This window comes from Arachis hypogaea, chromosome 7, assembly GCF_003086295.3.
Source record: "Arachis hypogaea cultivar Tifrunner chromosome 7, arahy.Tifrunner.gnm2.J5K5, whole genome shotgun sequence".
NCBI lineage: Eukaryota > Viridiplantae > Streptophyta > Magnoliopsida > Fabales > Fabaceae > Arachis > Arachis hypogaea.
The window spans coordinates 20,968,549-21,040,260 of NC_092042.1; the positions used below are offsets into that span (position 1 = coordinate 20,968,549).

Consider the following 71,712-nt stretch of genomic DNA (forward strand, 5'->3'; position numbering starts at 1 on the left):
ATCATCACCAAATATCACAAACATTTATGCATAATACAATGTTATACTCTACTCAATATTTTCATCAAGATTACCAAACATTAACATAATTTCACATTCCAACCTATCCTATGGTCCTCTAGCCTAAGTTTTCACATGACATTATATATTATCTACGAGAAACCAAAATCATACCTTGAATGATTTTTCCCTTAGCCAAAATCACCTCAATTTCCCCATTCCTCAAGTGTCCATATCCCCAAAGCCTTTCCAAATGGAATTCCAGCCTCCAAGGTTCAATCTCCAACTTTCAATATCGCCCATGGACCTCAATTCAACATAATTCAATCTATTTCCACAACATGTCACCACAATCAACATCAAAGCTTACTAATTCAATAATCCACAAGGAGTTTGAGGGTTTCAACCTTCCTCAAGCATTAACAGAACCGAACCCAATCATTTTTTCAATCTAATTCAAACCTACAACATCAAAATCACAAAATCTATCAAATTCAAAATCTCAAATTTTTGAATTTTAGGAGAGGAAGGCTGAGTGATAAATTGAGATTTTCTTATCAAATGGTTCGGTAGGTTTCGTAGAGCTCGACACAGTGGTCGCGTGGTCGTAAATGGTACGGCAATCAGAACTCTAGATTTGAGGTTATGGGAGATTGAGTGAGAGGTTAGGGTTTGAGATCTTGCTCCTTCCCTTTCATGGAGTTTCAACGAGTTTCCCTTTTGATATGGGGAAGAAGAGCTGAACTTCATGTTTATATATTAGGCCACAGGCCCAGTTTGGGTTCGGTTTAATCGGTTTGGCCCGTTGGTTTGGTTTGGGCCAAATTCTTTAAAATTAATGTTAAAATTTGTATTTTTAGTATTTTTACCTCTTTGGACTAATAAAATTTAATTTTTTAATTTTTTTAATAATTAAACTTGTTCTTGTATGGATACCTGGAGGGAGAGCTCAGTCTCTAGGAGTCAACACCGAGCTATTACCTTCGTGCCGACCTTTAAGCCTTGTGACAATTCGAGCTTTTACTCCAAGAGGGTGTCCAATCGCGTAAAGCTTTGAGCAAGAAACAGGGGGGTGTAGCTGCAAGGGCACTCCGAAGCTTAAGTTAGTATTGAGAATTCAATGTCCCTTTAGAATAGAAAATCATACCTTTTTATAGGTGATAATGTATAAATCTGTTATGTTCCTATTTTATTGTCTGTATTAAAGAGCAATAATGAGGATAAATGTCAGGTTGGATGTTTCATATTTGTGAAGCAATCCGTTGAACTGAATTGTAACGTCACTTTTCAATAAATGACATTGATTTCCGATTAGTAATTGTAATGCCGATTTAATGATTGTAATACCGAACTGTGACGTTGATTTTCTGAGTAATGATGTGAATAATGCCGAGTTATGAATGATAAAACTAATTTATAATATCGGATTTGTAATGGTCGGACCACAGCCCCCAAGCTTGGCTTGGAAAAATGTTTAATGAAGCAGGTTGAGCTTTTAATGATGTATGAATTGGTTGCTGAACAGTTCGGCGTGTGGTTTAACCTTGTAGCCCCTAGGTCAAGGTGCTTTATTGAACAATTACTGGGACTATAGGCATTCATGATTAGGATAGAGAAATAATTAAATGAAGGTATTAATGAGTTTGCGTGTTTCCAAGGTGGGTTTATTGGGTTTTGACGTGATTGATTTGATGGGAAGGGAAATTTTGGGTTAAAGTGGGTGAATTAAAGTTTTAGGAAATCTTAAGGGTTGCATGCTTGCTGTTTTGTTTTCCTCAAGTGTTATCAACCAAAACATGAGTAAAAGAGGTGAGTTTTTCTTGGTTATTTTTGGTTTTTCTACTTAACCGTTTTCTCTTCTTCTCTTTCTCTGCTTTTGATTTTTCAATGGGTTATGAGAAAGAAACGAAAGGGGAGGTTGATTGGTCTTATGACTGGGTGAATGATGATGTAAGAGATCGTGTCTCTCTATTTTTGGATGCTGGTGCTGTGAATGAGATAGATAAGTTAAAGGTTGTTAGGGTTAATTATGGGGTTCGATTGGAGTTGTTACCATGTACTGTTGATGGTAGGGTTTTTCATAGAGGGGAGGGTTTTGAGCATTTCTTTATGTATAGCTGTGTATTGGAGGAACTAAGGGTGAGAATCCCTTTCAGTGATTTTGAGTGTAAAGTTCTGAAGCAGTTAAACTGTGCGCCTTCGCAACTTCACCCCAATGGTTGGGCTTTCCTTCGGGCGTTTGAGATTCTTATGGAGTTTTTGGAAGAGAATCCATCAGTGGAGCTGTTCTTCTCATTGTTTCAGGCGAAGGGTGTTTGGAAGGGTGGTTGGGTAAATTTGAATAGCTATCCGGGGTTTGGTGTGTTCAAGCTATACAAATCATCTTTTAAGAACTTTAAGGAAATGTACCTTAAGGTAAGTAGCTGCGAGGATAACTTTCCGTTTTATGTGGATGAGCATTTGGGGGAAAGATTTCCTCTCTGATCTGGTGGTGTTCGGAGCTTCAGAACATTTTAGGTCCCTAATCTATAAGTCCAAAAGATGAGTGCATGATCGAGTTTTTGACCGAGGTTGTTGATCGGCATGAATTGATTTCTGTTTATGATCTGCTTCAATGGGAGGAAAATAAGGCTGGTGTTGTGGAATATTTGGGTAAGATTTTGAATTATGGATGTTGTATCATATCTGAGGTTTTTTGAACAGGTTTTGTTTTTCTGTTTTTCAGGTGGTAAGTACCCAGGTGTATCTGCAGTGAGTTTGAGGTCTCGGGTGAAGAGCAAAGGTTTGGATAAAGAGGTATCCTCGTCTAAGGTAGAGAAGGTCGGCGTTGGCGAGGTTGATCAGCCAAGGCAGGGGAGGAGGAAAGTTATTGCTAAGAAGAGAAAAGGTGATGTGGTGGATTTGTCCGACGTTTCTGATGATGAGAAGGATGATGTTCCCATGGAAGAGGTTTATAGGTTTTGTGATAACCAGAAAAATTTGCATGGTTTTGTTGAGCGGAGTGAGGGGTCGTCGCTCTGGGGGAAAGATCATCCTTTCATGATCACTGCGGATGAGGTATGCCAGACCCCTTCTGATGTTAGTTTGGCGGAAGAGGTGGGGGATGTGGTGATTGACCAATATATGTGGTGCACGAAATTGTGATCATCAATGGCGCCATCAACATGGTACGCACAATTGTAATCTCAACTCTTTATCACAACTTTGCACAACTAACCAGCAAGTGCACTGGGTCGTCCAAGTAATAAACCTTACGCGAGTAAGGGTCGATCCCACGGAGATTGTTGGTATGAAGCAAGCTATGGTCACCTTGTAAATCTTAGTCAGCCAGATTCAAATGGTTATGGATGATATATGAATAAAGCATAAAGATAGAGATACTTATGTAATTCATTGGTGAGAATTTCAGATAAGCGAATGGAGATGCTTTTTCCCTTCCGTCTCTCTGCTTTCCTATTGTCTTCATCCAATCCTTCTTACTCCTTTCCATGGCAAGCTGTATGTAGGGTTTCACCGTTGTCAGTGGCTACCTCCCATCCTCTCAGTGAAAATGTTCTACGCACCCTATCACGGCACGGCTAATCATATGTCGGTTCTCAATCAGGTTGGAATAGAATCCATTGATTCTTTTGCGTCTGTCACTAACGCCCAGCCTTCAGGAGTTTGAAGCTCGTCACAGTTATTCAATCATTGAATCCTACTCAGAATACCACAGACAAGGTTTAGAGCTTCCGGATTCTCTTGAATGCCGCCATCAATTCTAGCTTATACCACGAAAATTCCGATTAAGGGATCCAAGAGATAAACATTCAAGCCTTGTTTGCTTGTAGAACAGAAGTGGTTGTCAGGCACTCGTTCATAAGTGAGAATGATGATGAGTGTCACATAATCATCACATTCATCATGTTCTTGGGTGCAAATGAATATCTAAGAACAAGAATAAGCTGAATTGAATAGAAGAACAATAGTAATTGCATTAATACTCGAGGTACAGCAGAGCTCCACACCTTAATCTTTGGTGTGTAGAAACTCCACCGTTGAAAATACATAAGAACAAGGTCTAGGCATGGCCGAATGGCCAGCCTCCCATGATCTAAGAACTAGATATCCAAAGATGATCAAAAGATCTAAAGTGATCCAAAGATATAAGAATACAATAGTAAAATGTCCTATTTGTAGAGAACTACTAGCCTAGGGTTTACAAGGATGAGTAAATGACATAAAAATCCACTTCCGGGCCCACTTGGTGTGTGCTTGGGCTGAGCATTGAAGCATTTTCGTGTAGAGACTTCTCTTGGAGTTAAACGCCAGCTTTTGTGCCAGTTTGGGCGTTTAACTCCCATTCTTGTGCCAGTTCCGGCGTTTAACGCCGGGCAGTTTTGAGCTGATTTGGAACGCCGGTTTGGGCCATCAAATCTCGGAAAAGTATGGACTATTATATATTTCTGGAAAGTCCAGGATGTCTACTTTCCAACGCAGTAGAGAACGCGCCAATTGGGCTTCTGTAGCTCCAGAAAATTCACTTTGAGTGTAGGGAGGTCAGAATCCAACAGCATCTGCAGTCCTTTTCAGCCTCTGAATCAGATTTTTGCTCAGGTCCTCAATTTCAGCCAGAAAATACCTGAAATCATAGAAAAACACACAAACTCATAGTAAAGTCCAGAAAAGTGAATTTTAACTAAAAACTAATAAAAATATACTAAAAACTAACTAAAACATACTAAAAACAATGCCAAAAAGCGTATAAATTATCCGCTCATCACAACACCAAACTTAAATTGTTGCTTGTCCCCAAGCAACTGAAAATCAAATAAGATAAAAAGAAGAGAATATGCAATGAACTCCAAAAACATCTATGAAGATCAGTATTAATTAGATGAGCGGGGCTTTAGCTTTTTGCCTCTGAATAGTTTTGGCATCTCACTCTATCCTTTGAAATTCAGAATGATTGGCTTCTATAGGAACTCAGAATCCAGATAGTGTTATTGATTCTCCTAGTTAAGTATGATGATTCTTGAACACAGCTACTTTATGAGTCTTGTCCGTGGCCCAAAGCACTCTGTCTTCCAGTATTACCAGTATATCGCTTTCGGCTTCACGTTTTATCTTTTCGATGTCGAAACGTGAGTGATACGTCTTCGCGATTTTATTTCTACTCTTTTCAGGCTTCTCGATTAATACTCCTTTCGAAATTACCTATATTTATATATTAAAAATCCACCTGAGAGTCGTACCACCATAATATCATTGACTTATGACTCGAGCATAAGGATTTGAATATTAGGGTGTTACAGATTCATAGGACATTCATAACTTTAAGGCATAGACACTAAGACACTAATGATCATAAGACACAAACATGAATAGACATAAGCATGATTTTTCGAAAACAGAAAAATAAAGAACAAGGAGATTAAAAAACGGGTCCACCTTAGTGATGGCGGCTTGTTCTTCCTCTTGAAGATCTTATGGAGTGCTTGAGCTCCTCAATATCTCTTCCTTGCCTTTGTTGCTCCTCTCTCATGATTCTTTGATCTTCTCTAATTTCATGGAGGAGGATGGAATGTTCTTGGTGCTCCACCCTTAGTTGTCCCATGTTGGAACTCAATTCTCCTAGGGAGGTATTGATTTGCTCCCAATAGTTTTGTGGAGAAAAGTGCATCCCTTGAGGCATCTCAGGGATTTCATGATGAGAGGGGTCTCTTGTTTGCTCCATCCTTTTCTTAGTGATGGGCTTGTCCTCATCAATGAGGGTGTCTCCCTCTATGTCAACTCCAACTGAATAACAGAGGTGACAAATGAGATGAGGAAAGGCTAACCTTGCCAAGGTAGAGGACTTGTCCGCCACCTTATAAAGTTCTTGGGATATAACATCATGAACTTCTACTTCCTCTCTAATCATGATGCTATGAATCATGATAGCCCGATCTATAGTAACTTCGGACCGGTTGCTAGTCGGAATGATTGAGCGTTGGATAAACTCCAACCATCCTCTAGCCATGGGCTTGAGGTCATGCCTTCTCAGTTGAACCGGCTTTCCTCTTGAATCTCTCTTCCATTGAGCGCCCTCTTCACAGATGTCTATGAGGACTTGGTCCAACCTTTGATCAAAGTTGACCCTTCTAGTGTAAGGGTGTTCATCTCCTTGCATCATGGGCAAGTTGAATGCCAACCTTACATTTTCCGGACTAAAATCTAAGCATTTCCCCCTAACCATTGTGAGCCAATTCTTTGGGTTCGGGTTCACACTTTGATCATGGTTCTTGGTGATCCATGCATTGGCATAGAACTCTTGAACCATTAAGATTCTGACTTGTTGAATGGGGTTGGTAAGAACTTCCCAACCTCTTCTTCGGATCTCATGTCGGATCTCCGGATATTCACTCTTTTTTAGTTTGAAAGGGACCTCAAGGATCACCTTCTTCAAGGCCACAACTTCATAGAAGTGGTCTTGATGCACCCTTGAGATGAATCTCTCCATCTCCCATGACTCGGAGGTGGAAGCTTTTGCCTTTCCTTTCCTCTTTCTAGAGGTTTCTCCAGCCTTGGGTGCCATAAATGGTTATGGAAAAACAAAAAGCAATGCTTTTACCACACCAAACTTAAAAGGTTTTCTCGTCCTCGAGCAAAAGAAGAAAGAAGAAGAAATAGAGGAGATGGAGATGGCTTTGTGGTTCGGCCAAAGGGGGAGAAGTAGTGTTTAGGGTGTGTGAAAATGAAAGAGTGAAGATGGGTTTATATAGGGGTGGAGAGAGGGGTAGGGTTCGGCTATGTGAGGGTGGGTTTGGGAGGGAAAGTTTTTTGAATTTGAATGCTGAGGTAGGTGGGGTTTTATGAAGGATGGATGTGAGTGGTGAAGAGAATAGTGGGATTTGATAGGTGAGGGGTTTTTGGGGAAGAGGTATTGAGGTGATCGGTGAATGGGTGAAGAAGAGAGAGAGTGGTGGGGTAGGTGGGGATCCTGTGGGATCCACAGATCCTGAGGTGTCAAGGAAAATTCATCCCTGCACCAAGTGGCGAGCAAAAATGCTCTTTATGCCAATTCTGGCGTTAAACGCCGGGCTGGTGCCCATTTCTGGCATTTAACACCAACTTCTTGCCCTTTCCTGGCGTTTAACGCCAGTCTGGTGCCCCTTTCTGGCGTTAAACGCCCAGAATGGTGCCAGACTGGGCGTTAAACGCCCATTTGCTGCCCTTACTGACGTTTAAACGCCAGCAAGGTCTTCCTCTAGGGTGTGCTATTTTTCTTTCTATTTTTCATTCTGTTTTTACTTTTTTAATTGATTTTGTGACTTCCCATGATCATCAACCTACAGAAAACATAAAATAACAAAGGAAAAATAGATAAATATAACATTGGGTTGCCTCCCAACAAGCGCTTCTTTAATGTCAGTAGCTTGACAGTGGGCTCTCATGGAGCCTCACAGATACTCATAGCAATGTTGAAACCTCCCAACACCAAACTTAGAGTTTGAATGTGGGGGTTCAACACCAAACTTAGAATTTGGTTGTGGCCTCCCAACACCAAACTTAGAGTTTGACTGTGGGGGCTCTGTTTGACTCTGTTTTGAGAGAAGCTCTTCATGCTTCCTCTCCATGGTTACAGAGGGATATCCTTGAGCCTTAAACACAAGGGATTCTTCATTCACTTGAATGACCAATTCTCCTCTGTCAACATCAATCACAGCCTTTGATGTGGCTAGGAAGGGTCTGCCAAGGATGATGGATTCATCCATGCACTTCCCAGTCTCTAGGACTATGAAATCAGTAGGGATGTAATGGTCTTCAACTTTTACCAGAACATCCTCTACAAGTCCATAAGCTTGTTTTCTTGAATTGTCTGCCATCTCTAGTGAGATTTTTGCAGCTTGCACCCCAAAGATCCCTAGCTTCTCCATTACAGAGAGAGGCATGAGGTTTATGTTTGACCCTAGGTCACACAGAGCCTTCTTGAAGGTCATGGTGCCTACTGTACAAGGTATTGAGAACTTCCCAGGGTCCTGTCTCTTTTGAGGTAATCTCTGCCTAGTCAAGTTATCCAGTTCTTTGGTAAGAAAAGGGGTTTCATCCTCCCAAGTCTCATTACCAAATAACTTGTCATTTAGCTTCATGATTGCTCCAAGGTACTTGGCAACTTGCTCTTCAGTGACATTTTCATCCTCTTCAGAGGAAGAATACTCATCAGAGCTCATGAATGGCAGAAGTAAATCCAATGGAATCCCTATGGTCTCAGTGTGAGCCTCAGATTCCCATGGTTCCTCATTAGGGAACTCATTGAAGACCAGTGAACGTCCATTGAGGTCTTCCTCAGTGGCGTTCACTGCCTCTTCTTCCTCTCCAAATTCGGACATGTAGGTCATGTTAATGGCCTTGCACTCTCCTTTTGGATTCTCTTATGTATTACTTGGAAGAGTGCTAGGAGGGAGTTCAGTAATTTTCTTACTCAGCTGACCCACTTGTGCCTCCAAGTTTCTAATGGAGGACCTTGTTTCAGGCATGAAACTTTGAGTGATTTTGATTAGATCAGAGACCATGGTTGCTAAGTCAGAGTGGCTCTGCTTAGAATTCTCTGTCTGTTGCTGAGAAGATGATGGAAAAGGCTTGCCATTGCTAAACCTATTTCTTCCACCATTATTGTTGAAACCTTGTTGAGGTCTCTGTTGATCCTTCCATGAGAGATTTGGATAATTTCTCCATGAAGGATTATAGGTGTTTCCATAGGGTTCTCCCATGTAATTCACCTCTTCCATTGAAGGGTTCTCAGGATCATAAGCTTCTTCTTCAGATGAAGCATCCTTAGTACTGCTTGGCACAGCTTGCATTCTAGACAGACTTTGAGAAATCATATTGACTTGCTGAGTCAATATTTTGTTCTGAGCCAATATGGCATTCAGAGTATCAATCTCAAGAGCTCCTTTCTTCTGATTCGTCCCATTGTTCACATGATTCCTTTCAGAAGTGTACATGAATTGGTTATTTGCAACCATTTCAATCAGTTCTTGAGCTTCTGCAGGCGTCTTCTCAGATGAAGAGAGCCTCCAGCAGAACTATCCAATGACATCTTGGACAGTTCAGACAGACCATCATAGAAGATACCTATGATGCTCCATTCAGAAAGCATGTCAGAAGGACACTTTCTGATCAATTGTTTGTATCTTTCCTAAGCTTCATAGAGGGATTCACCTTCCTTCTGTCTAAAGGTTTGGACTTCCACTCTAAGCTTACTCAATTTTTGAGGTGGAAAAAACTTTGCCAAGAAGGCATTGACTAGCGTTTCCCAAGAGTTCAGGCTTTCTTTAGGTTGTGAGTCCAACCATATCCTAGCTCTGTCTCTTACAGCAAAAGGGAATAGCATAAGTATGTAGACCTCAGGGTCAACCCCATTAGTCTTGACAGTCTCACAGATTTGCAAGAACTCAGCTAAAAACTGATGAGGATCTTCCAATGGAAGTCCATGGAACTTGCAATTCTGTTGCATCAGAGAAACTAATTGAGGCTTAAGCTCAGAGTTGTTTGCTCCAATGGCAGGGATAGAAATGCTTCTCCCATAGAAGTCGGGAGTAGGTGCAGTAAAGTCACCCAGCAACTTCCTTGCATTGTTGGCATTGTTGTTGTTTTCGGCTGCCATGTCTTCTTCTTTGAAGATTTCTGTTAGGTCCTCTACAGAGAATTGTGCTTTAGCTTCTCTTAGCTTTCGCTTCAAGGTCCTTTCAGGTTCAGGGTCAGCCTCAACAAGAATGCTTTTGTCTTTGCTCCTGCTCATATGAAAGAGAAGAGAACAAGAGAATATGAAATCCTCTATGTCACAGTATAGAGATTCCTTGAGGTGTCAGAGGAAAAGAAAAATAGAAGGAAGAGGTAGAAGAATTCGAACTTAGAAAGATAGAGTTCGAATTGTGCATTGAGGAGGAGTGTTAGTCCATAAATAGAAGGATGTGAGAAGAGGGGGAAAATTTTCGAAAATAAATTAAAAAGATTTTAAAAACATTTTGAAAAATACTAATTGATTTTCGAAAACTAAGAGTGAAAAAGAAATCAAGTGATCTTTGAAAAAGATTTTGAAATATGATTGAAAACTATTTTGAAAAAGATGTGATTTAAGAAGATATGATTGAAAAAGATATAGTTTTAAAAAGATGTGATTGAGAAGATATGATTTGAAAATCAATTTAAAAAGATTTGATTTTGAAAATTAATGACTTGGCTAACAAGAAAAGATATGATTCAAACATTAAACCTTTCTTAACAGAAAAGGCAACATACTTGAAATGTTGAATCAAATCATTAATTGTTAGCAAGTATTTTTGAAAATGGAAAGAAATTGATTTTGAAAATATATGATTGAAAAGATATGATTTGAAAAAGATTTGATTTTGAAAAATTTTGAAAAATTGAAAAAAATTGGCATTAAAAACAAAATCTTCCCTCTTGTGCCATCCTGGCGTTAAACGCCCAAAATGGTGCACATTCTGGCGTTTAACGCCCAAAACTCACCCCTTTTGGGCGTTAAACGCCCAGCCAGGCACCCTGGCTGGCATTTAAACGCCAGTTTTCCTTCCTCACTAGGCGTTTTGAACGCCCAGCTTTTTCTGTGTAATTCCTCTGCAGTATGTTCTGAATCTTCAATTCTCTGTATTATTGACTTGAAAAGATACAAATTAAAAATTTTTTGGATTTTTAATAATGAGGAATAATCAAAGTGCAACTAAATAAACAATGCATGCAAGACACCAAACTTAAAAGTTTGTATACTACTGACACTAACAAATTGAGAATGCATATGAGAAACAACAAAACACTAAAGATAAGAGAATTTAAAGATCAGAGCAAGAAAATCATCAAGAACAACTTGAAGATCACTGAAGACACATGAAAAATGCAAGAAGAACAGACACATGCAATTGACACCAAACTTAAAATGAGACTAGTGTCTCAATAAGAAACATAAAATATTTTTGGTTTTTTTTATGATTTTGTAATTTTTTTGGTTTTTTTTCAAAAATTAAGTGGAAAAGAAAATAAAGATATCAAAATTCTTAATGAGAATTCCAGGAATCATGCAATGTTAGTCTAAAGCTTCAGCCTAAAGGAATTAGACATGGCTAGCCAAGCTTCAGCAGGACATTGCATTCAAGGGCTAAATTGATAAAAATCAATCAGCTTTCGTGATGATAAGAACATCACCTTGAAACACTAGAATTCATTCTTAAGAACTCTGAAAAAAAATACCTAATCTAAGCAACAAGATGAACCGTCAGTTGTCCAAACTCAACAATCCCCGGCAACGGCGCCAAAAACTTGGTGCACAAAATTGTGATCATCAATGGCGCCATCAACATGGTACGCACAATTGTAATCTCAACTCTTTATCACAACTTCGCACAACTAACCAGCAAGTGCACTGGGTCGTCCAAGTAATAAACCTTACGCGAGTAAAGGTCGATCCCACGGAGATTGTTGGTATGAAGCAAGCTATGGTCACCTTGTAAATCCTAGTCAGGCAAATTCAAATGGTTATGGATGATATATGAATAAAACATAAAGATAGAGATACTTATGTAATTCATTGGTGAGAATTTCAGATAAGCGAATGGAGATGCTTTGTCCCTTCCGTCTCTCTGCTTTCCTACTATCTTCATCCAATCCTTCTTACTCCTTTCCATGGCAAGCTGTATGTAGGGTTTCACCGTTGTCAGTGGCTACCTCCCATCCTCTCAGTGAAAATGTTCTATGCACCCTGTCACGGCACGGCTAATCATTTGTCGGTTCTCAATCAGGTTGGAATAGAATCCATTGATTCTTTTGCGTCTGTCACTAACGCCCAGCCTTCAGGAGTTTGAAGCTCGTCACAGTCATTCAATCATTGAATCCTACTCAGAATACCACAGACAAGGTTTAGAGCTTCCGGATTCTCTTGAATGCCGCCATCAATTCTAGCTTATACCACGAAGATTCTTATTAAGGGATCCAAGAGATAAACATTCAAGCCTTGTTTGCTTGTAGAACAGAAGTGGTTGTCAGGCACTCGTTCATAAGTGAGAATGATGATGAGTGTCACATAATCATCACATTCATCATGTTCTTGGGTGCAAATGAATATCTAAGAACAAGAATAAGCTGAATTGAATAGAAAAATAATAGTAATTACATTAATACTCGAGGTACAGCAGAGCTCCACACCTTAATCTATGGTGTGTAGAAACTCCACCGTTGAAAATACATAAGAACAAGGTCTAGGCATGGCCGAATGGCCAGCCTCCCATGATCTAAGAACTAGACGTCCAAGGATGATCAAAAGATCTAAAGTGATCCAAAGATATAAGAATACAATAGTAAAAGGTCCTATTTGTAGAGAACTAGTAGCCTAGGGTTTACAAGGATGAGTAAATGACATAAAAATCCACTTCCGGGCCCACTTGGTGTAGAGACTTCTCTTGGAGTTAAACGCCAGCTTTTGTGCCAGTTTGGGCGTTTAACTCCCATTTTTGTGCCAGTTCCGGCGTTTAACGCTGGGCAGTTTTGAGCTGATTTGGAACGCCTGTTTGGGCCATCAAATCTCGGGCAAAGTATGGACTATTATATATTGCTGGAAATCCCAGGATGTCTACTTTCCAACACAGTTGAGAGCGCGCCAATTGGGCATCTGTAGCTCCAGAAAATCCACTTCGAGTGCAGGGAGGTCAGAATCCAACAGCATATGCAGTCCTTTTTAGCCTCTGAATCAGATTTTTGCTCAGGTCCCTCAATTTCAGCCAGAAAATACCTGAAATCACAGAAAAACACACAAACTCATAGTAAAGTCCAGAAAAGTGAATTTTAACTAAAAACTAATAAAAATATACTAAAAACTAACTAAAACATACTAAAAACATACTAAAACCAATGCCAAAAAGCGTATAAATTATCCGCTCATCAATATGCAGGTAATTTTTGTTTTTGAGGTAAAAAGTTTTATTTGTGGGTTTGTTTTGGGAAAGAGTAATGTGGTAATGTTTGATCCTCAGGTGGTGGGTTTGCGGCTGGCGAGTTTGGGACTGAGTCGTGAAAAGATTCATCAGAAGTTGGTTGAAAAGAAAGAGGATCCGAGTTTGAGGGAAGAGTTGGCTATAAAAGTTGCTAGGGTTTCCGAGCTTGAAGTGAAGTTATTTGAGGTTGAGAAACATTTGAAAGAGGTGAAGGAGAGCTATGCCAAGGATGTGGAAGATTTAAAGAAGAAAGAAGCGGACTTATCTTCTTTGAGTACTCATATGATCGAGGTTACTGCTCAGTTGAAGGAGTTGGAGAAAAATAAGCAAGGAGAGATTCTGGATTCCTTCCTTGAAGGTTTTGAGAGGGCTGTCCTTCAGGCGAGATTTCTGGCTCCCGCGGTTGATTTCTCAGCAATGGATCCGGGCAAAATAGTACAGGATGGTGTCATGGTTGAAGATGATGGTGCTGCAGAGCAAGGAGATGAAAATGTTTAATTTGTGTGTTGTTTGTAAACTTATCTTGCTCCTGAGTTGAGCTTTTGACTTGTTAATGTGTAGACATTTTGTTTGCTTTTGTTATTGTAGCTTGTATGTTGCTACTATTTTCTGGCAGAGGACAAACTTGGTTATTTCTGTTTGTGTGTTATGATAATATAATGTTATTGCTGTATGATAAGTTGGTTTTTATCTGGTTGAAGCCAGATTATTGTGGTAAGAATATGTGGTAATGGTGAATGGCCATTAATTTGATTTAGAAAAGGTGAGTAGGCCGAGTTTGGGGTGCCGATTCATAGGCATGATAATGTGTATTGTGTTTTGCTCGTTGGCAATGATTGCAAATGAGATCAGCTGTTGGCTATGATAGTATCATAGTGTTATGATTCTGGCTAACATCGGGTATCTGATTGACTTCTTTGCAAAATTTAGCATGACTGGGTTCAGAGTTGTGTTGGTCATGCTTTAGTGATCGGATTCCGAGTTAAATCGGGTTTATGAGTGAATGATAGGATTCTGAGCTAAGTCGGATATATGTTTGATTGAATGATCGGATTTCGAGTTAGATCGGATTGTTGTTTAATGAAATGATCGGGTTCCGAGTTTGATCGGATATATGTTTAATTGACTGATCGGATTCCGAGTTAGATCGGATTGTTGTCTGATGAAATGATCAGATTCCGAGTTTGATCGGATATTTGTCTGATTAAGATATCGTTTTAAGGTCTGCAGTCAGATTGACGGATTTTGTCCGAATGATCGGATTCCATTTTTAAGGTCAGTAGTCAGAATGACTGATCGTATCCGGGTGATCGGATTGATAGTATAGATCGGTATGATATGTTTTATGCGGGAAGTGAGAAATGATTTGTTAAAATAAAATATTCATTGAAGAACCTTTTAAAGGCCCAGGTAATCTAGCCTCGTTAAAACCTCTCCAAGCAAAACCCTTGTGGGAAAAATCTTGGCAGTAGGAAAAAGAGTACTTGCATGTCCCTGGTATTAGCTGTAATATAACTTTAAGGAAGATACATTTCAAGTGTTAGGGAGATCTTTACCCTCTAACGTTTGTAGTCGATAGGCTCCATTGCCAATTACTTCTGTTACTCTGTAAGGACCCTCCCAATTAGCTGCTAGTTTGCCATGTGCTGGTGGTTTCCTAGCTTGTTCTATTTTTCTGAGCACAAGATCGTGGACTTAGAAAGACCTTGGTTGAAGTCTTTGGTTATATCTTCGGACAATGTGCTGTTGTATGGCTAAATGTTTGATTGCTGCAGATGATCTGAATTCTTCAATGAGATCAAGTTCGGTTTGTCGAGCTATGTCTTATGTAGTTTGGTCGGCCAATTCTGTGCGTAGCGAGGATTGGGAGATATCCACAGGTATCATTGCATCTGAACCGTAGACCAAGCGGAAGGGTGTTTCCTTTGTGGTTGAGTGAATTATTGTATTGTACCCCCATATGATCTCTGGGATAAGCTCGGCCCATAGACTTTTTGCATCATCTAGTTTCTTCCTTAGAGCATGTAATATTACTTTATTTGCGGCTTCAGCTAACCCATTTGTTTGTGGGTGTTCTACTGATGAGAAGTGTTGTTTGATTTTTAAGTTCTGCAAAAAAGATGTGAATTTTTTATCGGCAAACTGGCGACCATTATCAGTGATAATGTGCCGAGGAATGCTGAATCAACAAATAATGTATTTCTAAATAAAGGAAAGCATTTGTTGTGATGTAATCTTGGCTAGAGGTTGTGCCTCTATCCATTTGGAAAAATAATCAATTGCTACCAGAAGGAATTTTACCTGTCCTACGGCTTTGGGGAAAGGTCCGAGGATATCAATACCCCATTGGTTGAACGGCCAACTAACCTCGGAACAGTGTAGGAGTTCAGCCGGGAGATGTGTAATAGACTGTGCTTTTGGCAATTGTTACAGCTTTTGACTTTCGCGTGACAATCTTGTCGTATCATCGGCCAGTATAATCCGGCTTTGAGGATTTTTGAATACAGACTTCGGGCTCCGAGGTGTGTTCTACAGATCCCTTCATGTGCCTCTGCAAGTGCAAGTTCTGCTTCTGTTCTGCAAAGACATTTAAGCAGTGGATGAGAGACTCCTCGTCTATATAGGCAATTATTATAAATAGGAAAAAATAAGGCTTGTCGGCGGAAGTGTCGAGCATTTTCGACGTCGCCTGGCAAGATCCCTGTTTATAGATACTGTATGTACGGAGATCTCCAGTCCGCTTCCTGTTTCATACTTAGGACATGTGTTAGTTCAATGCTTGGTTTAAGTAGTGTTGACTGATAAAGTAATGATCCATTTGGTTGAGTGCTGGCGAGTTTAGACAGAATGTCAGCTGATGAGCGGATAATTTATACGCTTTTTGGCATTGTTTTTAGTATGTTTTTAGTATGTTTTAGTTAGTTTTTATTATATTTTTATTAGTTTTTGGTTAAAATTCACTTTTCTGGACTTTACTATGAGTTTGTGTGTTTTTCTGCGATTTCAGGTATTTTCTGGCTGAAATTGAGGGACCTGAGCAAAAATCTGATTCAGAGGCTGAAAAGGACTGCAGATGCTGTTGGATTCTGACCTCTCTGCACTCGAAGTGGATTTTTTGGAGCTACAGAAGCCCAATTGGCGCGCTCTTAATTGCGTTGGAAAGTAGACATCCTGGGCTTTCCAGCAATATATAATAGTTCATACCTTACCCGAGATTTGATAGCCCAAACCGGCGTTCCGAATCAGCTCAAGACTGCCCGGCGTTAAATGCTGGAACTGGCACAAAAATGGGAGTTAAACGCCCAAACTGGCACAAAAGCTGGCGTTTAACTCCAAGAAAAGTCTCTACACATGAAAGCTTCAATGCTCAGACCAAGCACACACCAAGTGGACTCGGAAGTGGATTTTTATGTCATTTACTCATTTTTGTAAACCCTAAGCTACTAGTTATCTACAAATAGGACCTTTTACTATTGTATTTTACATCCTGGAATCTTTTGATCACTTTAGATCTTAGGATCATCTTTGGACGTCTAGTTCTTAGATTATGGGAGGCTGGCCATTCGGCCATTCCTAGACCTTGTTCTTATGTATTTTCAACGGTGGAGTTTCTACACACCATAGATTAAGGTGTGGAGCTCTGCTGTACCTCGAGTATTAATGCAATTACTATTGTTCTTCTATTCAATTCAGCTTATTCTTGTTCTAAGATATTCATTTTCACCCAAGAACTTGATGAATGTGATGATTATGTGACGCTCATCATCATTCTTACTTATGAACGCGTGCCTGACAACCACTCCCGTTCTACAAGCAAACAAGGCTTGAATGTTTATCTCTTGGATTTCTTAATCAGAATCTTCGTGGTATAAGCTAGAATTGATGGCAGCATTCAAGAGAATCCGGAAGATCTAAACCTTGTCTGTGGTATTCTGAGTAGGACTCAAGGATTAAATGACTGTGACGAGCTTCAAACTCCTGAAGGCTGGGCGTTAGTGACAGACGCAAACGAATCATTGGATTCTATTCCGACCTGATTGAGAACCGACAGATGATTAGTCGTGCTGTGACAGAGTGCGTTGAAAATTTTCACTGAGAGGACGGGATTGTAGCCACTGACAACGTGATGCCCAACATGCAGCTTGCCATGGAAAGGAGTAAGAAGGATTGGATGAAGACAGTAGGAAAGCAGAGAGACGGAAGGGACAAAGCATCTCCATACGCTTATCTGAAATTCTCACCAATGAATTACATAAGTATCTCTATCTTTATTTTATGCTTTATTCATAAATCATCTATAACCATTTGAATCTGCCTGACTGAGATTTACAAGATGACCATAGCTTGCTTCATACCAACAATCTCCGTGGGATCGACCCTTACTCGCGTAAGGTTTATTACTTGGACGACCCATTGCACTTGCTGGTTAGTTGTGCGAAGTTGTGATAAAGAGTTGAGATTGCAATTGAGCGTACCATGTTGATGGCGCCATTGATGATCACAATTTCGTGCACCATCAGCTCGGCCATTATTCTCCCTTGGTATGTGCTGTATCTCGTATTTAGAAAATTTTGAAAGTAAATTTTGGATGACATCCAGGTATTTAGAAAGCAAAGGGTCCTTAACTTGGTATAAGTTGTTTACCTGTTGGACGATAAGCAAGGAGTCGCAGTATACCTTAAGTTCGGTGATGTTTAGATCGGCCGCGAGTCTAAGGCCGGCAATTAGTGCTTCATATTCACTTTGATTGTTGCTTGCTTTAAATGAGAAGTTGAGGAAATGTTCGATAATGTTGCCACGGCCATCGTCAAGTATGATACCTGCCCCACACCCTTGTGGGTTGGAGGATCCGTCGATGTATAAAGCCCATTCGATGAAATCTTCAGTTGTACTAGGTACTGAGAATTCGGCTATGAAGTCGGCCAAAAACTGGGATTTAATGGATGCTCGTCCTTCGTACGTGATATCAAATTCTGATAGCTCCACTGACCATTTAACTAGTCGGCCAGCCAGCTCAGGTTTCGTAGGACTTGCCGTAGAGGTTGATTTGTTCTAATATGGATTTCATGGCTCTGAAAGTATGGTCGGAGTCTTCTGGCTAAGAAGACAAGAGCGAAGGCCAGTTTCTCAATGCTCGGGTATTGAAGCTCGGCATTCTATAAGGTTTTGCTGGTAAAATAGATCGGGAATTGTTTCTTTTCTCTTTCTGCAACAAGGGCGGAGCTTATAGCCCAGTTAGTGACAGATAAATATAAGAATAATGGCTCCCCTTGTAGGGGGGTTTGTAAAATTAGTGGTTTTGAAAGAGTTTCTTTAATAGTTGTAAATGCTTGTTCACATTCATCAGTCCATTGGAAAGATTTTTTGTTTTTTAAAGTTTGGAAAAAAACATGAGGATTTAGAAACTAAGCAAGGTAAAAATCTAGAAAGTGCAGCAAGTCTCCCTGTTAACCATTGGACTTCCTTGATGGTGTGGGGACTTGACATGTCTAAAATAGCTCGGCATTTTTCTGGATTTGCTTCAATTCCTCGGCTAGTGAGCATGAAGCCGAGGAATTTACCGCTTTGAACACCAAATGCACACTTTTTGGGATTTAACCGCATGTTGTATTTTCTTAGCTGTCCGAAGATTTCTGTGAGGTCATTAAGGTAATTTTTGCCGAACTTTGTCTTGGCGACCATATCGTCGACGTAGACTTCAATGTTTTTGCCGATTTGTTTGGTGAAGATTTTGTCCATTAGGCATTGATATGTTGCACCTGCATTCTTAAGACCAAATGGCATGACCTTATAACAATAGTTTCCATATTCAGTAATAAAGGCTATCTTATTTTGATCGGATGGGTGCATTTGGATCTGGTTATAACCAGAATATGTCTTTGGGACATGCTTTGTTGAGATCGGTGAAATCAACACACATGCGCCATTTACCGTTATGTTTTTTAACCATGACGACGTTTGCCAGCCAGGTTGTGAATCTGATTTCTCGGATGAAGCCCGCGTGGATGAGCTTCTTGGATTCTTCTAGGGAAGCCTGTTTTCGGTCGTGGCCGAGATTTCTCTTTTTCTGTGCTATAGGTCGGACAGATGGATCTAACGCTAGCTTGTGTGATATGATGGATGGGTCGATGCCTGGCATATCTGCTGGGGTCCAAGCAAACAGGTCGGCATTTTGTTGTAAGAATGCTTGGAATGACGTTTTATCTTCTGAGGATAATGTTGAGCCGACGTATGTGAATATGTCTGAGTTTTCTGTGAAATAGATTTTATCGAGATCTTCTGTTGGGGTTGGTCTTTCTAGTGTTCCTGCTCTGGGATCAAGGTCGGCCAGCATGTGTTGGTCGTTCATGTTGTCGATATTGTGATCCTGGGCTTTTGTGTTACGATTAGGTCTTTTGAGACTATTGTTATAGCATTCCCTGGCTTCTCGGGCATCGCTGTGAATGGTTGTAATTGTGTTGTCCTGCAAAGGGAACTTAACACAAAGATGAATTGTAGATACTATAGCGCCAAACCTATTTAAGAAAGGTCAGACAAGTATTAAATTATAGGGACTGAAACAATCAACAACCAAGTATTGAATGTCTGAAGTTTTTGACGAGGAAAACTTACCAAGTGTGGTTTGTAACCACATAGAGCCCATAACCGGGACTCACTCACCTGAGAATCCTACCAAGTCACCAGTGAAAGGTTGGATGACATTACTGCTTAGTTTTATTTTCTGGAATGTTGAGTAGAAGAGAACATCGGCACTACTGCCTGGGTCGAGCAACACCTTTTTAACCAGGAGATCTCCGAGCTGTAGGGAGATTACGACGGGATCATCCAGATTTGATACGCTATTGTCATGATCGGCTGTCTGGAATGTTATCTGTGGAGATGTTGGCAGCGGCTGCAGTTGACTTTGATCTGCATTGATGGAAAGTATAGCTCGGTAAGATCTTTTTCTTGCTGAGCTTGTGGCTCCGCCACCTGCAAAACCTCCGAAAATACAATTAATTGTACGTGTTGGTAGTTCAGGATGGCTATTGTTCAGTCGGTCTCTATCTCGGCCATGTTGTGTAACCGAGCTTTGGTCTCCTGAAGTAGGTGCTCGCCGCTGCATGTGGCCGCTGATGTATTTGTCGAGGTGACGCTGCCGAGCTAGTCGCTCCAGTAGGTCTTTGGCGATGACGCAGTCATCGGTATTGTGTCTGTGCTTCTGGTGGAAGGAGCAATATTTTGATCGGTCAGTGCCTTTTGAATCTGGGTAATTGCCAGCTTTTCTTGGTGGCTTGATTAATTTCGAATTCAAGATCTCCTTGATGATATCATCGCGCTTGGTGTTGAATTTGGTGTAAATCTCATATCGTGGAATTTGTTTGAAATTCTTCTTGCTGTCCCGCGTTTTGTCGTCGTCTCTATGGTAAGGCTTTTCTACTTTCCGAGCTTGTCGGAGTTCTTCGATGTCGATCTGTCCTTTAGCTTTTTCACGGAACTCGGCCATAGTTTTTGGTTTGGCCACAGTAATAGTTTCCTGGAATTTTCCAGGTCGTAATCTGCTTTTTATGGTGTGTAGTTCCACTTCGGGGTGGAGGTCGTGTATACTCATGGCTATCTTTGTGAAGCACGTCATGTAGTCTTTGAGACTTTCGTGCTGGCCTTGCTTGACTGTGTTCAAGTAATCGGAGTCATGTAGGTAGATGGCTGATCCAGCGAAGTGCTCCTCAAATGGGTTTTGATATGTCTCGAAATCGAGAAATGGAACCTACAGGCAAAGAACAAAATCAATCAAGTGCAGGACCGTCTAAGTAAGATGGAAAACAATGACATAAAACTTTATCGGATGCACCGTTTACTATCATTATGGAAGTGAATTTCTTGATGTATTTCTTCGGATCACCTAACCCATCATAGGGAGTTAGGGTGGTCGGCAGAGTAAACCTTCGGGGAAGCACGAAGTTCATCACCTCCGCCGTGAATGGTCCGGGGGAGCTTTCTTGATCGTCATTCTCTATGTTTTTCTGAGTTTCCTCATCATGTTTGGGTTGCTTCTCTTCCTATCGGGCAGTGTCTGAGACATGTGTTGGCCCTGACTGCTGCTCGGCTTCTTCTATCCGTTCTTGTCGGTAATTGTTTTCGGTTCTAGTGTTATTCAAGTTGGCAATTTGATTTTCCATTCGTTGGTTCTCCTCAGCCACGACTTGTCGTAACTCGGTCACCATCCGGAGCAATTCGGATGGCATGGACAGAGGTTGTTCATCCATGACTTCAAACAGGAACCTCGAGGCTGATGATATGTGGAGAGGTTTATATTTTTGGCCCCACGGTGGGCGCCAATTGTTCTTGTATGGATACCTGGAGGGAGAGCTCAGTCTCTGGGAGTCGACACCGAGCTATTACCTTCGGTGCCGACCTTTAAGCCTTGTGACAATTCGAGCTTTTACTCTAAGAGGGTGTCCAATCGCGTAGAGCTTTGAGCAAGAAACAGGGGGAGTGTACCTGTAAGGGCACTCCGAAGCTTAAGTTAGTATTGAGAATTCAATGTCCCTTTAGAATAGAAAATCATACCTTTTTATAGGTGATAATGTATAAATCTGTTATGTTCCTGTTTTATTGTTTGTATTAAAGAGCAATAATAAGGATAAATGTCAGGTTGTACGTTTCATATTTGTGAAGCAATCCGTTGAGCTGAATTGTAACGTCACTTTTCAATAAATGACATTGATTGCCGATTAGTAACTATAATGCCGATTTAATGATTGTAATGCCGAACTGTAACGCAGATTTTCTGAGTAATGATGTGAATAATGCCGAGTTATGAATGATAAAACCGATTTATAATATCGGATTTGTAATGGCCGGACCAAAACTATTGACTAATTACTCTTTAATTACGTGTGGTTTACAATTTACTCTATCTAATTCACAACTGCATTGCAAGTTAAATGGATTAAGCTAAGAGAGAAGTCGAGCATCATCATTTTTCTCAATTTTTTTATATTTTCTTGGTTAATTTTAGAAACTTCAGTATTCATTAAAGGGTCATTTTTTAATTTTAATATTGGATAGATGGTTGTATTTTGCTTTGTTATTGGAAGTTGGTCAGTTTTACTCAGGTGCGGAAGTCACATTCAAAGAACTGAGAGGGTCAATTTTCATTCACATGAAATCGAACCCTCCGATTTGTACACCCTCAAATATGAACTTATCACTCTAGAAATTTGATTCTCAAATTTTAATTAAAATTTTGCCAAACCCCAAATCTAAGACTCAGATTTGGCTTTCATAACTAAAAAAAATACCTCCATATTGAATTAAAATACCCCTAACTTTTCCATGATTAACGATAACACAACAAAAATTTCTATTACAAAAAAAAATGAGCCTTCTAGTACACCATACCCTTTGAGGCTCATGGAAAACTTGGGTGTTGTAATTTAATATGAAGGTGATTTTTTTTTATTGCAAAAATCAAATCTGAGGTCACATTGGCATTAGGAAAATTTTCAATTAAAATATGAGGGTCAGATTTTTAGAGTGATAAGTTCAAATTTAAGAGTGTACAAATCAAAGGGTTCAATTTGTAGGTAGTTAATTTTTTTATTTTCCCTGTAAGACAAATCGATAGGTCAAATTTTCAAATAAAAAATTTAAAATTCATAATTAAAAAATTTGTAGGCATGTGAACGAAGACTGACTCTAATTTCATGTAAATGAAAACTGACCCTCTAATATCTTTGAATATGACTTTCACAGTTGAGTGAAACACACCAACTTTCAATAACAAAGCAAAACACAACCATCTTTCCAATATTAAAATTAAAAGAGAAAATGACAATAGGTCCCTAACCTTTTATCACGCAAAAATTTTGGTCCCTAATGATTGGAAAATACATTTACGTCCTTGACTTTCTGAAAATCAGGACATTTAGATCTCTCTATCCAACTGAGATTGTGAAACGTAACGGAGATATCTGACGTAGATGCCATTATGCTGACGTCGCCGTAATGGTATCTCACGTGGATGAGGAAGAAAGGTTTAGCGAAAAAAAAGTCCCCCAACCCTAAACCGACATCATTCCTGTATAAACCCCCTCCTAAGATCATCCTTGACCGCCGGCCGCAACTATGAGAATGTATTAGGTGTTTGATCAGTTTTCTCTAAGAATTTATTGTAACATCCTTTCATTCATTAGCATCCTTATGGACGAACCCTTGCTGCAATGCGTCTCTGAAATCAGCATTCAACTTGCCCACCGAACTCATCCGAACAAGGATTTCATTGTCAAATTGCTTCGAGTAAGCACCACCCTCTCTCCCTACCCTCATTCTCTACATGACATGCGAGCGTCAATTTCTTGTTCCTTTTTGTTTCTTTTCTGTCTATTTTTTTCTTTTAAAATAATGTCTTTGGTTAATGAGGGCAGAGTTGCCGGTCCAACCAATAGTGGCAAGGCAGGCGATGTTCATGATTGTCCTTTGAAGAAGGCTGGTGTGGAATTTGGTTCAAAGAAAATGCAACAGTGGCAATGCAGGTGAATGAGAGAGTAACCAACGGATGATGATAACGAAGAAGATGGTGGCAGCGTTCCGTTTCCAACCAACGGCAGCAAGGCAGTTAGCGTTCAACGAGTGTTGAAGCAGCCATGAAGGAGGGAAAAGGTTCAGCGAGCGTGAGAGGGAAGATGGGTTGCAATGTCGGGTCGGGTTTCTGGGTTGAGCATGGAACGGTGTTGTTTTAAGGATGTGGGACTTTTTTGTCCCTAAACCTTTCTGCCACTTCAACGTGGGACACTGTTATAGCCATGTCAACATAACAGCATCCACGTCAGACATCTCCGTTACGTTTCACAATCTCTGTTGGACAAAAGGATCCAAATGTCCTGGTTTTGTGAAAGATATCTGACAGCGGAGGCGTACCTACATTCACGATCACTATCTTGATTTGTTGTTCTTAATCTTAATGTGTGATTCTTTAATCTTCTTCAACCAAAATCTACCAAATTCTTATTTTATGCTAAATAACAACTCTCTAATGGAGCCACGGTTACAAAGTGATTTTGGTATGTAGGAACCAAAAGCTTGGAGTTCTATTTATACTTAGTTATTGGTTTTCATTAAACCCTAAAGGCCCAAGTAAAATAGAATATCTGATTTTACTCTCATTTAAACTCAAATCAAAAGTAATAATGATTTATTCTATTTAACATTTATAACCATAAATGAGATTAACTATATATAAATCATATAATATAAAATAGCTAATGTGATTATAATTGATTATATGTATTGCCCACAAATAAATTAAAAATTATAATTTTTTAACAATATAGTGACTCATTTTGTGTACACATAAAACGATCAATAAACAATGATTGTTAATCAACAAATAACAATACATAAGAATGAAAACGAGTTATGCAATAGTAATTACTAAAAGCAAATTCATGTAATTGTTTTCTCAACTAAACTTATGTCGTTTTTGTCTTTTCCGTAGGCTTTTTCCTTCCAAATGTTTGAAACTTCTTCAAAGGTCAATCCTTTTGTCTCTGGCATGTAGATGATCACAAAAACAATTGCAACCACAGTGACTCCCAAGAGAATCATGAAACTCCCACCAAGTCCTATGGCATCAACTACTGAAAGAAAACTAATAGACATTATAACACTACAAATCCAATTCACAGTTGCAGACATGCCACCACATATTCCTCTATACTCTTCAGGATAAATCTCTGAGTTCACTGCCCATGGCACAGGACCCATACCAGGGGCAAAGAATATGATATACAAAGCCAAACCCACAATTGCAAGCCACGCATATACTTGACTAGCATTGCCATGTCCTATAATAAAGCATGCCACAGAGAAGATGGTCAAGGCTATAGCCACACCTGATAAGCTACCAAGAGTAAGCTTTTTGCGGCCTGAAGCGTCGATAAGATAGATTCCGAGAATTGTGCCACCGGCATTCAAGCCAGAAACAATGAGGGACAAGAACAATGCAGCGTCGTTTGATTTGAACCCAGCTAATTGGATTATTATTGGACTATAATACATGACAATGCTAATACCGGTGAATTGTTGGAATGCTTGAAGTCCAGCCCCACATATAAACGCAACTCTAATTTCTTTCAACTTGAACACATCACTGTAGTTAACTTTGACCTTATTTTTTTGTTCTTTCTCCAAGTGAAATTCGAGAATCTCAATTTCATCTTCTAAACGAGGTGATGGGTAAATCTTGGATAGAACATTAGCGGCTGCTTCTTTCTTATTCTGTAGGTTAAAGAAAAAAATTCACATACAAGAAGAATAACAATGAATTTGGAACATGTTTTACATGTATTGGCATGTATAGGTTTTACCTTAAAATAGAGCCATCTCGGGGATTCGGGGAGAAAGATCATAAAAACTAATTAGACCACTGCAGGTGAGCCTGCAACTCCGAGCATCCAACGCCACGTACCCGGGACCTAGATGCAAAAAATGATTTTATCAGGAAATTATTTTTACTAAAAAGTTAAATTGATAGGAGGAGGTGTATGAATGATTATATATCTAATACATTCTTCTTCTCAAAAACATATGGTGTGTTTACCTTAATTTTTACATATATAGGTCATTATTCTCTTTTTATTTGTCTTATATTAAATTCTTTCTTTTGGAGTCAACAAGGTTTGAATTCTAGACCTTTAAATTATAGAAACTACGATACCATGTTGTAAAATTACTTCGCCCAAGAATTTAAATTTAAAGAAAAAATACATAAATAATTATATCTCTAACAGATTTAATTAGATATTATAAAATTATGATTGAGTATTTAACAAGAAAAACTGTTATTATTTTTGTTACACTTGTTATTAACAATCTAGTGGTGGTTAGTAAATTATGTACGCTAACCTTTGTCAAGGCATAATTGATGACAAATGAAAGAAATTGTCCACCCGTAATCATAAGAGCATTGAAGCCAACTAATCCTCCTCTTATTTCAGATGGTGATACTTCTGCAATATAAACAGGAGCAGTAACAGAAGCTGCACCAACACCAAGGCCAACCAAAAAACGGCCTATTATAATAACATAAGGATTTGGTGCAATAGCCATAATAAGTGATCCTACGGCAAAACAAAAATCTGCCACTATAATAGCCATCTTACGCCCTAAAACATCATTAATGTAACCGCCAATGGTAGCACCAAATATTGCACCAACCAAGGCCATAGCAACAATAAGTTCCTGCAAATATGAACACATAAATACACACAAATATATAAAACATAAAAATAAAAAGTAGAGTCTATGGTTATTATTATGATGATTATGGTGGCTATCATATTTAAAAGAATTATTTGATAATAAAAAATATTATTTTAAATTTTACAATATTTTACAAAAATTAAAGTTACTGTATAGACGCCATAATAATAGATATCATATTATGCGCCCAAAACAAAAACTAACATTCATGTATAGGTTATTGAATTCTTCTTCTTTTTCTTACATTTTTCATAATTTTCAATCTATTTCAAAAAGCCTAGCATTGTTAAATCATACTGGATGTCTTATTTTTTTTCACTTAGGTCGGTCTTGTATTTGTAAGATTTTTTTTTGAGACTTTATTTTAAGGTTATGTGGAGATGATATCGTGAATTATCAGATAATTTGACATGCTTGACTGAATAATCTAACAGTTTGTAATTATAGAAGTAATTATATTTTTTTAATAAATGCTTAATTTTTTTTTGACATGTTTGACTGAATAATCTAACAATTTGCTTATTACCTGAAAAAAATAACTATTCTTGACCTGTTCAAAATCCTCTTTTATATACAAGAGGGCACCTGATATCACACCTGATAGTCAATATTAATTGATTCTTTAATTGAAAAATTAGTTTTTTTAAATTTTTATCTTTGAAAAATTTAGAGTTTAAGATTAGAATTGAGTAAAGAGTTTAAAATTCAGGGTTTAAAATTTAAAATTAAAAAAAATACTAAAATTAGCTCTCTAATTGAATTCAAATGCATATATACATACCAGTATCATAGCCGAATAAAAGACCTCCAATGCCAGCAGTGAAAGTAATTGCAACAATGTAAGAGTTTTGAAAAATTGATATTCTACGCTCAGGATGTTTTTCTAAGTAATTGAAGCTTCCTGCTCTCATAGAAATATTCATATCTGCTGCGACCATTTTAGCTTGTTCCTTGATTATTAACTATGGTTACACATACAAGATGAGACATCATTTTATAGAGAATAGAAATGCTTAGATTGGTATTCTAGTTAGTTCTCTTTTATGAAAATTAGTTATATTTGAAGGCATATTTTGGTTATTCTAGGTAAAACTGGCTAAAAATTCATCACTTGCAACAATGTATAAATACAAAACAGTAAAAAATAAAACTGATTAAAGATATTTATAACTGTAATAGGAAAGACAACTCTTTTATTGTTATAGCATGAGGTAAAATTAAATAATGAAAGGAAGAAGAGGTTTAATTTGTTTTATTTACTTTTTTTGGTAAGTACTTAAACAATCACAAGGGTGTACTTGGATGGAAATATTTATGTATTTAATTAAGAGATTTTCACTTATTAAAATTTAAAAATATCGTATTTGTTTATGTTTCTCGTCTGAAAAAATAAATTGATATTTTTGTGTCTTATTTAATTTTATTTATAAATAAATCTCAGTAGCTAAATGAGAACATTTTTTATTTTGAATATGCGAAAAACCCATGTGACTACGAAAGAAATTTAAATAATGAAAAATATTAGGTTCATCCTACATATATAAGAACTCAAGTCTTGCTAAATATCTCATTAACTTACCAAATTGACTTATTTCGACATAACAAAAGATATAACAAAATTTCTTAATGGTCGATTGCGTCATCAAGTCCTATTATAACATGTTTATGTAATAATCTTTTTAATCTTTAGAAATACTTGATAATTGCATTATTGATGCACAATTTAGCCCTTCTTGTTATATTGAATTTATTTTAATTAAATTATTATAAATAATTAATTCCAATTGTTAGTTAGTTATGAAGTATGAACACTTTTTTTTTATTTGTCGTGTTTTTGTGTCGGACACATTTTGGACATGACACATATCTATACTCATCCAACACCCGTGTCTTCTATGTCCAACTGTGTCTTAATAAAAAATAAAAAATTCTTCTTCAAACACAATTGGACATACCTAAATACCATCACGTGTCTGCGTGTCTAGCCTTATTCTTAATATGTATTCTTGAAATGAGTTTAGAAATAGTATATATTATTAATTATTAGAACAAAATATATTTTAAATATTTTATATAATTAAAAAAAATTAAAAATAATTAAAAAATAATTTATATTTTAATATTAATAAAATATTAAATATTATTTCAATTTATCTAAAAAATACTTTATATTTTATATATATCTCATATCTCTGTCTTATAAGAATTTTAAATTCACATGTCTGCGTGTCCCGTATCTCGTATCGTATCGTATACTGTGTCCATGTTAGTGTCTATACATCATAACCAGTTGGTAATATTTTTTTCCAAAACTAGTCATTTATTAATTTTATTAGATAAAATGAATATAGTGATGTCCCTTCCTTCGAAAATTTTGGCATTCCTTCCTCGCTGAATTGCCCAGACTAGCATTGTTGCCATCGTTAGATCTTTCTTTTCTTGCAGTCGCCTTCTTACAAGCTAACCCAATTCTAACCACCACCACTAAGGTTCTTGATTGTCATTGACTATTGACGCCGCACTTAGGTGGAGATTTGCCAAGCCTATTTTGCAAGGGGGCAGTGAAGAGTAGTCTCTCCCTAGGGCACAAGTCTTCTACATTTTAGAATCTAACGTGGATGTACTAGACTAGAATCCTATTGTAAAGTAGCCTCCAAATAAAGATTTTAACTTTTGGAGGGCATCGCATATTCCATGGGATTCCCTTAATTTAGAAATGATTTGGTATAATTGCATAAATTTATTATGTTAGTAGCCAATTAGGACTACCAGGTATATACTATCGTTAGTGTGGCACACTAACGATAGTATATACTTGGTAGTCCTAATTGGCTACTAACATAATAAATTTATGCTTAACAAATTTTGAAATTATTATTAGTAATAGAAGTGTAGAATGACTAATGTGAGTAGCTTAAAATTTATTAAAGACGAATTTGATTAAGAAAATTCGGAAACCAATTTAAAAAATGAATGATCTTTGAGATAAATTTGGCATTTTACTCAAACCAATACATATAAGTATATATAAATACACTATATTTTACATGAGGCCAGTGGCGGAGTTTGAAAAAAAATTTTGGGAGCAAAAAATTTTATTTATACTAAAATAAAATTTATAAATATAATTATTTTTAAGTTTATTACTAATATGAAAATAAATAAATAACTATATAGATAGATATTATAAAATAGGATTTTTTATTATAAAATAAATGTTTAATTACTTTGTTGGTCCCTATAATTTCACCAAATTTTTAATTAGGTCCTTGTACTTTTTTCTTTCAATTGGGTCCTTACACTGCTTTTAATTTTGTAATTACGTCTTTTTATGTTAAAAATGTTAAAATTAACATAATATTTTTACCAAAATACATGTAGTCAAAGATTTAATTAAGTTTTTAATTATAAATACCTTCAATTTGCGAAGAAATATTCAGTTAATTCTAATATTTTTTATACTAGGAAGGACTTAACTACAAAATTAAAGCAGTGTATGGACCCAATTAAAAAGAAAAAAAATATAGGGACCTAATTAAAAATTTGTTGAAATTATAAGGACCAACAGAATAATTAAACCTAAAATAAAAAACTTTATTTTCCAAAAAAAAAATTTAACTTTAATTTTCGGAATTTTTTTTGTCTGGGCAAGTTTGTCGTAACCCTAGCCAACTCTATAAAATTCATAAAGTTCGCTATACCTCCGGCGAACTTCAAATTTCTAAGTTTTTCGTGTTGGGGAGCATAATTTCTACTATACCATTGTTAAATATGGCTTATTCATGTGTACTCTTGTGTATTTTGATAATGGTTGCTATGGCCGCGTCGGCAATATTGAAGAAGTCATGCTTACTGTCTATACAGTATTTAACTCCATAACTTTCTTTCTCACCCAAATTAAATCAAACTAGATTTTTTCAAAATTAAGGTGTTGGGGAGCACCATTCCTACTACACCATTGTTAAATACAACTTATTCCTGTGTACTTCAATATACTCCTACTGTCGATGATAATAGTTGTCATTGCCGGTTGTGAATTGCGAGTTGTGAAGTTTAGGAATTTGAAATTCGTCCGGGTTATGACAAACTTTATGAATTTTATTGAATTTATCGGGGTTTATGGCGAACTTGCCCTCACAAAAAAAAAGCTAGATTCTGAAAATTAAAATTTCAATCATTTTCTTTGGAAAATAAAATTTTTTTATTTTATAATAGAAAAAAATCCTATAAAATATTTTAGAAATTTCGGAATTAAAATTGTAAAATAAATAATTGTATAGATAAAAGAAATTAATTTCACTATAACTAATTCTAACATTTAAATTATAAAACCTAGTTGATAATGAAAATAATAAATAATAATAAAAATAATATTTTAATTCGTATATCTAAGTCAAAAAGGCTTTTAATTTGTAAAAATTTATTGAAATCCAAGTCAAAGATGTTATGGTAAAAAATCATGTAAAAAATCCATTAAAATACTTTAATTTGTTATTGTGTTATTGTTAGTCAAGGAAAATATAGAGGTGATTTTTTTATTGCAAAAATCAAATGAGACCCCGATTTGGAGTTAGATAAAATTTCAATTAAAATATGAAGGTAAAATTTTTAGAGTGATAAGTTCATATTTGAGAATGCATAAATCGAATGGTCCAATTTGTGGCAGATTTTTTTAGATATGATATTGGGGTATGAGTTATGCTGGAATATGATGATTATGGGTGATTTACAATGTTATGACGGCGTTGCGTTTTTGGAATTTTGGGGGAAGAAATCGGTGGCACCGATTTGAAGTAGGAGAAATCGGTACCACCGACTTGTGTGAGTGAGAGGTGAAATCGGTGGGACCGATTTGTGGAAGGGGAGGCTGTTGGGTATGAAATCGGTGCCACCGATTTGTGGGTGGTCTAATTTTATTTTAATCCGGGGTGCACCAATCGGACCCACCGATTTGGGTGTGCAGCGGTCGGTTTCTCCGATTTGCCCTTAGTCAACACAAAAAGCGGATGGTGGTATCACAGAAGCCCCATTTCTTCCTCGTCCGCTAATGTTCATCCTCTTCTCCTCTCTTCTCTTCTCTTCTCTGATTCTTCTCTTTCATTTTTGTAAAAAAAAAATTCTGTGAGGCTGAGAATAGATAGTGTTATGGATGATAGAGTTGTATTGAAGATTTATTATTACGGACAGATCTTATTACAAACATATGAGGGAGTTCAATTTGTGTGTGAAAATCCATTAGATGTTGTTATTCCGTTCACATTGTCATTTGAGGAGTTGAAAGGTGTGATTTGTGAGAAGATAGGCACGCAAAGATGTAGGAGAATATCGTGTATTTTGTACAGGTATCCTTTACCTGTGTTTGGCGGGTTTGTTCAATTTCAGACCAAGTATGTGATGGACGAAGCGAGTATGCAGGAAATGTTTTCAATGTACATGGAAAATCGCCACCGAATATCGTGCATCGAGTTATATATTGAGTTTGAGCAATCTGAAGCGGACCGTAACATTGAGTTGGAAGATTATAATAGTGAAAGCGAAGATGAATTTGAAAGTAACTATGAGATCGTCGGTCCAGGTGAGGACGAAGAAGCAGCTGTTGGCGCCATGAACGCAGATGTGGCGGAAGTTGCAAATGCACTAGCAAACCTGCATCCGTTTCAAGAGCCTTCTTTCATGCGGTCGTTGGATTTGGGGGCTATGCACGCACCGGAGTTTCCGCAATATATGAATCCAGGTGCGTAAACCTAGCTAGCTACGTGAATCTCTGAAGTAGCAGATCGATAAGTCAGATGAGTAATGTATATGATATGTGACCAGGCATTTGTGAGCATAGCGTTTGATTTTTTTATTAATTAATAGTTCTTTGTTGTGAATGATATTTAATTGTTGTTTACGTAGATGGAATAGCGAAAAATAAGACTATAACGATCTTACCTAGTAAAGTATGTTTATTAATTGAGTTGTAATGAAGGACTTCTTACTGAGTACATAATGAATCATTTATTACTTTTGATGTATGTAGCCCCTCCTGTTGTGGCGGATGGTGAGTTCACAGTGGGGATGGAATTCAGCTCAAGGGAGGCTGTAATCAAGGCAATGAAAGATTATACCATCCGGAGAGGTGTGGACTATCGGGTATATGAGTCGGAACCGACGACATTCTATGCCAAATGTATAGAATATGGGAATGGTTGTGACTGGTTGATCAGGGTAACCAAAATGCAGAAGAAGTACTGTTGGGAGATAAGGAGGTACAATGGAAGTCATACTTGTACCAGGTCTACTATTTCTCAAGACCATTCGAAGCTGGATTCCAAGACAGTTGCAGAAGCAATAAAGCCGTTGGTAGAGGTTGACCCGTCTATAAAGGTAAAATCAGTAATTGCTGATATCCAGTCAAAGTTTAACTACACCATCAGTTATCGCAAGGCTTGGTTAGCAAAGCAGCAGGCGGTCGAATCAATTTTTGGAAGTTGGGAAGCATCGTATGAAGCTTTGCCGATATGGTTTGAGGCCATGTGCCACAAAGAGCCATCAGCAGTGGTTCACTTTGAAACAATGCCAGCTTACCAGGGGGATGATTTGGTTCCTGATATACGTGTTCTACATAGAGTCTTCTGGAGTTATTACCCCTGTATAAGGGCCTTCAGACACTGCAAGCCAGTGGTGCAGGTGGATGGGACTCATTTGTATGGAAAATACAAGGGTTGTTTATTGGTTGCAGTGTCACAAGATGGTAATAACAACATCGTGCCTATTGCATTTGCCATAGTGGAGGGAGAGACTTCTGATGCATGGCACTTTTTTCTGAGCAACCTGCGTCAACATGTGGTGACCCGTGATGGTGTCGGACTAATCTCCGATCGACACGATTCGATTAGGTCAGCTATTGAACGAAGTAATGGGGCGTGGTCTCCTCCAAGAGCTTTCCATATGTTTTGTATCAGGCATATTGAGTCAAACTTCTTGAGGAAGTTCAAAGCACCTTACCTGCAGAAGCTTATCGTCAACATTGGTAAGTTTGTATACAATGAACTTTTAATTTATTGTAAGCACGATCAAATAGACTGGTGTTCATAGTTGACTGAATGTTTTTCATAGGATACTCAAGGACGACCAGGGAGTACCAGATGCGCTATGAACGATTAAAGGAACGGGGTGAGGCTTACACCAATTGGCTTGATCGGATCCCTCGTGAGCAGTATGCTTTGGCATTTGATGGTGGTTACCGATGGGGTCATATGACCACCAATCTTGTGGAATGTATCAACTTCGTCTTAAAGGGTGCACGCAATCTCCCAGTCACTGCACTTGTTAAGGCGACATTTTACATACTGAATGAGTTGTTCACTAGGAAAAGAGCTGAGAATGAAGCCCGAATCAGTGCTGGACTTGTATTCTCTGAGATGGTGACAACCAAGCTGAATGCAAATCAACGAGCATCAGGTAACATACAGGTTAGCTGTTTTGATAGAGAAAATGAAGTCTTCGAAGTACGCGAGATGCCTAGTGGGGTTGAGTATGCAGTTGACCTGCGCCACTATCGGTGTGACTGTGGTGAATTTCAGGTTGACCGAATTCCGTGTAGGCACGTGTTTGCGTGTTGTGCAAATCAGAGGTTGGATTGGAAAGTGTACGTTAATGACGTTTACAAGATGGACCAAATTCGAAGAGTATACAGGGCTAGGTTTCGACCACTGGGAAATCCGGCAACGTGGCCTGCTTATCATGGACCTAGATTCGTTGGAAACCCGTTCCTCAGACGGGTAGCCAAGGGCCGGCCGAAGATGACCCGCTTCTTGAATGAGATGGACACTCGTATGTTGCGTCGCCCGAGGCGATGCAAGCAATGCGGTGCCGAGGGCCATAGTCGCACTAGATGTCAAAGTGGTGGACCGAGTGCAAGTCCAACCGAATAGTAGTAGTTACCTTTTTTTACATTTCGTTTGGATTTACATTTATGTACGACATTGACATTTGAATTGACCAACCAGTGCTTATATTCATTTCAAACCTGATTAACATACACGATAGAAGATACGCAAGAAGTAATAACAATCTACGTAACATACTCATTAAGTAAATACTCAATAAGTAAATACTAGTTAACATAGTCAACAATAACAACCTATTTAACATACTCAATAAGCAAATACTAATAACGAAATTAACATAGCCAACAATAACAACCTAGTTAACATACTCAATAAGTAAATACTAATAACGAAATTAACATAGTCAACAATAACAATGTAGTCTACATACTCAATAAGTAGATACTAATAACCAAATTAACATAGTCAACAATAACAACCTAGTTAACAATAATAACCTAGTTAACATACTCAATAAGTCAATAGTACACATTATTTCTTAAATAGTAGTAAGAACCTAGGTAACATTCTCAATAATTAACTAGTTACAACTTCACTTCCTCGGTGCCCACTTCATATCTTTGTATAACTTTCTGCACTTCTTTGCAATCCTGTTAAAGGCGGATGGTGTATACCGATTTGCACTCCGACGTGGAGGATCAGCTCTAAGGTTGTAACCTTTACCTTTTTCACTTGTGGCCGTACCTATGAAAACACAACAAATACAAATACAAGTTCATTGTGGATTACAAATACAAATATAAATATAAATACAAGTTCACCATGAATACAAATATAAATACAAATACAAATATGAATACAAATACAAATACAAATATAAATACAAATACAAATACAAATATAAATACAAATCATTACTAACATTATGTTTTACCTGCACTAGGTGCTGTATCCTCGTCAGCAGGATCGTCATCCTCATCACCACCCTCATCCTCAGACTCATCAGGATCATCACCCTCATCCTCAGACTCATCCTCATCATCACCCTCATCCTCAGACTCATCCTCAACCTCATCCTGATGAACTGCTCTATGACTCTCATGAATCAGAGTCATCGGAATACGTCTAGGATTTCCACTTTGTATGATCCCTCCCGCCGCTTCATTACTTCTGCTCGAGTCAACAGACATTCTGGCACCAGAATTATCAGATGAAGTGCGACCCCGACATCCCAAATCCAATGACCTCCTAGCTGGAGTAATACCACCCAAATGTGCTTGATGGTCGGTGGGAATGTCAATATAATTACCTGAATGTGACTGGTGCGACCCCGATGCCATGAAACCAAGTAGCTGACTGAATGAAGGTTGCTCTCCATACTCAAAATGTGGACCACCCCAAAACTGTTGGTGTGATGGGACTGACGCTGAGTAATAATCAGACGGATGCGTGTAAGGAACATATGGTGCAAAATACTCAACCCCCTGATGTGGCGGTTCCAGTGGCGGGGGTGGTGGAGGTACGGCCACCAGTTCCGGTTCCGGTTCTGGTGCCGGTGGTGGTGGTGGTGGTGGAGGACCTTCTGGATTCTCTTCAAAAACAAGGTTCAACAATTGCAGGTGGTCACCATATGCCTCTCGGTACCAATGCATGTAAATTTCTAACGGATAATGTAAATGCTCCAAGTCTTCAGATAGAATGTGACTATATCGATTGGTCCATTGCATCACCCAACGCGAGTGGGTATTGGCCCAATCTTGATTCTTAGGTCCAGTTAGAACTTCTCCATGTGATGCACCTAGATCCTGCACTTCACTAGGAACACCCTGTGTCAATCCAAATTGCCTACTGACTCTATCAGTTACATGTCACTCGATGCATTCAAAAGATATAAGTGGCACTATGGCACTCCACACCACCGAATTATGACGGATGGCTAAGGGAATTACGTCTGGGTCGATGTATCCAATGCCATAAGCCTGCCAAACAAACTGGACAAATCTCCCAGTAAGATGATTACACAACAATTACTTCACTTAAGAAGTTACATAAGGTACTTGTATTTTACACAATACCTGTCCTTCTTCTAGATCATCCAACAACCTCCTGTAGTGGGCAAGCGTTTTATATCGGTAGGCATAGTTTTGACGGTCCCAGTTATGCCACCTGCAGACGGACAATCCATTTGTTAACTTATCTTACCATAAACAAAATACAATTTCTATCAATTATTTCAATGCATACTTTAATCAAAATTACCTGTTTGCAATTGGAAACACTCGGGGATTGCCAGGAATCGGCGCTAGAAATGGTAGCCGGATCCAAGCCCAACTGACCAACAGTGTCAGTGGACCGTCCATCTCCTTGCAGTCGACACGAGTTGCCCTACACAATGATCTATACAAGTGTGCCAGGCATGCCGAACCCCAACTAAACTGTATGATCCCACCGAAGTTGCGGAATAACGGTAAAAATTTCCAGTGCACCCCTGCACCCGACTTATCTGCAAACAGAACTTTCCCAAATAACAACATTATGTGACACTTTACATACATCTGCATGTGCACATCATTCAACACTATACGATCTCTCACACCCCTAAACCACGTTAATTTTATAAAGCTCCCTCTACATTCATTTTTACTGGGTGCAATTCCAAATTGGTGCAAGCACTCGGCTTCCAATGCCTCAAAGCTACTCATGGTCGGACCTGTAACCGGAAGACCATTTGTTGGCAGACCGAGAATTACCGCCACATCCTCCAAGGTCACGGCACACTCACCAACCGGAAAATGGAAAGTATGAGTCTCGGGCCGCCATCTCTCAATCAGAGCATTAATCATTGCTGACTGGCCTTTAATAACTCCAATTTGGGATACATAATAAAATCCAGTCTCGCATAACTGTGCCTCAACAATTTGGTTATATGGATCCGGCGGGTGTAAATGATCGCACATCAACATCCTTGAAGCCTACAATACCACATTTTCCAGTATAAGAACAAATATAATATAACTATATTATTCAAAAACACAAATATGCTTAACATGTCCATTAAAACTAATTCCCAGCATAATAGCAATTCAAACATGTCCGTTATTACTATTCATATAAAAAAACAGCATACTAATTTTTCTATTATTATGATTATTATTATTGTTATTATTATTATTATTCAAATAAAAAAACAGCATACTAATTTCTGATTATTATTATTATTATTATTATTATTATTATTATTATTATTATTATTATTATTATTATTATTATTATTATTCAAACAGCATACATACTAATTTCTCTATTATTATGATTATTATTATTGTTATTATTATTATTATTCGTATAAAAAAAGCATACTAATTTTTATTATTATTATTATTATTATTATTCAAACAGCATACATACATACTAATTTTTCTATTATTATGATTATTATTATTGTTATTATTATTATTATTCGTATAAAAAAAAGCATACTAATTTATTATTATTATTATTATTATTCAAATAACATACATATTAATTTTTCTATTATTATCATTATTATTTATTATTATTATTATTATTATTATTTATATAAACCAAACAACATACTAATTTTTTATTATTATTATTATTCAAACAGTATATATACTAATTTTATTATTAATCATAATAATTAACGATCATAAATAAAATAACTAATAAAATTTTCATTATTAATCGTAATAATTAATTAAATTCGATTACTAATACTGATAATAATAACAATATATCAATATCTCCCTATTCCAATTTATTATGTACAGATCTTATTTTTTTTTTCTTTCATGTACTATTTTTTCAAACATTTCTTTTTTCTTTTTTTTAAATAATATACATTACCCAGGGCTTCATCTTCATCACGGTACAAACAAACAAACATTCATCTCATCTCCATACATACATACATACAAGGTTTATTCCTATTTTTATTTCTATTTCTAACCACCTAATAATAAAATACATACATATATGTTTAATTTCTAATTTCTACTTAGTGTCATTACAATATATACTGTTAATAAAATCTAAAATTATCACTATTATTATCATTAAATAAAATTATTAAAAAAAAATTTACATGATTTGGATCTCCAAGATAATTAACAATATGAAGCTCCGATTGATTTACTTCCTTAGTTTTCCTTTTTTTTGGTATTTTTATTTTATTTTTCCCCTGAGCTGTGGTGGTCCAACAATGGTGAAAGAGTGGGGTTGAGAGTAAGTAGAAAGGGAAAGTTGAGAGTGAAAGAGAGAATGTTGGAGAGTGAAAGAGATAGGGGTATACGGTGGGTGAAATACAGATAAGGCTCACGGGCCACCCAGGGGAGTCAGCTGCATGCGCGACGTGTGGCAAGGGGTCACCAATCGGTGCCACCGATTTCAGCACCTCCCCTTCCAAGAAATCGGTCCCACCGATTTCCTTCCCCCCATCGGTGCCACCGATTTCCTTAACAGCGCCGTCACATCTCCGTTAAACACCCCAAACCCCCATAACGTTGAAAAACACCAACACCTTCCCCATATCAAAATTAAAAAACTCCCAATTTGTGAATAGTTAATTTTTTTTATTTTTACTGTAAGACAAATTGGTAAATCAAATTTGCAAATAAAAAATTTAAAATTCAAAATTAAGAAATTTATGGGTATGTGAATGAAAACTGACCCTCCAATTTCATGTAAACGAAAACTGACCCTCCAATTTTTTTGAAAATGACTTCCACAGCTGAGTAAAACACACCAACTTTCAATAACAAAGCAAAACATAACCATCTTTCTAATATTAAAATTAAAAGAGAAAATGACAAATAAGTCCTTAAATTTTTGTCACGTGAAAATTTTGGTCCTTAAGGATTATAAAATATATTTACATTCCTGACTTTCTGAAAATCAAGACATTTGGATCCCTCTGTCCAACTGAGATTGTGAAGCGTAATGGAGATATCTGACGTGGATGATGTTATCCTGACATGGCCGTAATGGTGTCCCACGTGGATGTGGAAGAAAGGTTTAGCAAGAAAAAAAATCCCCCAACCCTAAAACGACATCGTCCCTGTCCAAACCCTCTCCTAAGATTGTAACACCCTAACTATCAAGCTCACGCTTCCGACTACACTACTCTGATAGCTCGTACATTACGACGACTCTTATATTATTTAATACTAAAATATGAGCATGTTTAAAACTTTAAACTGCAATACTGCTCCAAAATACTTTTGTTGGGTAACGTACATCCATACATACTATACAACTTACAAAAGTCACAAAAGAGTACATACATATGTTTATATATTAAATAAATAATCTTACAAGTATTAACCAATACAATTTCTATCCCTCTTACAAAATGTATAAAGATAAAGGCGAGAGAACAATAAGCAATAACTAAAGCAATACAAAACATCACGACAACAACTAGATGAACTCTTCATAACTTCTGCGTCCATATCTTAAAAAGGGGAAAATTGTAGGGGGTGAAAACATCATCCTCGAAAGAGTTCTCAGTAGAGGATTTTTGAAAATTACTATAATAGGATACACAACATAAAATTGTTACAGTGATTATTAACCACCTTATGCATCTTTTCAAAAGCAAAGGTTTACTATAAAGAAAATCTGAAATCTTCTCTGAAAGAGGAAACGGTTCATTTCTTGAAAATTCAAAAGCCTTTCAAAAGATTTATCTATGCTGAACCAGATTAGTTTTTCATACTTTTCTAAATCAGGAACACAAAACCAAAACCAATCATCGGCCCATCTCATAATCAACCATGACCCTAGGCCCAAAACAATCCAAACAGCAGCCAATCCACGACAATTCAACAAAGTTTCAGTCGCAAACACAAGTAGGAGGCTCAAGCATAAACAAGCAGTTACATCAAATAGAGCAATTAGCAATTAAACACAATTAATCACATAGGCAAACCAAGTACAATATGCACACCCAAACAATGTCACAGATGCAAATGATGATTGCCTGTCCTAATAGCTGATGAGTCTCATCTGTCGGTTATAAAGCCAACCCAACAAGTCCTGGTAGCTAACCATTGGACTGTCCCTTTGTCGTGCATCTCCAACTCAAGTTATTCACAATCATAATCATAATTCACATCCAACACCCTCACCGGTGTATATTCACAGGGGCGAGCTCATCCGGAACTTTCACAGTGTTCGGCCACACTTACGACATAGAGTCAGCAGAGTATCGAGTCTCAACTTGGAACACGTGGTGGCTAGCCACTGCTCTCACCCAATGAAACTCGTATCTCAGATAATTGGAAGTGCAACAATCACTTTAACAATTTAATAACCATTCATATTCATACTCAGTCATTCGGCTCCTAACGTATTCCACAACCAGCCATGATTCATTATCATATGTAGTCATTATGGCTCATAACATATTCCACAAATAGTCATAATTCATTATCATATACAGCCGTTCCGACTCATAACATAATAGCACTTCCACCATCCAACATCATAAAACTCATAAAATCATCATTCAAGCCGTAAATCACTTTTATCAAAGCATTCTTAACTTCAAAATTCGCATTCTCAAATCACTTCTAGTTTATAAGCCATCTTTCTCAAAAGAAATTTCCTCTTTCAAAACAAGCCATATTTCCACAACATCCTTCTTAAACTTACAAACAATTCAGCAACTAGACCAAATTAAAAATCTCTTATGAAAGCTCCAAAAATCAATCATCCTAAAACTGAATTTGGTATAGAAATTTCTTAGCAGAGTCTCGAGACTTTAGGGAGGGACAACCTATCTCAATTTCTTAAAAATTCATTGAAACTCTTAAAATCATAGATTTTTGGTTTAAGTAAATAAAAACAGAGTTTATTATAAAATCGGATCATATAAAGTCACAAGTCCCAACCCAATCCAAAGCCAATTCACTTGAAACGAAACTGATTCATTTAAATCAAAACCACTTTCAGGTTTCTCCTTAAAATCAATTCTCTGACTTCTTCTAAAATGTCACAAACGCAATTATTCAATCAAGAATCCAATTTCCTTCAAAATCACTAAAAGTTCCTCTGAACGAAATCCTTTAAGTCTAACTAAAAGCATAAGCCCTTTTTATATTAAAAATCAATCTTGGAACATAGAACTTTTCTTCAGTGATTCGAAATGATAAAGTAATTCCTTTCTGAGTAAATCGAACTCAAGACATAGTTTTCTCAAATAAATGAAACTCGAAAATATAACTATTTTCTTAATAAATCAAATAATACAATTTCTCAAATCTCAAACCTTTCTAAATAACTTTTCAAACAAAGTCTAAGGTTTTTATAGAAATTTCGGCAGCATCTCCTTCAAAATTTGGACTTTGCCACCCTTTCTGGATCCCAACCAAACCATTCCACAACCCCTCCCACGGGTTCCAAACCAAATCAATTTCAAATCAGACCGATTCCGAAAATTCATATCATTCTCATCTTTCAAGAAAAACAAATTCGAACTCAATTCCTTTACAACAGATTAAATTTGATTTTAACAAATTTTTAAGAAACAATTTTAAAGAAGCACTTCAATAACAGTCTGCTTTACAAAATCGAATAATAATCTAGTCACACAAGCATTCATATTCATTCAAGGCAACCAACATCACATAAAACTTATACAATAACTCAAGGTTACAATTTTACCGCATAATATCCATATATAATAATTCCAGTATAATAAAATATGCTTTTTCTGAAAAGGCCCCTACCTCAATTCCCAAAACCACAGCCCAAACGCCTCAACCCGAATTGACGGCAACCAAAACCTCAGTTCCAAGCCACTTTCGCAATAACTACAGCAATTCTAATCGCAACATATAATAACTGAGACTCAAACTTATAGCAATTTGCGCCACAAAACCTAAGCGTAAGATAATAGAGAAGCCATTAAAGGACTCTTCAAAACAAAAACGCTTGCCGTACTCGAGGGAGCCAAGTAATGGCAGCACAAATGGCGGTTCCGGCAACACCAACGCCACAGCCAGTGACCAGAACGGCGACGACTCGCGATAAACTCTTAGCACAAACAACCTTAGCCACAACTCTCATGGTAATGGAGAACTTAACAGATAAAGAAGCTGTAAGGGCTTACCAACACAGAGGACTCAGCGGCTGTTTTCGGCGGCAAAGACGGCGGAAGTGTTTTTCCGGCGATGGCGGCGTAGTTTCTCGGCAACCCATCACCAGTGGCGCCGCTGGGCAGAGACGGCGACGACGTGACTGGGCGCGGCGGTTCCAGGTTCGCAGCCCTCTCTGACTCGCGAACTCTCTCTCTCCGTGATTCAGCTTCGACGGCGGCTCCAAGGTGGACCAGTGGCGAGGGCGACGGCACCGGCACGGACAGCAGCGGCGGCGCGACGCTCCTCGCGAGGCCTTCCTCCCTTCTCGCGTGCATGCCCTCCCATCAGTCTCTTTCTCTCTCGCCTTAGTTCCGGTCCGTGACGAAGACGACCCTGCGGACAGCAGCCGCGGCCTCAATTGGGCAGGGCGCGGCGACAGAACGGCTTCCCGCGTGCAGCAGCTCGGCGTCTTCTTACTTCAGCGGCATCGGCACTGGTGGCGAAACCCAGTGGCGCTGGTGCAGCCCCCCTCTCCTCCTCCTCTTCTCTGTCGGTTCTCTCCCCTTCCATGAAGTTGCTGTGTTGGTATTGGGGGAAAAAGGGATTCGGTGGCTGAAGGGGGGTGGGGATAGCAGCTAGGTTTCATTTGGGACAGAAAGAAAAAAAAAATGATTTAACCAGAATTAGGGTTTGGATATGGAATTAAATATTTGGGTTAACTAGGCTTTGAAAATTTCTAAATCAATTTAGGTTATATGGTATTTATTTTGAAATTTAATTTAATTTTTAAAATTATTTTAAAATATTATTTGTGATATAAAAATATTTTAATTAAAAATATATTACGTTATAACTAATTTTTTTATTAATAAAATCTAAAGTATTTATTTATAAAAATATTATCCTATAAAAATTTTATTATTTTACTGCTATTAATTTTATAATTTTAAATATAAGAAATAATTCAAAAATTATAAAATTATTTAAAATTCTAATATAAATATCTAAACATTATTATTTTGCATTTCTAAGACGTTAAATAGTAAATAGAAAAATAATCCAAGATTATCGAGTTTCGACAAAGATCTTAATTTATTTCAAATTCAATTAATCAAAATTACCTTTAATTATCTGCAATAAAATAATTTATGAACTTTAAAACTATAAATAAAAATATATAATTTGAAATTAACTTGTAACAACTTTTCAAAAATTCTGGGTCTTACAAAGATCGTTTATGACCGTCGGCCGCAACTATGAGAATGCATCATGTATTTGATTAGTTTTCTCTGAAAAATTCTCGTAACATTTTTTTCGTTCATTAGCATCCTTATGGACGAACTCTTGCTGCAACGCGTCTTTGAACTTAGCATTCAACTTGCCCACCGAATTTATCCGAACAAAGATTTCATTGTCAAATTGCTTCGAATAAGCATCACCCTCTCTTCCTACCTTCATTCTCTACGTGACATGCCTGCTTCAATTTTCTGTTCCTTGTTTTTTTTTTTCTGTCCATTTTTTTCTTTTAAAATTCTTACTCGGTTAATGAGGGCAAAGTTGCCAGTCCAACCAATAACAGCGAGGCAGGCGATGTTCATGATTGTCCTTTGAAGAAGACTGGTGCGAAATTTGGTTCAAAGGGAATGCAACAATGACATTGCAGGTGAAGGAGAGTAACCAACGGATGATGATAATGAAGAGGTTGGGGGCAGCGTTTCCATTTCCAACCAACAGCAGCAAGGCAGTCGCCATTCAGCAAGCGTTGAAGAAGCCATGGAGGAGGGAAAAGGTTCAGTGAGCATGAGAAGGAAGAGGGATTGCAATGTCGGGTCAGGTTTCTGAGTTGAGCATGGAACGGTGTCATTTTAAGGTTGGGGGACTTTTTTGTGCCTAAACCATTCTGCCACATCCACGTTGGACACCGTTATGGCTAGGTCAACATAACGGCATCCATATCAGACATCTTCGTTACGTTTCACAATCTCAGTTGCACGGAAGGATCCAAATGTCCTGGTTTTGAGAAAATCAGGAACGTAAATATATTTTTCAATCCTCAAAGACCAAAATATCCGCGTGACAAAAGGTCAGAGACCTATTTGTCTTTTTCTCAAATTAAAAAGTGATGCTAGATAGTGGAGGAGCAAGTGTAACCAAAAAGAAAAGAAAAAGATAAAAAAAAAATCATATTGCACAGCTTAAAGAAAAGGGGAAAAAATTGCAAAACCTGCATTCAGTCAAACACAAAACAAGAAAGGCGAATTTACAACATCAAGAATGCCTTTAACTGATGTGTAAGAAAGGTTGTAAGAACTGAGGAGTACAAGTGTAAGAGAGAACCTAGAAACCTGAGAGTGCTTCCTTTTAGTTTATTGTCATAGGTACAAATGTATTTCCAGATTGTGGCACATAAATGAATAAAAGATGAACATTTAAAATTACAGCCACAGTTATCAAGTGCTTTCTTTCACATATCCACCAGTATCTTCAACAACTTTTGTCCATACATTTGCTATTTTCTCAGCATACCCCACCTGTTTGTTAATTCACAAAGATGGTAAGGAACTAAATCAGAAGCGTGCATGCACTACTGAATTCAAAAGCAGCTGAATCAAAATCTACTATACTCATTCTTAGAACTTGAAATGAAAAAATTTTGCCGCGAATTTTCACGAGCTTCATTCAGAGACGAGCAGGAAGAATTATGATTGATTGAGTGACATATCATGTCATATATACTCTTTTCAAACAACATACTAAGTCATACCTGACTAACAACATATCCTTTCAACATGTTTAAGAAGTCTGTTCGCCTCTCTCTATCAAGCCTTTCAAGTTCACTCTTATTGTTCTCCTGCATTGAAAATTTGGCACGCCATCAGCCAATTGAATATTCAGCAATAAAATAAAACATGTATATTAAATAAGAATTGCATAAAACATAATGCAAGGAAAGTCGCATTGCAACCAATTTCAGAATTGAAGATTAAATGATTTAACCATAAAGAGTAAGCAAAGATAAATAATTAAGTCTGAAACATTTCAGCTATAGCTAAGAATCATATGGTGAAGTTAATTTGAAATGGATCTGTAAATGACAGACTTTGAACATAAATAGGAGACAGAGCCCTTATAAATCAGGCTGAGTTGGAAATTTCTAGCAGCAGCCAAAAGTATTGCCATAAATTTTTACATAAAATCAAAACAATAACAGTGATGTAAGACTAATTCTTATTGATAAAGAGATCAGTGATGTATATTAATCAGGTGGTGCAACTTCACTAACACATATTAATCACCTGTTACAATTTATAGGTGTTTAATTGTCAAGGAAATTATTAAAAAAAAAAACAAAAAAGGCACAACTTTAATGGATCAAAAATAGATAACATCAACAAATACTTTTAACTGGAAATTCATATAAATTTGGATCACACACTGTCCTCAAACCAGAAAGCTATATAATGTTGAAAAACTACCTTCAAACAATAAATAAAATTTTACGAACACTTGAATGTTCGCCATACCTTGATCCGCTCATATTCCCTAATTGCCACGTTTTTAGCATCTTCAGTAACTTTTATGGTATCTTGTAGCTCCTCTAACTTCCGCATCCTTGATTTGTCACCCCCAAAAACTCTGGATGATGCCACTTCAAGTTTTTCAGCTCTAGACTGCAAGGTGGATAGTTCTGATAGGAGAGTCTGCACTGTCAATAATGCACTTGAACGGTCTGAGAATGCGCCATGGACAGCCAACATCAATCCAAGATATTCGTGAAGTGTATCCTGCTATGCATAAATTGGAAAATGACCAAGCCAAATTATTTGGTGAGTAGTCCTTTGGTATGAGCACGATCGTCATAAGAATATTGCATCTTGTGGTATTCATATATCCAATAGACAAAGAGAAGACTAACGCAAAAGCTGAGGCCTAAGAACATAGTTCGTATAACAAAAATGTTATGTACACACCAAAAATCAGCCACTATATATTTGTGTACATGTGTAGTTTAACTCATTTTAATGAGTATTTTGTACTTCAATGTGTATTCTACACTAGTGGCTAACTTTAGTAGCTGATTTTGATGTATACCTAGTATGGTTATAATCATGCAAAGCTTATAATCCACCACTTTAAGAAAATTTGCAACTTGCAATTGATTTTATAGAGTTTGAAAGTGATCATCCAAACCAGAAAATCAGCAAAGTACGAAGTTGAAAATAATATAAACAATGATTTCGTAATTTACCAAATGCTTCACTGTTTGAGCATTTAATTCTCGATAGAATCTGCTAGCTTTGACAGCAGCTGTTGCTAAGCCCTTCATGTCCGTAGCCCGTACCCTCTGCGTGTTCATGACAGCTTCCTCATTCTCAAATTTAGTCAGTTTTATGAATGCCAACCCTAGTTCACCCATGGTTTCTCCCATATCTTGCTGAGCTTTGACAAGTGATTCAGCCTGCACAAAATATGCCAATGATGAGAAAAATTCACAGTAACAAATAATAATCGAGTCAAAAAAACTCTGCAAAACATATTACAAGACAAATCAAACAAGCTATCAGACACATGGAAGATAAAATAAAAAAGTTACTGATAAGTACACACAATTGACAGTTCCATGAGCAGAGGAACACCTGTGTAGATGCATTAGTGATCTGCTGCTCAAGCTCTTGAATCCTTTCCTTCTTTTCAAGGAACTCTTTATCTTCCTCCACAACTGGCGGCTTAGAACCTCCCCAGTCATTGGCCATCGACTGCTTCAACTCCTTAAACAGCCTCATAAAATCCCTTCCCCCTTTCGCGGGTTGCACAACCTCCTGTGGCCCAATCACACTTTCCCCCATCAACTGCTTGGGAAGCCTTGCTGCACCGTCCAGCATCCTCGACGCCACATCAGTAGTCGTTGGTAATGGGAGCTTCCCCTGAACCTGCAGGAACACCCTGAACTCATCACTCTTTCCTATTACGGGGTGTGCTGCAAGTCGCCGCAGGTACTTCTCCAGGGCCACCCTCCTCTGCTCCACAAACTCCTGCTTCTGCATAACCTGTTATTCAAACAAGTGAATGAGAAAATTGTATTGCTCAACCAAACTTACCAAATTTATATGCATCAAATTCATCAAGTATAGTCTGTATAACAGAATTGAACTAGTCAGTAGCAACTGAAATTGTAACAAACTTCTAACTACCTGGCTCTCCACTATGCTTTTATCTGGTCTTGGTGGGATGAAGAAGCCCCGGTACGACTCTGCCAGTCTGTCGGAAAGCGTGACCACGTCCCGGAACCTTCTCCGGACTCCGAATTCATTCCCTCCGAACTCTGGCACGTTCGTCCTCGTCGTGATCAAGTAGGTAACATAGCTGTTACCGCCGGGAACGATGGAATTGGAATTCTCCTGTTCCTTGATAGGGTTCGACACGGTGATCTTTATGTACTCCGAGGTCGGGGAACGAGATCCAGAGAAGGAGGGGCTGTCGGAGCTACCGGAGGGGCTATCGACGGAGGAAGCAGCGCCGTTGAAGGGGCTGAAAACGGCGTCGTTATAGGAAGGAGGGTCGATGTAAGAGGAGGTGTCAGGGAAGTGGTGGCGGCGGGGCGACGGCGGCGATAAGAGGGGATCGGTGTCGGCGAGAGGGTGGTGGGTGTCGGAAAGGGTGGACATGGCACTGCGGTAGTTGGTGTACGATTTGATGCCGAGGGGATCGTCGCCGTTGTGGTCGTTATTGTCGTTGTCGTGTTCGTCGTGGAGTACGAGGTTGTGCATTTGCTCTGTGGGTTCTGAAACCTCGGAGCTCTGGTTCTCAGAGCCCATCATTGCGCTTTAATGAAATCAAAATGAAATTGAAATTGAAATTGACATGAAATTGTGGCTGAAACTGATGTTCCTTGGTGAATCAGGAAGGCTTGGGGTTGAGGAAAATGGAGTTGGGGGTGGTTGGCATCTTTTAGGGATTTGGTGCTGGTGGTGCCGCTGCTGAGAGAGAAAGAGAAAAAGGAGGAGGGAGGTGAGAGTGTTCAGTGGTGCAGGCTAACGTACGCCGGGGGTGTAACAAAATAGGGTTAATGGGTTTGGGTTGGAAGAGTAAGGTTGAAGAATGAAGAAGAAGAAGAAGAAGAAGAAGATGGTGCAGTGGTGGTGGTCCAGGCACGAGGATCACGTGGGGTTGGTTTTCGCAGGTGCAGCTGATAAAATTACAGAACCCAATGCCAGGAATACTGTCTTGCGTGCGGGTAGCTGGATTTGATCCCGTGTACTCTATGCTTTTCAATTTTTTCATTTTTTTTGTTTCCACAGCATAAATTTCTAGTAGGAGTTAATATTTAAAATAGTAAATTATTGTTTTTATCTCTGACGTTTAGGATAAGTTTTAATTTTAATATTTTAATTGTTCTATTTAAGTCTCTATTATTTTAAAATTGGTTCAATGTTGTCCTATCGTTAGGGATCGTTAACAAAATTAACGACAGGATAAAATTGAGACAATTTTGAAATGTTAAGGATTAAATAAAACGAAAACGTTGGAGACAAAAACGATATATAGAAATAAATTTTAATTTTATCCTTCAATAATATTAATTTTTACTGTATATAATATTTAATTATTTTTTAATCACATCTAAGTAAATTATACTTAATCACGTTACTTTTATTCTAAATAATTTTTTTATATTTTTATATTAACTTATAACTTTAAGTTTAAAATTATAAAAAAATTTATTTATTTAAAATAAAAGTAATGTGATTAAGTGTAATTTACTTACATGTGATTAAAAAATAATTGAATACTATGTATAGTAAAAAATTGATATTATTGAAGGATAAAACTAAAATTTATTTCTATGTATCGTTTTTGTCCCCAACGTTTTCGTCCTATTTAAGTTCCTAACATTTCAAAATCGTATCAATTTTGTCCCTTCGTCAATTCTGTTAACGGATCCCTAACGACAGGACAACATTGAATCAATTTTGAAACGTTGGGGCTTAAATAGGACGATTGAAACGTTAGGAACAACTTTAGAACTTACCCTAAACGTTGGGGACAAAAATGATACTTTACTCTACTTAAAATGACTATTAAAATTTGACCATCGACTTAATTTGGCCTCCAATTTTCAATTGGCCCAATTTATATCTTAAAATTTTAAGACGTAATTTAAATTAGTCCTTCAGTCTATTTCCGTCACTGAAGAGATGGTGTGACACGTTTAGTTGACACCTGATTCAGTCTTTCACAGCTCTCTGAAACACATCTCATACACCCCAATCTCCCTTACAAGTCACAAATAGTCGGGAGCTCACTACTCACCCCAGAAATTACCATACTATCAGAACTCACTTCAGCAGTTCAGCTCACTTCCGTTCACCGCCACATTATCTGGGGCTAAAAAAGACGTCGCAGCGGTGCAAGATGGTTGGTGGTGGTCAGAACAAAGGGAAAGAGAGGGAGATAGTACTTTGGTCCTGATTTTATGAAGAAAAAGAGAGAGTAAAAAAAGCAAACTAGAACTAAAGGAGGAGAGAAATGAGAGGACTTCGGTGATGATCCATGGTGATAATGGAAGAAGAAAAAGAAGAGAGACAGGGGTCGTCGATGGTGGTGGCCGAGGAAGATGGTGGTTGAAAATGGTGAAAAGATGATAATGACGGCGGAAAATGTTGGGAATAAATAGTATGACCACAATACCCTAGGATGCTAATTAAATGGATATTGGATATGATTTAAATACTTGTAGCATTAATGATTAGTCAGTAAGAAATCCATCAACTCTCGGTAAAGAGTTTGAGCCCTATGATTATAATGACTGAGATAAATAAAACCTTAGCCAAGAAAATTGAATGAATAAAGAAATGAGTTTTTTATGTCATTCACAGTTCATTATGATAATAGTAACTATTGAGTTTGAAAAACTAATTCTTGATTAAATATGTTAAAAATGATGAACAAACATTATTGGATCATTATAAATTGTTTGTGTAATTTGTTTTGGCTTAGTGTGCAGGAGAATAAGTTAAGCAAAACTAGCCCAAGCAATTTGAGATGCAGCCCAAACAAGGTCTAGCCCATCTATGCACAAGATGACCCAAACGTTAAGCTAGTACATATATACCTTGGCCAAATGTAATTTCAGCCTCACAACTCTTATCTGATCCAAGGAAGGAATATGGATGAACCAAGAAAGAAAGAAGGAATTGAGCCTAAACCCTTCCAAGCCCACTTGGTGATCCCAAAGCCGAATCCACACAAATCACTAGGTCAGCAACAAAGTAAATAAAATTCAAACTCATTTGATTTTCTTTCAATTCTACCAAACACACTCTCTATTCTTTTTTACTCTTTCTCATCAAAAGCTCAGAACCAAGAAAGAAGAAAGTGGAAAGAGCCGAAGCTAACAAAAAGTTTATTTCTAAATCCAAGCAAGAAGAAGGGCTACAACAAAGAAACAATTCTCATTAGGTCAGAGCACATCAAAAAGCATCTTTTTTCATTTGTACTACACCTAGGAACCGTGAAGAAATCTGCCAAGTCTTAAGCACAGATCAAGCAACCATGAAGAAAATAAAGTCAAACATGGTCAGTAGAAAATCTACGATCCGAATCCAAACTTGGGACCAAAGAAAAGGTTCACGGTTAAGATCAAAGAAGCTTGAAGAAAAAGGATGAAAGAGAAGGTAAGTTGTATGTTAAAGATTCGGTCTTCTCTCTATATTTTGATGACACTGCTGTAAAGTCTTATGCTGAAGAAGAAGACAGCAACAGGTTTGAATTATTTCAACCTTGGAAGTTTCACTCTTCTATAATAAGGGTGAACGGCCAAGGGTTGAAGGCAAGGGTGAACTGAGTTCGATTCTCATAGCTACCTAAGCTGCTTTGAGTTCTTCTCTTTCTTGGTTCTCATTGAGTATTTCTTTTTCTCATTTTAGTCTATATGAGTCTCATTGAAAAAGGTAAACATGGTGAGGTTTGTAAGAACAAGCCAATGAGAGGTAAAAGACAGTGAGTTAAACTTGGAGAAAAAGCCATAAGATGTCTCAGATTTTCTTTGTACATATTTCTATTTTGTGTCATGATCCTGTGGAAATTTTTTTACAAGTTAGGTTAGCACTTGGCTGTTGAAAGCTAGGTTAAGTCCTAGTCAAATTCAGATTGAGTTAGAATCTGGATTTGTCCCAGATAGGATTGGATAGATCCTAGGGAGAATTGGTGACTATTGTAAAACCCGGTTAATTTATGGCTAATTAACCCATAAATTAAAATATATTCTAGAAAGTGAGAAATAAGATTTTTATGGTTTTATGTGGTAGATAAATTCGAAACGAGAATTTTGACACAAATTTTAAAGAAATCGGCCCAAGATTGGGCCGAATGGGCCAAACCGGACCAACCGGACCCAAGTTGGGCCCAAGGACCCAGCTAAGCCTCACTAATTAAAGAGAGCCCAGCTCTCTTTCTCTTCACAACACACACACAGCTGGATATGGAGAGGGAAACAAGAAAACCATTGCTCCTATTCATCTCAATTTTCCATCGTTGATAACTTTTGATCCGGAGTTCCGATTGATGCACCGTTTATGGCCACACGATCGTGGCGTCGAGCTCTACAAAACCCATACAAGAAATTTTGAGGTAAGCCACGTTTTATTCTTCGAATTCCCAGCCTTAAGTTTTGAGTTTTTTAGGTAAAATGTTGAGATTTTGAGCTCCTTTGTGTAATAGGATCAAATTAACTTGAGGAGAAGGCTTGTTCTTGCTCTCTTGATCCTTTGGTAAGGTAAGAGACCTTAAATCCTAGTCAGAATATTGAATTTGTGATTTTGGGTATTGAGATTATTGTGTTTTGGTGTGATATTGTGGCTTAGGCATTGTATATATGTGTATTGGAGCTTAATTGGTGGTTTTGGAAAGCTTGGAAAGGAGTTTGGTGCTTGGAAATCTGTTAGTGAGGCTTTGGGAACCATGAAAAGTGAAAATCTAAGTCTTCCGGGTGGAACGGAAATTGGCCAAGGTATGATTTCGGTTTCCTGTATCTAAAATATAATGTGGTTGTGAAAACGTAGGATAGTGGCCTTAGGATAGGGTTTCAAAATAATGAGGTAGTTGATGAATGATGTAAATTGTGTTGTTATGCATGAACTTGGTGGATTGTGGCATGTTGATATATTTGATAAATGAATTGGATTGAGATGAATATATGAGTAGTGGTTGAATGATTGTGAGTAATGTTAATTGTGGGCAAAGCATGTGGGGTTGTGTGTGTCATGGATTGATATGTTTAATTGGTGAAAAGGTTGAGGCACTTGTTGATGAGCATGTTTTGGAGTATGATATTGATGTGTGAATATATGTGGTGATTGATGAAATTGATTATTTGTTTTGAAAATTGAGAGAGGAAAGGATGATTATTGAATTGAGATATGAAATGTTGATTGTGAGGAGAGGTTTGTAAAATTGAGATTTGGTTAAATATAGTGGAATTGGTGGATTGATAATTGGATGAGGTTTGGGAATGATTGAGGATTGGAATGGTTGAGTTTTTGATTGATTTTGTATGGGTTGGTAAATGTATGTTTGAAAATGGGGAGTTTATAAGTTTTGGTAAAACTGGAATTTTGGGTAAACTTCAACGGATCATATCTTGAGCAATTATTTTCAAAATTTGATGATTTTTATATCAATTGAAAGACAATTTCATAAGATTTAAAATGGTTTAAATTTGGTTGAAATCTGAATTTTGTGGAAGGAGATATGATCGTTGAAAGTTCGAGCCAAAAATCTTAATTCTACAATTTCTACAGAATTTGTGATTTCTGGTTTGTGTGCACACACACACTCGGCGAGAATTTGGTCCTGTGCGTACGCACAGTCTTGTGCGTACGCATACGCGAAGACAGGGCTGCTGGTGGCAGCACTAACACACCTTGTGCGCACGCGCAACCAACGAAAGATTTCAAGTTGTGCGTACACACAAGGCTGTGCGCACGCACACGTTGGGAATGGCACAATGGTGGCAGCGCTAGCACACGTTGTGCGCGCGCCCCACCCTGAAGATTTTGCTTTTTGTGTGTACGCACGTGACCAAGTTCTTTTAAAAAACTTTGTTTTCAAGATTTTCACATTCCCAACAAGTTCGTAACCTTCCGAGATGTTATTTCACACTTATAATCCCCGAAATCTCATCCCCAAAATCTTAATTTGATGTAAAATGCCTAGTGAATGAAAGTAGGCTAGTGAAGAGGGTAACTTGTGGAGGGAGAAAGGGGACATTGTGCTGAGTTATGATGAGTACAATGAATGATGATGGTATGAGTTGACGATGAAGATGGTGGAGTATTGTACATGTCATGAGCCGAATGGCTGTGTATGTGGTGCACGAAATTGCAATCACACTTTTGCAACTCCGCACAACTAACCAGCAAGTGCACTGGGTCGTCCAAGTAATACCTTACATGAGTAAGGGTCGATCCCACGGAGATTGTCGGCTTGAAGCAAGCTATGGTTATCTTGTAAATCTTGGTCAGGATATCAGAAATTATCAGGATTGATTGTAAAAAGCAAAAGAACATAAAACAGGTACTTGAATTGCAGTGATGGAGAATAGGTTGAGGTTTTGGAGATGCTCTATCTTCTGAAGCTCTGCTTTCCTACTGTCTTATTCTTCAAACACGCAAGGCTCCTTCCATGGCAAGCTGTATGTAGGGTTTCACCGTTGTCAATGGCTACCTCCCATCCTCTCAGTGGAAATGTTCAACACACCCTGTCACGGCACGGCTATCCATCTGTCGGTTCTCAATCAGGCCGGAATAGAATCCAGTGATTCTTTTGCGTCTGTCACTAACGCCCCGCCTTCAGGAGTTTAAAGCTCGTCACAGTCATTCAATCCTTGAATCCTACTCAGAATACCATAGACAAGGTTTAGACCTTCCGGATTCTCTTGAATGCCGCCATCAGTTCTAGCTTATACCACGAAGATTCCGGTTAAAGAATCCAAGAGATATCTACTTAATCTAAGATAGAACGGAGGTGGTTGTCAGGCACACGTTCATAGTTGAGAATGATGATGATTGTCACGGATCATCACATTCATCCGATTTAAGAACAAGTAGTATCTTAGAATGGAAGCAAGCATGATTGAATGAGAAACAGTAGTAATTGCATTAATCCATCAAGACACAGCAGAGCTCCTCACCCCCAACCATGGGGTTTAGAGACTCATGCTGTAGAAAATACAATGAGAAACGTGTAAAGTGTCATGAGGTACAGATACAATGTCAAAATATCCTATTAATAGTAAACTAGTAACCTAGGGTGTACAGAAATGAGTAAATGACGTAAAAATCCACTTCTGGGTCCACTTGGTGTGTGCTTGGGCTGAGCAATGAAGCATTTTCGTGTAGAGACCTTTTCTGGAGTTAAACGCCAGCTTTTATGCCAGTTTGGGCGTTTAACTCCAAGTTTTATGCTAGTTCCAGCGTTAAACGCTGGAATTTCTGAGGCTGATTTGCCACACCGGTTTGGGCCATCAAATCTCGGGCAAAGTATGGACTATTATACATTGATGGAAAGCCCATGATGTCTACTTTCCAATGCCGTTGAGAGCGCGCCAATTGGGCTTCTGTAGCTCCAGAAAATCCACTTCGAGTGCAGGGAGGTCAGAATCCAACAGCATCTGCAGTCCTTTTCAGTCTCTGAATCAGATTTTTTGCTCAGGACCCTCAATTTCAGCCAGAAAATACCTGAAATCACAGAAAAACACACAAACTCATAGTAAAGTCCAGAAAAGTGAATTTTAACTAAAAACTAATAAAAATATACTAAAAACTAACTAGATTATACTAAAAACATACTAAAAACAATGCCAAAAAGCGTATAAATTATCCGCTCATCACAACACCAAACTTAAATTGTTGCTTGTCCCCAAGCAACTGAAAATCAAAATAGGATAAAAAGAAGAGAATATACTATAAACTCCAAAATATCAAGGAAACTTAGCTCCAATTAGATGAGCGGGACTAGTAGCTTTTTGCCTCCGAACAGTTTTGGCATCTCACTCTATCCTTTGAAGTTCAGAATGATTAGCATCTATAGGAACTCAGAACTCAGATAGTGTTATTGATTCTCCTAGTTAAGTATAATGATTCTTGAACATAGCTAGTGTATGAGTCTTGGTTGTGGCCTAAAGCACTCTGTTTTCCAGTATTACCACCGGATACATACATGCCACAGACACATAATTGGGTGAACCTTTTCAGATTGTGACCCAGCTTTGCTAGAGTCCCCAATTAGAGGTGTCCAGGGTTCTTAAGCACACTCTTTTTGCCTTGGATCACAACTTTATTTCTTTCTTTTTCTTTCTCTTTCTTTCTTTTTCGAAAATTTTTTTTTCACTGCTTTTTCTTGCTTCAAGAATCAATTAGATGATTTTTTTAGATCCTCAATAACAGTTCTCCTTTTCCTCATTCTTTCAAGAGCCAACAATTTTTAACATTCTCAAAACAACAAATTCAAGAGACATATACACTGTTCAAGCATTCATTCGGAAAACAAAAATTATTGTCACCACATCAAACTAATTCAACTAGTTTCAAGGATAAATTTCGAAATCCTGTACTTCTTGTTCTTTTGTGATTAAAGCATTTTTCATTTAAGAGAGGTGATGGATTCATAGGACATTCATAGCTTTAAGACATGAATTTTAAGTTCTATTAATTATGAATTAAAAACAAGACTCAAAAATAGATATAAGATTAGACTAGAAAATAAAAACAGAAAACAAAAATTTAAATAGGCTCCTAATGATAGAGGTTTTCACAGAGTTAGGACTCAACAACCTTGATTTTGAGAAGTAGATGCTCCCTCAACTTGAGATGAGAGCTTTTGGCGTTTCAACTCTTGGAGTTCACGCCCCTGCTTCTCTTGTTCCTTCAGCAATTTGCAGAGCATGCAGTTCTGATTCTGCTGTTCTTCCTTCAGTTGCTCCATAGTCTCTTGCAACTTGTTGATAGATGCTTCTAGGCTGGCCCAGTAGCCAATTTCAGGGAATTCAGGGAGGAACTCCTACGCCCTCCTTTTGATAGAGTTGTCTTGCATTTGTCCTTCCATTGACTTCTTGGTGATTGGATGTTCAATGGGTATGAATTCATCTACTCCCATCTTTACCCCAGCCTCTTTACAGAGCAAGGAGATCAAGCTTGGGTATGCCAATTTGGCTTCAGTGGAATTTTTATTTGCAATTGTGTAGATCTCACAAGCAATCACATGATGAACCTCCACTTCTTTTCCAAGCATAATGCAATGAATCATCACTGCTCTCTTGATAGTGACCTCAGAACGGTTGCTAGTGGGCAGTATGGAACGCCCAATAAAGTCTAGCCAACCTCTTGCAATTGGTTTGAGGTCTCCCCTCTTAAGTTGGTTTGGGACACCCTTTGAATTGGTTATCCACTTAGTTCCAGGGAGGCATATGTCCTCTAGAACTTGATCCAACCCTTTATCTGCTCTCACCATTCTCCTATTAAAGGATTCAGGATCATCTTGCAGTTGAGGTAATTTGAAGATTTCTCTTATTTTGTCCAGATGGAAGTACATAACTTTCCCTCTGACCATGGTTCTGTAGGTATGGTAAGCAGTTCCAGTCATTCTCTGCTTATCTGTTAACCACAGATTTGAGTAGAATTCCTAAACCATATTCCTTCCAACCTTTATCTCAGGATTGGTTAGAACTTCCCATCCTCTGTTTCGAATTTGCTCTTGGATCTCCGGATATTCATCTTCTTTCAGATCAAATTTAACTTCCGGGATCACTGACCTAAGACCCATTATTTTGTGATAATGGTCTTCATGTTCTTTGGTTAAGAACTTCTCTTGATTCCAAAGATTCTTTGGATTATTCTCTTTCTTTCCTCTTAAATTGGTTTGTTTTCCCTTAGGAGCCATGATCTTGATGAATCTTGGCTTAGTGATCACGGAAAAGCACACCAAACTTAGAGGTTTGCTTGTCCTCAAGCAAAAGAAAGGAAAGAAGAGAGAGAAGAGAAGAGCAAATTCGAATGGTGTGGGGGAATTAGGGGGCCAAACGTGTATTTATAAGGGGGGAAGGAGATTTCGAAAAAATTGAAGGGAGATTTGAGAAGATATGGAGAGAATTTGAGAGAAGAGTGAGTTTTTGAGTAAGATATGGGATTGATTTGAGAGGGATTTGAAGAATGATTTTGATTTTTGAAGAATTGAAGGTGAATGATGAAAGGTTAAGATGTATTTTTGTAGAAAAGTATGGGCAAGAAAAGGAAAATTTAAAAAAATTTGATTGAAAATCAAAATCGTGGCCCCCCCACCTTTCTGCCGTTAAACGCCCAGAATGGCACCCATTCTGGCGTTTAACGCCCATTTGTTGCCCCTTTTGGGCGTTTAACGCCCAGCCAGGTGCCCTGACTGGCGTTAAACGCCAGAATTCCTTTATCACTGCACACCTAGCGTTAAATGCCCAGAATGGTACAATGCCCCTTACTGGCGTTTTTTCGCCAGTAAGCTCTTTTTCTCTGCTTTTTGAGCTGAATCCTTCTATAACTCTGTAAATTCCTTCATTTTTGATACTTGCCTCTGTAAGAACAAATTATATAACCTCCTAATGACTGGGTTGCCTCCCAGCAAGCGCTTCTTTACTGTCTTTAGCTGGACCTTTACTGAGAATCACTCAATTCTTAGTTTTGAGCATTCCTGCTCAAAATTGCCTTCAAGATAATGCTTGATTCTCTGTCCATTAACAATGAACTTTTTGTCAGAATCAATATCCTGAAGCTCAACATATTCATATGGTGACACTCCTGTAATCACATACGGACCCCTCCACCGGAATTTGAGTTTTCCTGGAAACAATTTGAGCCTAGAGTTGAAGAGCAAAACTTTTTGTCCTGGCTCAAAGACTCTGGTTGACAACTTCTTGTCATGCCACTTCTTTGCCTTTTCCTTATAATTTTTTGCATTTTCAAAGGCATTGAGTCTGAATTATTCTAGCTCATTTAGCTGGAGCAATCTTTTTTCACCAGCTAACTGAGCATCCATGTTTAGGAATCTGGTTGCCCAGTAGGCTTTATGTTCCAGTTCCACGGGCAGATGACAGGCCTTCCCATACACCAGTTGGTATGGAGAGGTTCCTATAGGAGTCTTGAATGCTGTTCTGTATGCCCACAGAGCATCATCCAAGCTCTTTGCCTAATCCTTTCTCCGGGCTATCACAGTCCTTTCCAGGATTCTTTTTAGCTCTCTGTTAGAGACTTCAGCTTGCCCATTTGTCTGTGGATGATATGGAGTTGCCACTTTGTGGCTAATTCCATATCTAACCATAGCAGAGTATAGCTGTCTATTGCAGAAATGAGTGCCCCCGTCACTGATTAGTACTCTGGGAACACCAAACCTGCTGAAGATGTGTTTCTGGAGGAATTTCAGCACGGTCTTGGTATCATTAGTGGGTGTAGCAATTGCTTCTACCCACTTAGATACATAGTCCACTGCCACCAGAATGTAAGTGTTTGAGTATGATGGTGGGAATGGACCCATGAAGTCAATTCCCCATACATCAAACAATTCTATCTCTAATATCCCTTGTTGAGGCATGGCATATCCGTGAGGCAAGTTACCAGCTCTTTGGCAACTGTCACAGTTACGCACAAACTCTCGGGAATCTTTATAGAGAGTAGGCCAGTAGAAGCCACATTGGAGGACTTTAGTGGCTGTTCGCTCACTTCCAAAATGTCCTCCATACTGTGATCCATGGCAATGCCATAGGATCCTTTGTGCTTCTTCTCTGGGTACACATTTGCGGATCATTCCGTCTGCACATCTCTTAAAGAGATATGGTTCATCCCATAGGTAGTACTTGGCATCTGAAATTAATTTCTTTCTTTGCACTCTGCTGTACTCCTGGGGTATGAACCTCACAGCTTTATAGTTTACAATATCTGCAAACCATGGAGCTTCCTGGATGGCAAAGAGTTGCTCATCTGGGAAGGTCTCAGAGATCTCAGTAGAAGGGAGGGACGCCCCAGCTACTGGTTCTATTCGGGACAGATGATCAGCTACTTGGTTCTCTGTCCCTTTTCTGTCTCTTATTTCTATATCAAACTCTTGCAGAAGCAACACCATCTTATAAGCCTGGGTTTTGAATCCTGCTTTGTGAGTAAGTATTTAAGAGCAGCATGGTCAGTGTACACAACCACTTTGGATCCCACTAGATAGGATCTAAACTTGTCAATGGCATAGACCACTACAAGTAACTCTTTTTCTGTGGTTGTGTAATTCTTCTGTGCGTCATTTAGAACACGGCTGGCATAATAAATGACGTGCAGAAGCTTGTTATGCCTCTGTCCCAACACTGCACCAATGGCATGGTCACTGGCATCACACATTAGTTCAAATGGCAATGTCCAATCTGGTGCAGAGATGACTGGTGCTGTGACCAGCTTAGCTTTCAGGGTCTCAAATGGCTGCAGACACTGTGTGTGAAACACAAATGGAGTGTCAGCAGCTAGCAGGTTACTCAAAGGTTTTGCAATTTTCGAAAAATCCTTTATAAACCTTCTGTAGAATCCTGCATGCCCCAGAAAGCTTCTGATTGCCTTAACATTGGCAGGTGGTGGTAATTTTTCAATTACCTCTACCTTTGCCTTATCCACCTCTATTCCCTTGCTTGAAATTTTGTGCCCAAGGACAATTCCTTCAGTCACCATAAAGTGACATTTCTCCCAGTTTAAAACCAGGTTAGTCTCTTGGCACCTTTTCAGGACAAGTGCTAGGTGATTAAGACAGGAGCTGAATGAGTCTCAATATACTGAGAAGTCATCCATGAAGACTTCCAGGAATTTCTCCACCATATCAGAGAAGATGGATAACATGCATCTCTGAAAGGTTGCAGGAGCATTACACAGACCAAAAGGCATCCTCCTGTAGGCAAAAACGCCAGAAGGACAAGTAAATGCTGTTTTCTCCTGGTCCTGAGGATCTACTGCAATTTGGTTGTAGCCTGAATAGCCATCCAAAAAGCAGTAATAATCATGACTAGCTAGTCTTTCTAGCATTTGGTCTATGAATGGTAAAGGAAAATGATCCTTTCTGGTGGCTGTATTGAGCCTTCTGTGGTCAATACACATACGCCATCCTGTGACTGTTCTTGTAGGAACCAGTTCATTTTTTTCATTATGAACCACTGTCATGCCTCCCTTTTTGGGGACAACTTGGACAGGGCTCACCCAGGGGCTATCAGAAATAGGATAAATAATCCCAGCCTCTAGTAATTTAGTGACCTCTTTCTGCACCACCTCCTTCATGGCTGGATTTAGCCTTCTTTGTGGTTGAACCACTGGTTTGGCATTATCCTCCAACAGGATCTTGTGCATGCATCTAGCTGGGCTAATGCCCTTAAGATCACTTATGGACCACCCAAGAGCTGTCTTGTGTGTCCTTAGCACTTGAATCAGTGCTTCCTCTTCCTGTGGATTTAAAGCAGAGCTTATAATCACTGGAAAAGTGTCACCCTCTCCCAGAAATGCATACTTCAAGGATGGTGGTAGTAGTTTGAGTTCAGGTTTGGGAGGCTTGTCCTCCTCCTGAGGAATTTTCGAAAATTCCTTTGTTTCCACTGATTCTTCTTGATCAGGTTGAGCATCTTTGAAGATGTCCTCAAGCTCTGATTCTAGGCTTTCAGTCATATTGATCTCTTCTACCAGAGAATCAATAATGTCAGCGCCCATGCAGTCATTTGGTGTGTCTGGATGCTGCATAGCTTTTACAGCATTCAACTTGAACTCATCCTCATTGACTCTCAGGGTCACTTCCCCTTTTTGTACATCAATGAGAGTTCGTCCAGTTGCTAGGAAAGGTCTTCCTAGAATGAGAGTTGCACTCTTGTGCTCCTCCATTTCCAGCACCACAAAGTCAGTTGGAAAGGCGAATGGCCCAACCTTGACAATCATATCCTCTATTATGCCTGATGGATATTTAATGGAGCCATCAGCAGGTTGGAGGCATATCCGGGTTGGTTTGACTTCTCCAGTCAACCCAAGCTTTCTGATAGTGGATGCAGGTATTACATTGATGCTTGCTCCAAGATCACATAGGGCTGTCTTGGTGCAAGCACCTTCTAATGTGCATGGTATCATAAAGCTTCCTGGATCTTGAAGCTTTTCTGGTAAGCTTTTTAGAATGACTGCACTGCATTCTTCAGTGAGAAACACTTTTTCAGTTTCTCTCCAATCCTTCTTATGACTTAAGATTTCTTTCATGAATTTAGCATAAGAAGGTATTTGCTCAAGTGCCTCTACAAACGGAATCTTTATTTCAAGAGTCCTTAGATAGTCTGCAAAGCGGGCAAATTGCTTATCCTGTTCCGCTTGGCGGAGTTTTTGAGGATAAGGCATCTTGGCTTTATATTCTTCAACCTTAGATGCTGCAGGTTTATTCCTTACAGAAGTGGTTGAAGAAGCCTTGTTAGAGGGATTACTGTCAGCACTCTCAGGTGTCTGATCCTCCCTTGGCGTCTGAACGCCAGGATTGGGTGGAAAATGGGCGTTTAACGCCAACTTTTCCCCCTTTTCTGGCGTTTGAACGCCAGAACTGGGCAGGGAATGGACGTTTAACGCCAGCTTTCCCTCCCTTTCTGGCGTTTGAACGCCAATAACATTCCTCTCTGGGCTCTTACTGTCCTCAGAGGGATTTTGAACAGTGGTTTGGTTATCCCCTGTCAATTGTTCCTTGTTTGGCTTTTTGCTACTTTGAGCAGTGTTATTCAGTGTCTTCCCACTCCTCAGTTGAACTGCTTGACATTCCTCTGTTATCTGTTTAGATATTTGCTGTTTTGCTTGATTCAACTGCAGTTCTATGTTCTTGTTAGCAACTTTAGTTTCATGGAGCATTTCTTTAAATTCTGCTAACTGTTCTGTCATCCGGAGCAATTGTTGATTAAGCTCAATCATCTGTTCTTGAGGATTAGGATCAGTGACTACTGTCATGACTTCTTCTTTTGGAGAGAGCTCATTGCTAGAGTACAAATATTGATTTCTAGCAACAGTGTCTATAAGCTCTTGAGCCTCTTCAATTGTCTTCCTCATGTGGATAGATCCACCAGCTGAGTGGTCTAAAGACATCTGAGCTTTTTCTGTAAGCCCATAGTAGAAGATGTCTAACTGTACCCACTCTGAAAACATTTCAGAGGGGCATTTTCTTAGCATACCTCTATACCTCTCCCAGGCATTGTAAAGGAATTCATTATCCTCTTGTTTAAAGCCTTGGATGTCCAGCCTTAGCTGTGTCATCCTCTTTGGAGGGTAAAAGTGATTCAGAAATTTGTCTGATAACTGTTTCCATGTCTTTATGCTTGTTGTAGGTTGGTTATTCAACCACCTTTTAGCTTGATCTTTTATAGCAAATGGAAACAGTAATAGTCTGTAGACATCCTGATCTACCTCTTTATCATGTACTGTGTCAGCAATTTGTAAGAACTGTGCCAGAAACTCAGTAGGCTCTTCCTGTGGAAGACCGGAATACTGGCAATTTTGCTGCACTATGATAATGAGTTGAGGATTTAGCTCAAAGCTGCTTGCTTTGATGGGAGGTGTACAGATGCTACTCCCATATGCAGCTGTAATGGGGTTAGCATATGACCCCAGAGTCCTTCTGGACTGATCAATCCCACTTAGGTCCATAATGGATAAAGGGAAATGATATGGATTGCAAATAGATAAAATATTTTTTTTTGAATTAAACGAAAAAAATAAAATAAAATAAAAAAAGAAGATAGAATAAAAATTTGAAAATTAAAAAGAAAATAAGATCAAAGCAAATTGAGAACTGAATCAATTAGTCAATTAAAAAGATTTTGAAAATAGCAATTAAAAAGATATGATTGAAAAATTTTTATGAAAAAGATTTGATTTTTGAAATGAGGAAAGAGAAAAACAACAAAATGACACCCAACTTAAAATTTTTTAGAAAATCAAACACAAATTTTTCGAAAATTTTAAGGGAAAAACACAAAGAGGACACCAAACTTAGAAGTTTTACGGATCAAAAAGGGACTAAAGACATGCAAATTCGAAAATTAAAAGAAAAACAAAAGCATGCAATTGACACCAAACTTAAAATATGAAACTAGACTCAACTAAAAGACTCTAAACCAACAAAAAACAAAACAGTCATAAGCTAAGCAACAAGATAAACCGTCAGTTGTCCAAACTCGAACAATCCCCGGCAACGGCGCCAAAAACTTGGTGCACGAAATTGCAATCACACTTTTGCAACTCCGCACAACTAACCAGCAAGTGCACTGGGTCGTCCAAGTAATACCTTACGTGAGTAAGGGTCGATCCCACGGAGATTGTCGGCTTGAAGCAAGCTATGGTTATCTTGTAAATCTTGGTCAGGATATCAGAAATTATCAGGATTGATTGTAAAAAGCAAAAGAACATAAAACAGGTACTTGAATTGCAGTGATGGAGAATAGGTTGAGGTTTTGGAGATGCTCTATCTTCTGAAGCTCTGCTTTCCTACTGTCTTCTTCTTCAAACACGCAAGGCTCCTTCCATGGCAAGCTGTATGTAGGGTTTCACCGTTGTCAATGGCTACCTCCCATCCTCTCAGTGGAAATGTTCAACACACCCTGTCACGGCACGGCTATCCATCTGTCGGTTCTCAATCAGGCCGGAATAGAATCCAGTGATTCTTTTGCGTCTGTCACTAACGCCCCGCCTTCAGGAGTTTAAAGCTCGTCACAGTCATTCAATCCTTGAATCCTACTCAGAATACCACAGACAAGGTTTAGACCTTCCGGATTCTCTTGAATGCCGCCATCAGTTCTAGCTTATACCACGAAGATTCCGGTTAAAGAATCCAAGAGATATCTACTTAATCTAAGATAGAACGGAGGTGGTTGTCAGGCACACGTTCATAGTTGAGAATGATGATGATTGTCACGGATCATCACATTCATCCGATTTAAGAACAAGTAGTATCTTAGAATGGAAGCAAGCATGATTGAATGAGAAACAGTAGTAATTGCATTAATCCATCAAGACACAGCAGAGCTCCTCACCCCCAACCATGGGGTTTAGAGACTCATGCTGTAGAAAATACAATGAGAAACGTGTAAAGTGTCATGAGGTACAGATACAATGTCAAAATATCCTATTAATAGTAAACTAGTAACCTAGGGTGTACAGAAATGAGTAAATGACGTAAAAATCCACTTCTGGGTCCACTTGGTGTGTGCTTGGGCTGAGCAATGAAGCATTTTCGTGTAGAGACCTTTTCTGGAGTTAAACGCCAGCTTTTATGCCAGTTTGGGCGTTTAACTCCAAGTTTTATGCCAGTTCCAGCGTTAAACGCTGGAATTTCTGAGGCTGATTTGCCACGCCGGTTTGGGCCATCAAATCTCGGGCAAAGTATAGACTATTATACATTGATGGAAATCCCAGGATGTCTACTTTCCAATGCCGTTGAGAGCGCGCCAATTGGGCTTCTGTAGCTCCAGAAAATCCACTTCGAGTGCAGGGAGGTCAGAATCCAACAGCATCTGCAGTCCTTTTCAGTCTCTGAATCAGATTTTTTGCTCAGGACCCTCAATTTCAGCCAGAAAATACCTGAAATCACAGAAAAACACACAAACTCATAGTAAAGTCTAGAAAAGTGAATTTTAACTAAAAACTAATAAAAATATACTAAAAACTAACTAGATTATACTAAAAAATACTAAAAACAATGCCAAAAAGCGTATAAATTATCCGCTCATCAGTATGTTATGACCCGAATGGCTGATTGTGAATCATGAACTTAAGCCATCGAATGGATGAGATGAATGTTGAGTCATAACTGAGGATAAATGCATGTATAATTCATGGATGGATGTAGTAAATGAATAATGAACGAAAAGATTGTATGTGAGTATGTTTGTTTGCTTTCTCTCTGGTTGTAAGGGTGACAGGGAACCGATACCCTCTAATGGTAAATGGGTGACAGGGCACAGATACCCTCTAATGGTGACAGGGCGCGTATACCCTATAATGGTAAAGTGGCAACAGGGCGCGTATACCCTCTAATGGTAAAATGGTGACAGGGCGCAAATATCCTCTAATGGCGACAAGGCGCATATACCCTCTAATGATATTAAGTCGCAACAGAGAAATTGTGCCCGAGTTAGCTACCAGACACGTCGAGTTGGCTAGTTAACCGACAGATGAGACTCATCAGCCACTAGGACAGGCATGCATCATGTGCATTATATGTGGTTTGCCTGGATTGCCTAATTGATTGCATCATTACTTGCTACTTGCTTAATTGTCTTATTGGTGGATGAAATTGTGATTCCTTTGTTATTGTATTTTGTAAAATTCATTGCTTTTTCAACTATGTATGGACACAACTCCGTTCAACTTAACCAGCAAGTGTACTAGGTCATCCAAGTAATACCTTACGTGAGTAAGGGTCGATCCCACAGAGATTATTGGTATGAAGCAAGCTATGGTCACCTTGTAAATCTCAGTTAAGTGGATTCATAGGGTCTAATGTAATTGGATTAGATAATTAAAAGATAAATAAAATAAAAAATGATAGAAATACTTATGTAGATCAATAGTGGGAATTTCAGATAGGCGTGTGGAGATGCTAGAATCCTCTCGAATCTCTACTTTCCTATTGCTTTCATCCAATCCTTCTTACTCCTTTCCATGGCAAGCTGTATGTAGGGCATCACCATCATCAATGGCTACTTTTAATCCTCTCGGAAAAATGGTCCTATGCGCTGTCACTGCACGGCTAATCGTCTGGAGGCATCACCCTTGTTGATAGCTACATCCCATCCTCTCAGTGAAAATGGTCCAAATGCTCTGTCACAGCACGGCTAATCATCTGTCGGTTCTCAATCAAGTTGGAGTAGAATCCCTTAATTCTTTTGCGTTTGTCATCACGCCCAGCCTTCAGGAGTTTGAAGCTCGTCACAGTCATTCAATACCGGAATCCTACTCGGAATACCACAGACAAGGTTAGACTTTCTGGATCCCCATGAATGCCGCCATCTATCTAGCTTATACCACGCAGATTCTGTTGGGGAATCTAAGAGATATGCGCCCGGCCTAAAGTAGAACGGAAGTGGTTGTCAGTCACGCGCGTTCATAGGTGAGAATGATGATGAGTGTCACGGATCATCACATTCATCAAAGTGTTATGCAACGTGTATCTTGGAATAAGAATAAAAGAGAATTGAATAAAAAGTAACAGTAATTGTATTGAAACTTGAGGTACAGCAGAGCTCCACACCCTTAATCTATGGTGTGCAGAAACTCCACTGTTGCAAATACATAAGTGAAAGGTTCAGGCATGGCCGAATGGCCAGCCCCCTGAATGATAAAAAAACCGAATGATCAAAGACTAAAAACAGTCAAAGATTAAACTGTCAAAAGATGTCTAATACAATAGTAACTTATCCTATTTATACTAGACTAGCTACTAGGGTTTACATGAGTAAGTAATTGATGCATAAATCCACTTCTGGGGCCCACTTGGTGTGTGTTTGGGTTGAGCTTGATCTATCCACGAGCTGAGGCTTTTATTGGAGTTGAACTCCAAGTTATAGCGTGTTTTGGGCGTTCAACTCCGGATCATGACGTGTTTCTGGCGTTTAACTCCAAACAGCAGCATGTACTTGGCGTTCAACACCAAGTTACGTCGTCAATTTCCGAATAAAGTATGGATTATTATATATTGCTGGAAATCTCTGAATGTCTACTTTCCAACGCCGTTGAGAGCGCCCCAATCGGAGTTCTGTAGCTCCAGAAAATCTATTTCGAGTGTAGGGAGGTCAGATTCCAACAGCATCAGCAGTCCTTTTGTCAGCCTTTTTCAGAGTTTTGCTCAAGTCCCTCAATTTCAGCCATAAATTACCTGAAATCACAGAAAAACATACAAACTCATAGTAAAGTCCAGAAATGTGAATTTAACGTAAAAACTAATGGAAACATCCCTAAAAGTAGCTTGAACTTACTAAAAACTACCTAAAAACAATGCCAAAAAGCGTATAAATTATCCGCTCATCACAACACCAAACATAAATTGTTGCTTGTCCCCAAGCAACTGAAAATCAATTAGGATAAAAAGAAGAGAATATACTATAAATTTCAAAATATCAATGAATATTAATTCTAATTAGATGAGCGGGACTTGTAGCTTTTTGCTTCTGAACAGTTTTGGCATCTCACTTTTTCCTTTGAAGTTTAGAATGATTGGCTTCTCTGGGAACTTAGAATTTCGGATAGTGTTATTGACTTTCCTAGTTAAGCATGTTGATTCTTGAACACAACTACTTATGAGTCTTGGTCGTGGCCCTAAGCATTTTGTTTTCCAGTATTACCACCGGATACACAAATGCCACAGACACATGACTGGGTGAACCTTTTCAGATTGTGACTCAGCTTTGCTAGAGTCCCCAGTTAGAGGTGTCCAGAGCTCTTAAGCACACTCTTTTTGCTTTGGATCACGACTTTAACCACTCAGTCTCAAGCTTTTCACTTGGACCTTCATGACACAAGCACATGGTTAGGGACAGCTTGATTTAGCTGCTTAGGCCTGGATTTTACTTCCTTGGGCACTCCTATCCATTGATGCTCAAAGCCTTGGATCCTTTTTTACCCTTGCCTTTTGGTTTTAAGGGCTATTGGATTTTTCTGCTTGCTTTTTCTTTTTCTATTATTTTTTTTCGCCAATTATTTTAATTTTTTTTCGCAAGCTTTTTGCTTTTTCACTGCTTTTTCTTGCTTCAAGAATCAATTTCATGATTTTTCAGATCATCAATAACATTTCTCTTCGTTCATCATTCTTTCAAGAGCCAACAGTTTTAACATTCATAAACAACAATATCAAAAGACATATGCACTGTTCAATCATTCATTCAGAAAACAAAAAGTATTGTCACCACATCAATATAATTAAATTAAATTCAAGGATAAATTCAAATTTCATGTACTTCTTGTTCTTTTGAATTAAAACATTTTTTCATTTAAGAGAGGTGGAGGATTAATGGAATTTATTCATAGCTTTAAGACATAGTTACTAACTACTAATGATCATGAAATAGAGACACAAAACATAGATAAACACAACATAAAAACCGAAAAGCAGAAAGAAATAAGAACAAGGAATGAATCCACCTTAGTGGCGTTGATGAGCGGATAATTTATACGCTTTTTGGCATTGTTTTTAGGTAGTTTTTAGTAAGTTCAAGCTACTTTTAGGGATGTTTTCATTAGTTTTTATGTTAAATTCACATTTCTGGACTTTACTACGAGTTTGTGTGTTTTTCTGTGATTTCAGGTAATTTCTGGCTGAAATTGAGGGACTTGAGCAAAGCTCTGAAAAAGGCTGACAAAAGGACTGCTGATGTTGTTGGAATCTGACCTCCCTGCACTCAAAATAGATTTTCTGGAGCTACAGAATTCCAAATGGCGCGCTCTCAACGGCGTTGGAAAGTAGACATCCAGAGCTTTCCAGCAATATATAATAGTCTATACTTTATTAGACATCTTTTGACAGTTTAATCTTTTGACAGTTTAATCTTTGACTATTTTAGTCTTTGATCATTCGGTCTTTTGATCATTCAGGGGGCTGGCCATTCGGCCATGCCTGAACCTTTCACTTATGTATTTTCAACAGTGGAGTTTTTGCACACCATAGATTAAGGGTGTGGAGCTCTGCTGTACCTCAAGTTTCAATACAATTACTATTACTTTTTATTCAATTCTCTTTTATTCTTATTCCAAGATATGTGTTGCACAACACTTTGATGAATGTGATGATCCGTGACACTCATCATCATTCTTACCTATGAACGCGCGTGACTGACAACCACTTCCGTTCTACTTTAGGCCGGGCGCATATCTCTTAGATTCCCCAACAGAATCTTCGTGGTATAAGCTAGATAGATGGCGGCATTCATGGGGATCCGGAAAGTCTAACCTTGTTTGTGGTATTCTGAGTAGGATCCTGGGAATCCGGAAAGTCTAACCTTGTCTGTGGTATTCCGAGTAGGATTCCGGTATTGAATGACTGTGACGAGCTTCAAACTCCTGAAGGCTGGGCGTGATGACAAACGCAAAAGAATCAAGGGATTCTACTCCAACCTGATTGAGAACCGACAGATGATTAGCCGTGCTGTGACAGAGCATTTGGACCATTTTCACTGAGAGGATGGGATATAGCTATCAACAAGGGTGATGCCTCCAGACGATTAGCCGTGCAGTGACAGCGCATAGGACCATTTTTCCGAGAGGATTAAAAGTAGCCATTGATGATGGTGATGCCCTACATACAGCTTGCCATGGAAAGGAGTAAGAAGGATTGGATGAAAGCAATAGGAAAGTAGAGATTCGAGAGGATTCTAGCATCTCCACATGCCTATCTGAAATTCTCACTATTGGTCTACATAAGTATTTCTATCCTTTTTTATTTTATTTATCTTTTAATTATCTAATCCAATTACATTTGATCCTATGAATCCACTTAACTGAGATTTACAAGGTAACCATAGCTTGCTTCATACCAACAATCTCTGTGGGATCGACCCTTACTCACGTAAGGTATTACTTGGATGACCCAATACACTTGCTGGTTAAGTTGAACGGAGTTGTGTCCACACATAGTTGAAAAAGCAATGCATTTTACAAAATACAATAACAAAGGAATCACAATTTCGTCCACCAAGTTTTTGGCGCCGTTGCCGGGGATTGTTCGAGTATGGACAACTGACGGTTCATCTTGTTGCTCAGATTAGGTAATTTTCTTTTCAAAAATCTTTTTCAAAATTTCCTTTTCTTTTTCGTTTTTCCAAAAATATTTTCGAAAAAAAATTTATAAAAATCCAAAAAATCATAAAATCATAAAAATAAAAAATATTTTGTGTTTCTTGTTTGAGTCTTGAGTCAATTTTTAAGTTTGGTGTCAATTGCATGCTTTAAAAATTTTTCTTGCATTTTTCGAAAATTCCATGCATTCATAGTGTTCTTCATGATCTTCAAGTTGTTCTTGATAAGTCCTCTTGTTTGATCTTGATATTTTCTTGTTTTGTGTTGTTTATTATTTTTCATATGCATTTTTTGTTTGTTAGTGTCCATGCATTAAAGATTTCTAAGTTTGGTGTCTTGCATGTTTTCTTTGCATCAAAAAATTTTTTCAAAAATTTGTTCTTGATGTTCATCATGATCTTCAAAGTGTTCTTGGTGTTCATCTTGACATTCATAGTGTTCTTGCATGCATCTTGTGTTTTGATCCAAAAATTTTATGTTTTGGGTCATTTTTATGTTTTTCTCTCTCATAATTAAAAATTCAAAAATCAAAAAATATATTTTCCTTATTTCTCCCCAAATTTTCGAAATTTTGGATTGACTTGGTCAAAAATTTTTAAAATTAGTTGTTTCTTACAAGTCAAGTCAAATTTTCAATTTTAAAAAAAAAATTCTTATCTTTTCAAAATCTTTTTCTAAAATTATATCTTTTTCATTTTTTTCTATTTTTCGAAAATTTCAAAATTATTTTTCAAAATATTTTCAAAATCTTTTTCTTATCTTTATATCATATTTTCGAAAATTAGCTAACAATTAATGTGATTGATTCAAAAATTTGAAGTTTGTTACTTTCTTGTTAAGAAAGGTTCAATCTTTAAATTCTAGAATCTTATCTTGTAGTTTCTTGTTAGTAAGTCATTTTAAAAATTAAATCTTTTTCAAAATATCTTTTTCTTAAAATTTTTATCTTATCTTTTATATCTTATCTAACTTCTTATCTTCTTATCTTTTTAAAATTTAATTTTAAAATCTTTTTCAACTAACTAATTAACTTTTTGTTTATTTCTTTTCTTTTTCAAAACCACCTAACTACTCTTTCCTCTCTAATTTTCGAAAATATCTCACCCTTTTTTCAAAAATTCTTTTTAATTAACTAATTGTTTCATGTTTTAATTTTAATTGCATCTTATCTCTAATTTTCGAAATTACTAACCCTTTTTTTTTAAATTATTTTCGAAATTCTCCCTCTCTTTTCTTATTCTATTAAATTATTTAATTACTAACACTTCTCTTCACCTCTCTCCATCTAAATATCCGAACCCACTCTTCTACATTCTTCTCCCCTTTCTTCTTCTACTAACATAAAGGAATCTCTATACTGTGACATAGAGGATTCCTCTCCTTTTCTTGTTTTCTTCTCTTTCATATGAGCAGGAACAAGGAAAAAGGCACTCTTGTTGAAATTGATCCAGAACCTGAAAGGACTCTGAAGAGAAAATTAAGAGAAGCTAAGTTACAACAATCTAAAGGTAACCTTTCAGAAACATTAGAGCAAGAGAAGGAGATGGCAGCCGAAAATAATAATAATGCAAGGAGAATACTTGGTGACTTCACAAAGCCAACGTCCAAATTTGATGGAAGAAGCATCTCCATTCCTGCCATTGGAGTCAATAATTTTGAGCTTAAGCCTCAACTAGTTGCTTTAATGCAACAAAACTGCAAGTTTTATGGACTTCCATCTGAAGATCCT

General features: G+C 38.0%; 4 protein-coding genes, 1 non-coding gene and 1 pseudogene across 6 annotated transcripts; 2 read left to right on the forward strand and 4 right to left on the reverse strand.

The window, feature by feature from the left end:
- Window positions 1-9,115: 9,115 nt before the first annotated feature.
- Window positions 9,116-9,223, forward strand: LOC112704196 (small nucleolar RNA R71). The gene has a single exon (XR_003154832.1). It is a non-coding gene; the product is annotated as a small nucleolar RNA R71 (small nucleolar RNA).
- Window positions 9,224-24,392: 15,169 nt separating this feature from the next.
- LOC112701264 (inositol transporter 1-like) lies at window positions 24,393-27,148 on the reverse strand (annotated as a pseudogene).
- A 4,207-nt stretch (window positions 27,149-31,355) lies between these two features.
- Window positions 31,356-34,129, forward strand: LOC112701265 (uncharacterized). The gene is made up of 3 exons (XM_025752043.1): window positions 31,356-31,944; window positions 32,233-33,225; window positions 33,312-34,129. The coding sequence occupies exons 1-3, from the start codon at window positions 31,356-31,358 to the stop codon at window positions 34,127-34,129; spliced, it is 2,400 nt and encodes a 799-aa protein (XP_025607828.1).
- A 275-nt stretch (window positions 34,130-34,404) lies between these two features.
- Window positions 34,405-35,772, reverse strand: LOC140172907 (uncharacterized). Its single transcript, XM_072199269.1, has 2 exons — window positions 34,980-35,772; window positions 34,405-34,789 (listed from the first exon to the last, which is right to left on the reverse strand). Exons 1-2 carry the CDS (start codon window positions 35,770-35,772, stop codon window positions 34,638-34,640), a joined length of 945 nt encoding a protein of 314 aa, XP_072055370.1. The 3' UTR covers window positions 34,405-34,637.
- A 24-nt stretch (window positions 35,773-35,796) lies between these two features.
- Window positions 35,797-42,843, reverse strand: LOC112701266 (serine/threonine-protein phosphatase 7 long form homolog). The gene is made up of 4 exons (XM_025752045.3): window positions 42,180-42,843; window positions 36,305-37,017; window positions 36,121-36,211; window positions 35,797-36,036 (listed from the first exon to the last, which is right to left on the reverse strand). Exons 1-4 carry the CDS (start codon window positions 42,480-42,482, stop codon window positions 35,914-35,916), a joined length of 1,230 nt encoding a protein of 409 aa, XP_025607830.1. The 5' UTR covers window positions 42,483-42,843; the 3' UTR covers window positions 35,797-35,913.
- A 1,504-nt stretch (window positions 42,844-44,347) lies between these two features.
- On the reverse strand, window positions 44,348-48,444 carry LOC112702748 (sorting nexin 2B). Of its 2 annotated transcripts, none has more exons than XM_025753905.3 (6): window positions 47,340-48,444; window positions 46,785-47,195; window positions 46,397-46,606; window positions 45,672-45,932; window positions 44,912-44,998; window positions 44,348-44,678 (listed from the first exon to the last, which is right to left on the reverse strand). In XM_025753905.3, the coding sequence occupies exons 1-6, from the start codon at window positions 47,964-47,966 to the stop codon at window positions 44,598-44,600; spliced, it is 1,677 nt and encodes a 558-aa protein (XP_025609690.1). In that variant the 5' UTR covers window positions 47,967-48,444; the 3' UTR covers window positions 44,348-44,597. The 2 variants fall into 2 exon arrangements, with proteins under 2 accessions (XP_025609690.1, XP_025609689.1); XM_025753904.3 differs by having other exon boundaries at window positions 45,672-45,935.
- Between the last annotated feature and the right edge of the window lie 23,268 nt (window positions 48,445-71,712).

What these genes read in the sequence shown, in the direction of transcription:
- LOC112701265 (XM_025752043.1), top strand. Translation starts at nt 31,356, where the DNA reads ATGGATGATAGAGTTGTATTGAAGATTTATTATTACGGACAGATCTTA. An exon ending in TCCGCAATATATGAATCCAG is followed by an intron (nt 31,945 to 32,232) that starts GTGCGTAAACCT and finishes TGATGTATGTAG; the next exon opens with CCCCTCCTGTTGTGGCGGAT. An exon ending in GAAGCTTATCGTCAACATTG is followed by an intron (nt 33,226 to 33,311) that starts GTAAGTTTGTAT and finishes TGTTTTTCATAG; the next exon opens with GATACTCAAGGACGACCAGG.
- LOC140172907 (XM_072199269.1), bottom strand. Translation starts at nt 35,772, where the DNA reads ATGCAATGGACCAATCGATATAGTCACATTCTATCTGAAGACTTGGAG. An exon ending in GGATACAGCACCTAGTGCAG is followed by an intron (nt 34,790 to 34,979) that starts GTAAAACATAAT and finishes GTGTTTTCATAG; the next exon opens with GTACGGCCACAAGTGAAAAA.
- LOC112701266 (XM_025752045.3), bottom strand. Translation starts at nt 42,482, where the DNA reads ATGCACGCGAGAAGGGAGGAAGGCCTCGCGAGGAGCGTCGCGCCGCCG. An exon ending in CCGCTGAGTCCTCTGTGTTG is followed by an intron (nt 37,018 to 42,179) that starts GTAAGCCCTTAC and finishes GTGGTATTGTAG; the next exon opens with GCTTCAAGGATGTTGATGTG. An exon ending in GTGTTTCCAATTGCAAACAG is followed by an intron (nt 36,212 to 36,304) that starts GTAATTTTGATT and finishes GTCCGTCTGCAG; the next exon opens with GTGGCATAACTGGGACCGTC.
- LOC112702748 (XM_025753904.3), bottom strand. Translation starts at nt 47,966, where the DNA reads ATGATGGGCTCTGAGAACCAGAGCTCCGAGGTTTCAGAACCCACAGAG. An exon ending in AAAGCATAGTGGAGAGCCAG is followed by an intron (nt 47,196 to 47,339) that starts GTAGTTAGAAGT and finishes TTTGAATAACAG; the next exon opens with GTTATGCAGAAGCAGGAGTT. An exon ending in AAGGATATGTTGTTAGTCAG is followed by an intron (nt 44,679 to 44,911) that starts GTATGACTTAGT and finishes ATTAACAAACAG; the next exon opens with GTGGGGTATGCTGAGAAAAT.